At 37.3% G+C, this 60,948-nt stretch overlaps 1 protein-coding gene across 2 annotated transcripts; it reads right to left on the bottom strand.

The window, feature by feature from the left end:
- Positions 1-18,667: 18,667 nt before the first annotated feature.
- LCP2 (lymphocyte cytosolic protein 2) lies at positions 18,668-43,082 on the bottom strand. Of its 2 annotated transcripts, none has more exons than XM_030459173.1 (21): positions 42,822-43,082; positions 39,550-39,612; positions 36,791-36,837; positions 31,973-32,038; positions 31,557-31,588; positions 30,730-30,764; positions 29,820-30,018; positions 29,014-29,114; positions 27,805-27,874; positions 27,506-27,589; positions 26,380-26,405; positions 26,237-26,256; positions 26,034-26,138; positions 25,124-25,154; positions 24,618-24,627; positions 23,496-23,616; positions 22,542-22,591; positions 21,591-21,694; positions 20,643-20,720; positions 19,559-19,714; positions 18,668-18,860 (listed from the first exon to the last, which is right to left on the bottom strand). In XM_030459173.1, the coding sequence occupies exons 1-21, from the start codon at positions 42,897-42,899 to the stop codon at positions 18,738-18,740; spliced, it is 1,599 nt and encodes a 532-aa protein (XP_030315033.1). In that variant the 5' UTR covers positions 42,900-43,082; the 3' UTR covers positions 18,668-18,737. The 2 variants fall into 2 exon arrangements, with proteins under 2 accessions (XP_030315033.1, XP_030315034.1); XM_030459174.1 differs by lacking the exon at positions 42,822-43,082 and adding an exon at positions 37,384-37,466 and having other exon boundaries at positions 18,670-18,860; positions 39,550-39,578.
- Positions 43,083-60,948: the final 17,866 nt, after the last annotated feature.

Raw genomic sequence — 60,948 nt, 5'->3', positions numbered from 1 at the left:
GAATTCAGTAAAATTTGGCTTCAGTATTTAAATAGATTCTCTTGTCATGCTGCAGGATTTATCTTAAATTTGGCAGGTTCAGAAAGCACTAGACCTAGTACTCCATGAAATAGGATAGAAATTTATTCAGGTTTTGCTGTGTGCTGTTCCTTGCCTTCTCAGAGATGGCTTCATTTCTTGGAACTTTCAAAAAGCTAGGGAGAACAGTGCAGTCTGCTTAATTAGGAGGGCAGGGATAAAAAGAAAATGGAGAAATAAATGCATAAAACTAGGTCAGAGCACACGCCTGTATTTCCTGAAGGAAGTTAACCAAATCTGTTAATGGTATTTCTCTGAACATTTGTAAGCACTAAAAATATTCTGTAGATATTTAATCAAATTTTCAGTGGACTCTAAAGCCATAAGTTCTGTTATGGCCACTGTATTGCCACTGAAATCCAAATATGTGGTTCTATTTGACTTTAAATTGGAGAAGAGCAGAATTCAGTCATGAAGTGTTGCTGTGAATTCTGAATTGTTGAGCAATTATATTTCTGTCTGTGACTGTCATAAGGCTACAAGAGTTGGAAGCATGTGCTGGATTTACATAATCACAGCCAACTAAAATCTGCCTGCAATTACTTCTTACCTTCTTCCATGAAACAAATGAATTAATACAGGAGAAACATTTTGACTCACGTTGTCTCACTTCCTAATTGCTAGAAATGGTTCATTAAAGAAAAACACCTTGTTTGAATTGAATGGTCTTACAATGATTATCTGCAGCATTAAGTTGCCAAAATCTTGTCTGGCAAAAGGTGTCAAGAAGTTGTTTGGTATAATGGAAACAGGATTCCCTCGGGGGTATATTTTACATATTTATGGGATTTCTTTATTTGCAATGAAATGATACCACAGTGGTCTTCTGTTGTTTCTAAACATCAAATAACTATTTGAATTCCCTTGTCTATGCACCAAATAATATTTCCCCCAAATACCCTCTTTCCCTATTAAAAGAATAGGGAGGAGCACCATCACTTCTTCTCCTGCAACTAAATTGCTGCACAGGCAAATACATAATCTAGGCATATTGTCTTGGTTTTATAGCCAAACTCTTTTTTATATTACTGAGCCACACTTTAGCACTACAGCCATAAATCTTCAAATTATTTCCATGTTACATCTATGTATGGCAACTGAAGTTGTACTTGTCTGGCTGCTGCTAGGATTTGAAATCTTTTCCACTTCCATTTCAGAATTCAAAGAAATAATGCAACAGTTTTCTATTAGCCTTCTAATATTCTGATAGAACCTCCTGAGTAGGCAGACTGCTATTTCAGTTATAAACAAATTAAATACTTGTGCATTGTCATATTAAAAGAAATATTGCTAGTGCTACCCGAAAGGTGATTTCCACTCTTAAGGTTCTTCCAGTTGACCATTTGTCCAAAAAGGAATAAAAATGTCTACAAAGGCTGATGCATATGTTCTCCCAAAGGCACCAGTGTTCCATGTTGCTGTGGTGCACACATTGCTTATTTAGAGATAAAAATGCTAATTTGCATTTGTCATTCCTTGCAAGTATTCATTTCCTTTATTAAATTAAACTCTAGATTCAGAAAAGACATGGTACTTACATTTCAAATGCTGCCATACTACTTAATCCATTTTTCTGCAGCTTAGATTTCCATTTAATTCAGGATTTGAATTATGCTCAGTTTCCTTGTTCCAAGTAATAGAGATCATTAGGATGGATTTACAAAGTACTGCACATAAGGAAAATGTGAGAAACAGAAAGCTAAATTGCAAAGCCAACAGTCAAGGAAAATGAGCCCAGCAGTTTGGGTAACTTCAAGGCCCCTTTTTCAAATGTTACTGAAGTTTCCTACAGGGCTGTGAAGATCTGCACTATTTTTTTACTAATCAGACTAAGTCTGAAGAACAGACTCTGTACCTTTACACAACTTGTTTTAAATTCCTTGATTAACTGAAAGAAAACTGAAAGCTTTTATTTTCAGAAACATTATGTCCTAGAACTTATGGTCAGTACCTCCAGCAAACACCTCTCACATTAATATAACTCCAGTAAATTTTATGAGGCTGCCTTCTCATTTGCTTACATGTATGAGAGATTTTTGTCGTTTGGTGTTAAAACCAGACCATAAAGTAGAAAAAGGCAGAAAAAAAACTTTAAAAATTATCTCAAAATTGATTCTTTCATTTAGTGAAAATGCAACTTAAAAATTGAAATCAACACACTTTCAAGGCATTCTTAAATGGCATTTCTTTTAAGAATAAATTAACTAGCAGATGTGGGTCACTATTTCTGTTAAATAAAATTTAACTTCTTATTTCTAGGTACATGGTTTAAGATTGAAGAGAATTTCTAGCAACCCATTTTATGCATCACTAAATTTGCAAAGGTAAGTAAAAGCAAATTAATTGTACACATATCTCCATACATTAGAAAATACTTATGAGCTAGAGCACAAAAAATGCATAACTGGTCATGTCTTATTCTTTCTGGCAATGCTGCATTGCTAAATCCCAGAATTACAAGTAGTAATAAAATTCTTGTCTTGCTTCCCTCTTCCCACCTTTCCCATGATTATCTACTGATTAAAGCACTAATTAAACTAAAATATTTTAAGATTACTCTGCTTTAGGATTATCCATTCTTGAAAACTATTCATATTAAATATTTCAACTAAAAAAAAATACTTAAAAATAACCTTCCTGCTTGTACTCCAAAATCATAACCATTATTCTTGTTGAAATAACTTTCCCATAGGTTCAGGCAGTAAACCATATAGAAATGCTCTATGATCACCTGTGTCACTGCATGATGCTATCCAAAGAAATGGAGCTTCCACAAAGTGAGCTTAGTGTATCTCTGCTCTGGGATTTATAAAATGCAATAAAAAAAATGACAAAAAACACAAATGCAAATATATTTTAAAATATAATATTAGCATTGTCAACATCAAAGACTTTATTTACTGCACAGAGAAGAAAATATTCAGAATAGTGTAATTTGTTTCAGGGAATGCACAAAAAAGTTTCAACAACTAACACACAGTGTTTCTGTGCAAAATAGCCCCTTGCATGATGCTGAAGCTGAAAAGATTTTTGCCTTTTGGTATCTACATTCTTGTAAAAGAAGGTCATTAGCTTATATTGTGACTGCTCCTTTTGGATTACGTGTCTTTGTCTTTACACAAACAATAAATAAAGGTAGTCTGTTAATATAGATTAGAGGTTAAACTGCTATTTATTGTCACATTTTATGGAGACATTTTGTAGAGGCTGCTATTGACCTTCTCTGCCTACAAAATAAGTCATTTATTTATCCCAAGCAATCCATTTGCAGTAAAAAAGAAATTACAGTCTTCCTGACCAGGTAGAGGCGTGCATGCAGAAAATGAAGTGCAATGATAAATCCTAATGATGAACAGTTGCCAAGCTAAAGTGCATCACAAATTCCCATCATGTGATATCTCTGAGAATATTAGATGAGGAAATAGGTGAGAAACAACAGATTTTGAAGTCTTCATTCAAATTCTGGGATTCAGATTGAGTTGAGCATGAGGCAAGTGTATAGCATATTTTTGTTCCTTTGAGTAAACAAACAAAAAAAGTCACCCTTCTTTTTCATGTGTTACTTTAAGTAGAAGTTGATGAAGAAAACGTAACAGCCACCCCCTGACTTTGCTGTGATCACGTTACCAGCATAGTCTTACATAGGTTTGTGACAGTATTTCTGCAACATACCTTAAATCAGCACACAGCTCATATCTGAAAGGCTGCTCTAACCTTGAAATTGTGGAAGAACTGCCTGACTACAAATAGTACAGAAGTTTCTTTTTAGAATGAAAAGAAACTCCACATCTGAGTGTCTTAAATGGGTGCTCAGAACTCCAGCCTAAGCCTCCCATAATGCTAAAAACAGAGAGAAGGAAAGAGGAGACAATCTAATAATTTTCTCTCGTGTAAAGAAGCCACAGTCTGTCTTTCAGGCTCAGACCTAACCATATTTAACTATTTAAAAAGCTTTCATCCTTTAGATAAACATTTCTGTTTCTGTCTCAAGTGTGGAATCATTTGTGAATAAACAAATTCCATCTCATTTTTCTCAAGTATATCTTCATTTAATCAAACTGCAAGCCAAACTTAACAAGGCGTTGACTGAGGAACAAAATAAGCAGAAATCCTTTAATTAAAGTTATTGCCTTAATGTAAAAGTGAAAAAAGGTCCAACATTTTTGTGAGGTGTTATGTGGATCTGGGTTTCACAGTAAACGGATGAGTTGCTCGTAAACGTTTTTTGTGTCAAATAAGTGGTGCGGGACGTCTGGTGAAACAGTGACCCTTGCTGGGAGTTTTGTGTTACTGCTCCTGATTCTATTCCTTTTGAAAGCTCGTGAGATCAGTTTCCCATTTCCATAAATTTACTCCTGGAGGGAATATTAAACACATTATTGGTAACAATAAACACCAACTTGCTTATGTTGCTGAATTATTTTAGTACTGACTATAGAAAGGTGTAGAAGAAGAATGGGAAGGAAAGGAAACGATGTTTTCACTGACAGGTTGATAGCAAATGTGTTAGATCTGTCAGAGTGTGCATCTGTAAAACTGAGTCTCAAAAGGCAGTATGGTTTCTGCCCTGACTGTGCCACAGGAATCCAGAGTGCTTGTCCACCAGGTCCCAAACAAGACTGTTTTATTCCTCCCAACTTGAGGTTCAAGAGGTACAGCGAGTTCTTCCCTGCTTGCAAATCAAGAACAGTAATAGAATAGTACAAATGTTTTCTTAAAATAGTTGATCCTATCAGTGATGCACACGCTGTCACAGATTCTGGCTTGCATGCTGGTTTTGTAGGGAACAAAAAAAAAAAAAAAAAAAAAAATCTATGTTAATGAACAGAACTGACGTGATTTTAAATTTAACAAAGCAATTAGTTGGGTGAGGAAAGGTGACCTTTATATAGCTCATTTCAGATGGTAGTTTAGCTGAAGAAGGTTTAATTTTCTTTTAGGTAGCTTGGATGCATCGATGTGAAGTTTAAAAAGAATAATTAAGTTCTCATGGTGTCACAAAAGATAATACCTCCTTCATTCTTTGTTACTTTATGGAAGACACGGAATAATTGCTGATGTGAGCATGCTTTGAAAATACAGAATACTGAGATAAATGGAGGGTCTTTCTTACATAGGAGTGTAATACCTGAAAAACTTTAATTATTTTCACTTAAAAAGTTTTAATCCATAAATCAAATTAACCCCTTTTCTTTACTGTGTGACAGTCACAGGGAGCCAGACTGCCAAAGTTAACTGTTTTGGGCCCAAATTCTCATTGTTTGCATAGCTATCCACATTTTAGTATTAAAGTGAATAATTTCAGACAGTCAAATTAACATCTAAACTAGTTGGTACAAACTGTTTCCATTTATTGGTCTTACACCATTAAGGCTTGGGAGAGTAAGAACAATAGAATTGCTGTTAGTTACTACATCATATGTCCTGGCACGTGTATCCTGAATCAAGTGCATACATTATTTTAGGTACTACCACATAAACAATGAAGACTTTGTAGTTTTCAAACCCAGCAACATCATTCGGAATAGGACCTTAAGACCCACATTATATCCATATTATAGACAAATATGGAAATTTTTCCTCAAATAAGTTTTATTATTCAATTATTTCTAACATAGCTCAGACTTTTTTTGACCTCAAATACAGAGTCACACTTTGCTGGCAGGTTGCTGCAGGCATTCAGCTTGATTCCTTCAAAAAACAACAGAATGTCTTGTTACTAAGCAGGTTACTATCACATCATGTGCTGTTTGCAGTGTCAAAAATGTTTAGCCACGGTGTACAGGTTTGTAAAGTGTCTGTATGTCACTTGTCTGGCTACTGTCCTGTAGTCACTATGTTACTGGGGGCAGACTTGCTCAGCTTGCAGGCTCTGCAGAGACAGATGCAAATGCATCAGGGACCTGTGCGCTTACAATCAGGCTTCACCTTAGAATGAAGTACACTGGTAGGTGGAAGTTTAAAATTCTTCTGCATCAGCTGTAGTGTTTTATTTGCTCATTTTCAGGTAGCTTATTTACAGCCAAGTATAATCAAATTCAGAAAGCTTTTTACACCAAGGTTTGAATTCTGTATTCCAAGAGCCCTAGAGCTGCGCTGCACAGAATGCCAAAGATGCTTCATTGCTGCCAGTTCTGCTCCCAGCAGCAAGGAGAGAGAGATTTAATAAGATGAGAGTGTCTGGGTGAAGTGGTAAATCACGCAACACTTATGAGCAGTGGGAAATGTCAGTCTGACTAAGCACAATAGCCTCTACAACCAAAGCAATAAACAGACATAGCAGAGATATATTTTACTGCATCAGCAGTTGCCAACAAATCCTTGCTACAGTGACCAAGGTGTTAGAGTACAGTTGGATGAAAGTTGCTTCCAGGTTTTTCAGAAAGTAACCAAGACCACAGAGTCATGCTGCAGTAATAGTCACCCCCTGATAGAGCTTTGAGTCAGTGGAACTTTTAATAAGCAAGTAATAAAACTACCTTACATCATCCTTGTGAAGTAACATCTTTATTTTGTGGTGACTATGTACTTGTATTTGTGAGTATTTTTACAGTACTTTTAGTCTCTTTTTCTGTTGGTACAGTTATAAAAAACAAATGGAGAGGGGTTAGAAGACAGACTTATTGAGAGTAAAACCAGCCAGTAGGTAATATAACATATAAGCATCAGAGAATGAAGGAACTTTTGCCTCATCAAGTTTGTGAATTTGTTATATCTACACGGTGAACATTGCTCTTTTGAAATATGATGATTGAAATCAGTCAGCATGGAATTTTACACCTCTGTATTCCACTCTTTACTGTTTTGTTTTGTTTGGGGTTTTTTTGTTGTTGTTGTTTTGTTTTACTTTCCTAAAACATTTACATTGATATTTCTTCTTAGAGGAAAGGACTATAAGAAGCAGCCCCTGAAGCAGTAAAGCTTAGGTGTTGCAAAAATCTTGGGCAGTAGAATGTCATAATTTTTTTCCAAAAAATAAAATGCTTTCATGTCATTCAGTGGAGGGCCACTGCTTTCTTTAAGTAATAATGTGGAGCTAGGAGAGCATGTGGCTAATGGAAGGAGATAAAAGACTGCTTTTGAAATTCAGGTGCACAGGTATTGATTAAATTTTATCAAGTTTATGTCTGAGTGGCTTTTTAACACAATAAATAGGAGGGAAGTTTATGAAAAACCTCTTGGTCATCTGTCCCAATGAGCTGAAAAGAGTGGTAGCTGATTCTTTCACAGCCTTTGTAACTTGCTATAGTTATTTTCAATCACTGTAATGTTTTAAAACATGCATTTCATTTTATGTACCATTAAACCTATGTCCCATACGAGTATGATACAGCCTGCCTACCAGTAAGTGGTGGTGGGGAAAGAGTTAGTTGCTCAGAAGACTTTCAGGAAAGCTTTGCAGATGCAGAACACATTGCAGAATATACTCATGAAAGAAGTGCTTGGGGAACTTCTTTCAATGTGACTAGGCACAAAATCAGTAAAGTTTATAAAAAGCCAAGATGGCTCTGTCTGGGAGAAAATCAGATCTTAGGCACAGTAACTTCTGCAGTTCTGTAACAAAAACCTGCAGGTTCATCACAGCCACAAACAAGAAGCCTGACCAGTAATAAACTATTTTGTAGCTGCTCATTTTTTGATAATCTCCTTTGCAGGAGTGTAAATTCACACACACAAAAAATCTTTGTGTGATACTCATTCAAATTAAAATTACAGGAGGGATTATGTCAATAAAGTACTGATACAAGTTTGCTCAGAAAAGCTAAATACACAGTTAAAGAAGTTTCCTATTTCATAAGTTATTTATATAGAGTAATCTCTTATAATTGTCAGCAGCAAAACCCCTGCTATATTATGCAAAAATTAGCAACTGATGTAAGAATATTACCATTTCTATTTAACTTAATTTTTTCATTTAATTTTAGCAGCTAATTAATAGGGATTTACATGTCTTGGAAGTGTCAAAAGTGACATTAACCAATGCTAGGCATAATGAAATAATCTTGCTGTATTTTCATTCCTTCTGTGGACTGTGCAGAGCAATAATGTGAATGGATTAGAAAAATGGTGAAATGCCTGTCAAGTAATGTTTTGTGTGTGTATGAACTCTCTCAAGTTAAACTATTTTATATTAACTTCCTCAACTACTTGAGGAAGAATGGAACAAAAATAACCTACTGTCAAACTGGCTTGTTTAAATCCATTTTTAAGTGGCCTTTTTTATCTTCTTGGTGCATGCAGAGCTTAATCTAGTGCTTTTTAAATGTGTTGTTTCTGGCTGAAGCTGCAATTCTTTGCTGTAAGGATCTTTCTGCATCTCCAGTGAGAGCCAAGCAGCAAAGGCAGCTGCTCAGGACATGTGGTGTCCTGTTTGCCGCCACATCAGAGTGCATGGATCTGCTGATGGCTGGGGGTGCTCAGCTCCAGTGGCACAGCCACTATTTTGTGAGCTGTCTGCAGGGCTAAATGACTGACCCTGCCCAAGCATGTGGATGGGAGACATTGATGCTGTTGTGGGTGGTTGGAACTGAGTAAACTAATTTCAGAGAGTGTCTGGATATAGTGTTTGCAGGTAACCAAGTATCCTTTCATTTAGGTCTCATATCATGCTGCCAGAAGGTACATCTGGGATGTCAGGGGGAAAAGCCTCACAATGTAACTTTAAAAAGGTTCAGGAAATGGACTTGTCTGCTTCTGAGGGGGAACTGAAGCATCTCCCTGGTGTGGATATTTTGACTGCAAGCATTCAGATAATCAGTTCTGCAGAGGATCTGGACAGTCTGGATTCTAGAGTATCTGTGAAGAGGGTAGAAGGCACAGTGGGTAGTTACTGGGTAGTTCAATGCTTGTTGAAACCCCAAAAGCATTTATTGATCCTTTTATTGATGTCAGCTCTCTAGCGACTCTGGTAAAATATTTTTTGTGAGTTTACCACACAGCTGATGGAGCTGCAGAGAGCAAAGAATCAGTTGGTATGGCTAACATGCTAGAACTTGTACCTGATGGTGACTGGAATCTATTTCTTATGCTGCTGGAATGATGCACAAGTCCATTATGTTCAGGGAAAAAAAGAGGTGAGGGCTCTGAAAGAATGCCTGGATTCACAGGACAAGTATATTATCACCTGTTAGTAAGTCTTGAGAGTCTTATTACATCTTCACCTTCATTAAATTTATATATTCCCTTTTTCTTTTGTAAGATCTTAGCATTTCTTTGTGCTGTGATGCTCTTCCAATGTGCATCTATAGCATACATCTGTCTGGTAAGTAAATTACACACATCATTTTATGATGTATTTAGCTTCAAAACTTCATGAGAAATGAGCATAATAGAAAAAAAAAGATTGAAACATTTCTGTGGTTAAATGTCAGTGCTAAGCAAAAAGAAGCATAATTTTAGTATTAATGTATTAATTTTAGTATTAATGTGAACTGAATTTTTTAGTTATAAACGACCCCCACAACTGTATCACCCACACCAGCCTGCCCCTTAATTCTTACCCACAAACTTTCAACTTGCCCCTCATCAGCCCCTGCACAAAACTCAGCACATTCTAGTTGCTCCCTCACATAAAGAGCAACTCCACCACCTCGCTTCCCTACCCTATCTTTCCGAAAAAGCACATAACCATCCATGGCCACATTCCAGTCGTGTGACCTATCCCACCATGTCTCTGTTATCGCTACCAGATCATAACCCTTAGCCCGTACACAGACCTCTAACTCTTCTTGCTTATTCCCCATGCTGCGTGCATTAGCATACAGACATTTCAGGAAACAAGCAGAGCACACTGGTGGGACTAAATCCTCCCTAGACCACCTGCCTTCGGACACTGGTTCATTCTTGTGTTTGTCCCTAACAGACCCAGTTTTCTCCCCTTCCCCCTTCACATCTAGTTTAAAGCCCTCTCAATGAGCCCTGCTACAGGCAGCTGAAAGTAGCCTCACAACTTCAATCCCTAGTCCTCATGGGTGATTTTAACTACCCTGATATCTGCTGGTTGACTCACACAGCCAGCCTTTCACAGTCTAAGAGGTTCCTCCAGTGCATTGACGATAACTTCTTAATGCAAATGGTGGACAAGCCGACTAGAAGAGGAGCGCTGCTGGATCTTGTACTAACCAACAAGGAGGGCCTTGTTGAAGCAGTGGTGGTCAATGGCAGCCTTGGCTGCAGTGATCATGAGATGGTTGAGTTCAGGATCCTGTGTGGAAGGACCAGAATGCCCAGTAGGACCAGAACCCTGGACTTCCGCAGGGCAAACTTTGGCCTCCTCAATCAACTGTTAAGAGAAATCCCATGGGACAGGGTGTTAGAAGATAAAGGGGCTCAAGATAGCTGGTCAATATTCAAAGACCACTATCTGCAAGCACAGGATCAGAGCATCCCTATGGTTAGGAAATCCAGTAAGGGAGCTAGGAGGCCTGCATGGTTAAAAAAGGAACTGCTGGGAAAACTTAAGTGGAAAAGGAAAATCTACAGATCATGGAAGGGGGGGCTGGTCACTTGGGAGGAATACAGGACTGTCGTCAGAGGATGTAGGGAGGCAATTCGGAAAGCTAAGGCCTCCTTGGAACTTAACCTTGCAAGTCAGGTTAAGGATAATAGAAAGGGCTTTTTCAAATACATAGCTAGTAAAACTAACACTAGAGGCAATATTGGCCCACTAAGGGATGAGATGGGAGCCCTGGTGACAGAGGATATAAAGAAGGCAGAGGTGCTGAACACCTTCTTTGCCTCTGTCTTTACTCCTGCAGGGTTTCCGCATGAGCCCCAGATTCATTTAGCCCCAGAAGTAGTCGAGATAGATGAGGAGCTTGACATAGTAGATGAGGATTGGGTTAGGGATCAGCTGAGTAATCTGGACATCCATAAGTCGATGGGTCCAGATGGAATGCATCCAAGGGTGCTGAGGGAACTGGTGGAGGTCATTGCTAGGCCACTCTCCATCATCTTCAGTAAGTCATGGGTAACAGGAGAGGTGCCTGAGGACTGGAGAATAGCAAATGTCACTCCAGTCTACAAAAAGGGCAAAAAGGAGGACCCGGGTAACTATAGACCGGTCAGCCTCACCTCCATCCCTGGAAAGGTGATGGAACAACTTGTTCTTGTCGCTATCTCCAGGCATATCAAGGACATGGGGGTCATCAAGAGCAGTCAGCATGGTTTTATCAAGGGTAAATCATGTTTGACTAACCTCATAGCCTTCTATGAGGAAATTACTAGGTGGATAGATGATGGAAGAGCGGTAGATGTGGTTTATCTTGATTTCAGTAAAGCATTTGACACCGTCTCTCACAGCATCCTTGTAGATAAGTTGACCAAGTGTGGGTTTGGTGATCAGGTAGTGAGGTGGATCAGGAACTGGTTGAAAGGAAGGAGTCAGAGAGTTGTAGTCAATGGGGCAGAATCTGGTTGGAGGTGTGTGACTAGTGGAGTCCCTCAGGGGTCGGTACTGGGACCAGTGTTGTTCAATATCTTCATCAACGACTTGGATGAGGGTATAGAGTGTACCCTCAGCAAGTTTGCTGATGACACTAAGCTGGGAGGAGTGGCTGACACACCGGAAGGCCGTGCGGCCATTCAGAGAGACTTAGACAGGCTAGAGAGTTGGGCAGAGAGAAACATGATGAAGTTCAACAAGGGGAAGTGTAGAGTTTTGCATTTGGGGAAGAACAACACGATGTCCCAGTATAGGTTGGGGGCTGACCTGCTGGAGAGCAGTGTAGGTGAAAGAGACCTGGGGGTCCTGGTAGACAAGAGGATGACCATGAGCCAGCAATGTGCCCTTGTGGCCAAGAAGGCCAATGGCATCCTGGGGTGCATTAGGAAGGGTGTGGTTAGTAGGTCAAGAGAGGTTCTCCTCCCCCTCTATTCTGCATTGGTGAGGCCACACCTGGAGTATTGTGTCCAGTTCTGGGCCCCTCAGTTCAAGAAGGACAGGGAAGTGCTTGAAAGAGTCCAGCGCAGAGCTACGAAGATGATTAAGGGAGTGGAACATCTCCCTTATGAGGAAAGGCTGAGGGAGCTGGGTCTCTTTAGTTTGGAGAAAAGGAGACTGAGGGGTGACCTCATCAATGTTTTCAAATATGTAAGGAGCGAGTGTCAGGGAGATGGAGTTAGGCTTTTCTCAGTGATTACCAGTGATAGGACAAGGGGTAATGGGTGTAAATTGGAGCACAGGAGGTTCAAGTTGAATATTCGAAAAAATTTTTTTCCTGTAAGGGTGACAGAGCCCTGGAACAGGCTGCCCAGGGAGGTTGTGGAGTCTCCTTCACTGGAGACATTCAAAACCCGCTTGGACACGTTCCTGCGCGATGTACTCTAGGTGGCCCTGCTCTGGCAGGGGGGGTTGGACTAGATGATCTTTCGAGGTCCCTTCCAACCCCAAGGATTCTATGATTCTATGATTCTATGAAAGAGAGGGGAGAAGGACCACACTTTCCATTTTTGGAAACATGAATTTTAGAGAGATATTTTAGTTTTTGTAGGAAGCTCTGGAGAAACCTTAACTCTGATATGCTGAAACATTTGTTAAACACTATCTGTCTACGCATGCTTACTGATGGTGTCTGAAATACTGGGGAATGTTATTGTAACTTAATTGGCCTGTGAGGTAGAAGACTTCTGGGATGTTAGTGAGTCCATTTATCCTTTATAGAGAGGTGGTGCTTGATTAGACTGTTAGAGATCTCTTCTGTGTATTATTCTGATTTTCATATTGGTGTCCTTCTAAAAATAAACAAGTCTGGCACACTTCATTGCTCAGTGCACATCCAGCAGACAAAACTAATTTTTTCATCCTTGTTCTCATCTGGTCCTTCCAGCCCTTGGACTTTTGTGGGAGGTTCCTTCAGATGCCACCTGCATTAATCACACAGCAACACAGTCTCTCTCTTGCTCAATGATCTCAGGTGCCAAATGCAAGAGGCCATTGTTGTGATTTCTTTTCTGCACTCAGTCCTGTGCTGAGTGATTTACCTGCAGGTACAACTCTCTGAGCATGTGATTCAGCTTCCAGAGTTTCAGATGTTGAGTAACAAAAAGGTCAAGAGTTGTACTGCTGCAGTTGTACAGGTCTGTTACATTTCCTTCTCCACTTGGCACATATTCTGTTCTCTGTCTCTTGCTGAAAGTATTTTCAACACAAACATTGACTTTTGTATCTGTTAATTTGTTCTGGTTTTATGGTCTCTTTTCTAGGTTTGTTTTCCAGCTATCATTCACATTTGTACCTGTCCTAACTCATTTAACACAATGTGGCTGTTCTCATGCTGTGAGAAATCTGAGCCAGGACATGCAAATGTGAAGAGAGGTTTTTGTCTTTGATAGTAAGTGGTTACCACAAAATCATCACGGCTGATAACTTTTTCACTTATGTGCTAGTTCTTTCAGAGCAGTCTTGTTCATATTTGAAAAATTAAATCTCCACTTGAAAGAATGGATTTCACATGTCTCTTTCTCTTCTGACAGATAATCTGAACAAAATGCTAATATTCAGTTTACCTGTTTGTTCCAGAAGATAACTGCAGCTTTGCCAGTGTCTGCATGCACCATATGGCACCTCACTCAGGTACACACCTGGTGACTTTTGTGCAGACACAGCCACAGCTAGGATATGCAAATATCAGATTTTCCACAAGGGCAAAATCCAGACTCACAGAGTAGCTATTTACAGTATGCTGGAGGCAGCAGTCCTCTAAACTTGATGCTGTGTTCACTAAAGAAAACAACCTGTGTGACAGATACACAGATTTTTTTTATTTTTTTTTTTTTACACTGTAAACAAAGATGAAACATAACAAAGCACATTTTTGTATGTCAGGAAACCTGGAAGAGTTAGTAGAAAGAAAAGACTTCCTGCCAGGTTACCTGGATAAGCCTGAGCTCTGTGCTGTGGATGGCACTGTGAGGGCCAAACCCTCTGAGACTGCAGAGTGTGTGTAACTTTCCTGAGTGTCTTGCTGCATCCCTTCCTCCTAGGATTACAGATTCACTGTGTGGGAAGCTAATAAAATCAGGCAGTGGCATTCATTATCTGACATTATCTATTCCATACTTGTAATTTTCACATTTGGACTAAATCACCAACATTTTCAACCAAGCAAATTGCTGCTTCAACTTACTGTCTCCTGATTCATTTTAACTGTGGAAGGAGGGCCTCTAGTGGCCTCTCTGGCATTGCTCTGTTGTGCTTCCAGTCCAGTTTTCAGAGATGGCCAAACCTGCTGAGAGTGCATTGTGTAGAATTTGAGGTACGGTTGTATTTGTACACCGTGAACATAATTGCAAAAATTATGTCTTTTGTGGTTTTTTATTCAAAACAGTTTCTGAAAAGGTTTAGTTACAGCCTTTCTAAAAGGCTTAGTTACAGGGAAATGTCCCAGTGGAACAGGAGAGGTATGATAACCCTTCTGCACTACTGTTTGCTCAGCACAGCCCCTGGGAACTGGAATATAGAGCCTGAAGCCTGTTTGGCTCCCTCATCCAGGCTGAAATGAGGGCTGGTGTCCTGGAGAGGTGCTCCAGCTGGAGCCAAGAGCAGGGGTTTTGTCATTCCATTGCATCCTTTCTGAACACACACATTACCAGGGTGAAATTAACTTTTTTTCTTTTCTTTTTTTCTTTTCTTTCTCTTTTTCTTTTTCTCTTTCTTTTTCTTTTTCTTTTTCTTTTTCTTTTTTTCTCTCTCCACTTTTTCAGTGTTCAAACAGCTTTCCATTGACTTTGTATACTGCAACTTACCTGGAAGTGTCCTGATGTGTGAGGAGAGAAGGGCAGAGAAAATGAGGGAAGAGCAAGCCCAGGGATCTGGTATGTAATCTCAGCATTGTTACTGACCAGCAGCCTTTCAACACTTGACTTTTTGTGTGTCTGTGTGTTTCAGATTCTCCATTCACAAGCTGATAATAGAAACTTTTTTAGGTATTTTATGATTTTTTTTAAATTAAAAAACATAGAGAATTTTGTTTGAGGAATTTTTCACCATTATTACAAATATGCTTGTTCACTGTTAGCAAGTTCCTGTTTAACTCCCAAAAAAAGTTCTGAAACACTGTCTCTAAAAGAAACTAAAAAGAATAAAATCCAAAATTTTCTCTTCCTGAAAAGGAATTAAAACTTTCAACCTCTTAGACACTATTTTCAGTTAACATTACTGAAAACAATGACTAATCATTATATTTATCTACTGCTACTAGGCCTTTCATCTAAGATATGCACACACATGTGTAATATATGTATTTCTCCATAATAATTTGGGGTTTGTCCTTTTAGGATTTTTGGCTCTGGCTGATGGCCTCAATGCAAAGTCATTGTCTGAAGGGAAGAGAGACTTGGACAAAGAATCTATGTTAAATGTATGCTCAGTTTTTTTGTAATATTTCTCAGTGGGCTAAGGTTTTTTTACATTGCATTATTTATACTCAGAGTTTTTCCAGATTTTAGTTTTTTTTTGAATTTCTGAATAAATAGGGAGCTTATAAATAGGCCAGAAAACATGATATATGCAATTTTCTTTAAGATTTTTTCGAAGGGGAAAAAAAATCCTAACAAAAAGTATAGTATAAATTTACAAATTCAAATTTTACTTAATTTCAGATGGTTTCTAGTCTAAATTGTCTCCATATTTCATGGGATTTTAAACGTTAAAGGGTGGCAATGTAACCTTCAGAATAAGCAGAAAGGTGCTTATTCATTATAAATTAATTACCTACACAGTTATAAAAAAAAATCAGAAAACAAAAAGAAAGCTTGAGTATTTACAATCCTCCCTCAGTTGTTGAAATCAGGCAATTATGTTGCAATTATCTGGATTATTATAAGAGAGAAATTTTTAGTTACAGTGTTATTTTAGAAAATCAGATTTTAAATATAAATATTATGATTAGATGGATTACTGTGTTTATGAATAATTTGTATGTTATGTTTCTGTTTCATGCAGGCATTCAACAATGCTGCTGCTGATTGTAAGTTTAACCTTGAAGCTGCGATTAAAAATGTTGACCAAATGTGGAATGAGTTGAGGACACTGAATGGTAATTTTGAATGAGTTCATCATCTGGGTAAAGAGGAAGCTGCTTAAAACATTTTTTAACAAGTGTGCAGTTGTGAATGACTTGGTTTTCTATGTCATGCAACTGTTTCTTAATCTAATGAAACAATACTGCTGCTCTTTTTTTGTCAAAAATTACTTTAACAGTGTTGAATAGAAACGTAATCATCTTTCCTCACCATGGGAAAAAAGATATCTTGGTAGTCAAAGTAATTCCTTTGTGGGAACAAAAACAGTCTCATAATAGAAGTGTTACCAGTATATTAATACCAAATTCTATTTAACCATATTGATGGTAACCCTTGAGGGTTTTGGAAGAGCTGATAGATGAACACTTCAAAAAGAGTTATACATAAATTTCCATTCACTTAGAACCTGCTGTTTAATAAATACCATGATGATATGCTGCCATTTGTCTTTCAGTGGAAAGCCAGCTACTGCTTTGTGACCTTATTTTGAATTTCAACCATCCTATGAAAGCCAAAGATTTAAGAGAAACTGAAGAAAAAAATTGGAATCTGACAGACTAAGTAATAATATCTGGTCTCATGCATCATCTTCTGTTCATACTTCTTCATTTTGAACTTTAAAATTCAAGTATGGTTTCCTGCAATTAAGCTATTTTTATTATAAACTGAAAATGTGGAGTGGAAAAATGCTCTAAGTCGGTTATTGATCTTCAGAGGGTTTTTTTTAACCCAGATTTGCCCAATTAAAACCACTTGGGCTGGAAAGACTGATACAATTAACTAGAAAGGTCAGGAAAGCAGGCATGATATTTTTCCCATGTGGCTGTCACTTTAAACAGAGATATTGGAACAGTAAAAAAATATTTTAAAGTAATCCAAGGCAAGTTTTTGCTCTTATGGCTCACTTGTGCTTCAGAAAATAGGGTAAGAAATCATCAGTAAAAGAGGAACTGCACCTTGTTTGATCTTCCTTCCTCATTCTAAAGATGTTGCTGAGGAAGGGGGGCAAAAAAAAGGTTGCTTCTGGAAAACCAAAAAGTACTTTCACTTTAGTTTCTGAAGTGACTTTCTGATGCACTTAGTTACAAAAGAAAGGGGTGGTGGTCTAAATAGTCTGTCACAAAATCTTCTTGGCCCAAAATCTAAGTAGCCAGTATTTCTGTGTAGTTCATTACAATTAGTCTTCAGTAGACAAATTGAAGGTTGAGGTGTGCTTTTATTCATATATAAAATATATTTATTTGAATAGTCAAATTAAGATTTACTCTGCTGAAAAAATATTCTGTGTTATAAGATGCTATGCTGGTTTACAATTTATTTCTCTTTCACAAGTGAAATTATTAAAAATAAATAAAACAATTCCATAGGAGGTGTGAAAACTGAAAAACACAAAAACTGAATTTTCTTTCACAAGATTAGTAGTGGGCTGGTATAGGTTTTGTCAGCTGATTTTATTTCTCATATCATTTTTTTACTCATAGTTGCATGGAATTAAATCCACTCACTTTGAAGTCTGGCTTCTAGCTAAATATATTAGAAAGGAAGATAACATTTACAAAATTTATATTGATAGTTATTAAAGGTAAAACTGTGTATAAAATCTGATTATATTTTCTGAGAAGCTGTATAGATTACATGGAAGATAGTTTTCTGTCTTGAAGTTTTTTCAAGTGTTTCAAGTGTTATATGCAAAAATAGCTTCAAAGGAGAAAAAAAGTCTAACATAATTACCAAACCATGACTTTGCCAGAAAACAGTTTACAAGAAAGCTGAAGCAACTTTGTCAGGGAGAGGTAAATACTCTTGACGTAGTACATTTCAGTGGTTTGCACTTGCAACTTGTATTTTAGGACTGAGAACATTACTGTTTTTCTTGGAAAACTACAGTACAACCAGAAAGCACTTGCAGAAAAGCAACTAAGTTTAGCCTGATAGTGTCTGTCTGTTTTCTAAGAGCTTTGTGTGTGTTCTGCCATTTAAGGATTGCATGATGATAACCTTGTTCATGTTTTTTGTAAAAAAAAGTTTCTTAATTTAGGAAGGAAACATCTTAACTGAGAGCTGTGCTAAGGAGAAAAGCCTGTTTCTGAGTGATATTAGAAGGTGATGGGAGACATGTCACTCAAATTAGTGGGCTAAGACATGCTGGCAGTGCATCATCAGTCCTATGGCAGGGAGCATGGTATCTGCAGTTATTTTTTTTTTTTCCTAGATAACTGTGAACAAACAGTTTTATAGCTGAACAACACTGACACAGATCTTAACAGGCAGCTGTATATCCAGTTCTGATTTGAATATTTTTTTTCCGCACAAGAAAGCAGAGATTTGTGTTGGTGTTTATTTCTTGGTCCTCTAATTTGGCATGGAAATAACTTCAAGAGGATGCATATATGTTGGAAGATAAAAAATTCTCATGTCCTGTATGGTTAGTAGACAGTAATAAGCACATTATAGAACCATTTTTTGAAAGTATTGCATTTAAGGCATAATTTTAAAATAATATCATCCTTTTTCCTTAATATTAAAAGGATTTTTAATGACTTCATGGTTTTAGTTGGCTGAAAAAAAGGAATATCCTGAAGTTTATAAGCTTCAATAGGTTTCTGTACTATATGTAATCTTCATTAAGGTCTTGCTTAAATATGTCCTGCAGCATATTTTAACATGCACTGGTTTCTTGAGCCTCTGTCTTTTCCATCAATCAGAAGAAGAGGTGTTCTTTGGAAGTAGTCAATGATATCTGCTACAGAAGAAAAATCCTGTGATACAGAAAAAATGAGAAGGCTGTGGCAAAAATGTCAGAATTCTTAGTAATTAGTAAAACCAAAGAGATTTTTTTAATATAACTCTAAATATCTGGCAGCCTTACAAGGTCCAGTAAATACAATAAAATCAGCTTCTTAAAATTTCCGCTGTAATTGGTTGCTCAGTAACATTTAACCTAGTGTGTGCAAGGGACTACAATACTGTATGATTAATTTATGCATTCTTGGCCTGCTTGATACATGATGTTGTTGCTTTGGTTGATATAGAGATCATACTTGAAAGTCCAAAAGGTTGTCTGATCAGCACAAAAGGGTTCTGGCACTGTCAGAACAGCAGAACATGTACTGTCTGGTCCATCTGGTGCTAGTAAATCCAACACAGAGGTAAGTAAATCAGTAGTCTGAGAGCAAAGCAGTAGAGTTGGAAGGTAGGGATTTACTCTCAACTGTGCATTTCCCTTATCTGGTGATATACAAACATTCTCTAACCAGGTATATAGATTTCTAATAGCTGCACTCTGAGGTTATCCCTTCATTCTTTAAGTGCAAACAGGAGAATCTGATTTTACTTCCAGCAGTAGCATACTTTATAACTCTAAGACAATAAGCAGAATTCCACTGAAGTAAAGCATCTGCCAGGTTAATTAGACTGACACATAACCAAGGAAAGTAGTGTGGAAAACATAGAGTACCTCTTTTCCTTTTAAGCCAGTTCCTAACAAATATATGTGATTTTGCTCCTGGTAACGAATCTGGATATTGTATACTTTATCTCTGTACAACACCATCAGCACATATGGATGAGCAGAAGTTTTTCTTGAGCTGTCTCTTACCAAGAAGGTTCCATCCTGAAAAGATGAGAAGATGAAAGATGACAAATAAACATCTCTTCTGGGTTTCATCAGCATAACAACCTTAAGTAGAGGAATCCTGCTTTTAAGTGTTTTGAGTTTTTTTCTTTCTGAAATCTTCTCTATGGTAAGAGAAACCGCACTGTTAAGGAGTTCAGGTCCTTTCCCAAATGTTTTATCCTCCAATCTGCTACTTAAAACTTGCTTGTCTGATACAAATGCAGATTTTTAGGAAAGGCAGAAGTGGTGTTCCATTAAAAGAGAAAGTAAAATATCAAAGGCCAAACCCTGTGGCACTTTAACCAGAAGAGAAGTTTATTTCTGATAAGTGCCAGTCAAGGTTTCTATGTGACCTATTTACAAATAGCCTAAAGTAATGATCCTGTATATATAATTTTGGTTAAGGCAGTGATTTTGTCTTGATCTCTGTCTCTCCTTTCCTTCATTTTTGATCTGTTTTAACAAGTCTTCCCCTGAAACACCCTTCTTAAACCATTGAATGTGATCTCAAACACTTTTGTTCATCTCCACATGCACTGTTAAACCTGGGTTTGCCTGTTTGAACCTGTACTTAATTTGTTGTTAAATATGGTCCTGAAAAGGGTGGGATTCATCTCATCTAATTCAACCAATATAGAAAACAGAGAACTGTTGTTAGAGAAAAAGACACTTCTCAAAAGAAGTGAGGCTCTTTCTGGAGACACATCCTTTGTTCTCTGGGACAATATAAGACAAGAGCCTCCTTGGGTGGTTTACGTTAGCTGTGTAACTTCTATGTGTGTAGAGACATTCAAGGTGAATCCCTCACTCTAAGTATCCATTTTGGGGCTAGAAAATTAAGATGTTGCTTACCTTGACTCTCCCCATGTGACTAAAAGGGCATCTAGTTAGGAACAGGAAGAATTGCCAAGAATTTAAAGAGTACCTTGTTTATTTTTCGTAGAGCTGCTTCTGCTTCTGGCCGGCTCACACAGGCAGCGTACCAATCATCATTGAGTGAGCCCTGTGTTTGTGTGAGAGGGGAGAAAGGACAAAGTCTGCTGTCAAGGAATTACCTTATGGTGTCAACAACATACAAATAAGTAGAGAGAAATGTGAATTGGAGGGATATTTTAATTAATTTGCAGAATCTCAGAAGGTATGAGCTTCAGTGATCATACTAGGACATATTGTATGGTGAGTGGCACTAAGTTTTTTTATTTATTTTAAATTATTATTGATAAATTTGAAAATGTTATAGGCCTAGCTACAGCATGTCTGCAAGCAAGCTAGGAACACAGGTATTTCCAAATAAAATTTCTCTTTTTCTCATTTTCTCTTTTGTCTCCCTGGGACCCTAGCATCCTATGCCTTCATTTCTCTGTTGTTTTGGGGGTTTAAAAAAATTATTTTTTTAGTTTTATGTTTTTTTCTTTTTAACTGTCATTTTAGATAATAATGCAGACTTCCTGGGAACATACCATGTATGATTGTCCAGCAGTGTTATCATCAGGAGAGGTTTGCTTTAATCTTGTTGCATTTAAAGAAATGTGAAACAAAATGGAACTAAAGCATATGAATTCTTTTACTTACCAAGTTTTTGTAGAAGAACTGAATATGTAATGCTAGTTGAAGGCATGTGTGCAAAGCAAGTAATCCAACAAACAAATATTTTTATTATATGGTTGGGCTGGATTTTTGCTCGTTTTTCTTGGTGAAGACAAGACAAGGCACTGAAGTTTGACACAGAAAACTGAAAACACCTACTAACATCCTGACAGTGACTGACTACTAACTAGAAAAACAACTTTGAAAAATGCCCTCAAAATCAGATTTGTGTTTAGCACTAAACTGTGTTTAGCAGTTATGATTAATACTTGTAATGTTTTTGTACCTCATCTTCCTCCGTGTTTGTTGGGTGAACAATCTGTCTGCTAGGAATTGGCACCGGAGGTCTTAGGTCAGGTGTGCCTTTGGCAGGAGATCTGCTGGTATTGCCTTTAAAGACATGAAAGTAGAATAAAATCTTAAAACCAGGAAAATAATTAAATCTGTGGAAGTACATAGAGAGTGTACAGTAGTGACTTTATGAGGAATTTATATCCGTCTCATACTGAGACATTTGGAATGTATTTGCAATCCAATTTAGGATACTACGTGAGAAACAGGTTCTTTACATGAATTCATCCTTGGTGCACAGGGACTTTAACTCACCTCTCATGGTTTGGGTTTCCTTAAAACCAGATAAACTTGAAATAGTGGTTACATCTTTGTAGCTTCTGTGCCACAGTTATGCATCTGAGAGAATCTCTGGCTTCTTTAGACAGAGTAATGTTGTCTCTTTGCATTTCATATCTTTTTAGCATGTAGAAACTAAAAAATGTCACTGTAAGATGTTGACAACTGTTGCCATATGCTAATAATTATGTGCAAAGCAAATTTGATTTCTAATCTTCCCTTATTTTTTTACTTGTTATTACAAGATAAATATGCAGCATATTTTATGTGTTTTCTCCCTTTCTCAAGAGTATTAATATACCACAGTGACTTGCAGGTAGTGTGGCTCAGCTCTCAGTAGTGGTTTCTGTATTGAAAAAGAGGCTTATATGAAGTCTTAACAGTGTTTTAAATAGGCAGTAAGCATAGACTTCATGGGGAAAAAAAACAATCTTAGATTCAGATTAAGTTACCAAGACATCTTTCAGGAAATTGACAGTTTTCTGTTTACAGTCCAAACAGAAACATCCACAGAATAAAGAAAAAGAAAAAACAAATTATCAGCAGTGGAACATTCCTGTGTTCAGGCATTTTTGTACAAAAAAATGCAGGAACACTGGATACAAACCTAAAGGTAAGCGTGGTGGTAGCAAGCCACTTGAAGACAGGTTTCTAGCACTGTTAAAAAAAAAAGTTGTCAGTAAAAATAGAAATAAAACATTGTTCAAAGGAATCATTTATATTTGCATGTGACCTTGCTATTGCAATATTTGTGGGGTGTCAGCAGTTCCAGGGGGTGATGGTAAATGGGAGGAATTCAAAGAGCCTTAAAAATATACAGAGATTAGAAAATGTACTTCAGACTTTGGCTAAAGGAGACCACTCTAACTCAGCAAATGCTAAGTCTGTTGCACACTATATTAAAAATCAAAATTTAATTAAAGGCTCTTCCATTTAGCAGATGGAAACATAACAATCTAATATTAAGGTAAGGCAGAAAAAATCATAATTGAAACAAGGTTCACAATTTTTAATAGTTATTTTTAACCATTAGAGGAAAAATAAGTAAAAAAGGGTGGTGAAATTCTTTTAGATTCAAATCTAGACAACTAAGGCTGTGGTTTTTTTCTTATTTTTAAATCCATTTGTAGTCACAGCTCTACCACATAGTCTCCTGGAGTGTGCATAATCCTTTTAAAAGAGAACCTCCTTTAACAAGGTCCTGCATAGTTTTGTTGAAGATGATCCCTTCTCAAAAGTGATCATTCTTATGGAGCCTGCAGGAAATGGGCCTGAAGAATGGAACCATTGCACCATGTAAGCCCTAAAATGCTTTCTTTGCAGAAAATTGAGAGATTAGTTTTTTTTCTTGGTAGACTGATGCACACTCTCTGCTTCACTGAATACAGAGCTTCAATTATGTGAAGGATTCTCCTTGATAGTAAGAACAACACAAATGGGTGGTGGAGGCAAAGGTATGGCCTGAAAAAATAATGGACTATTTAAAGTAGCTATCTCGTGTTTGCCAATTTCAAAAGGATTGAGATTCAAAAGGAATGACACAATAATGGGTGAAACAAACCTTTCTGCACCAAACATACTGTTGGATCCTGGCTTAGGAGGAGGCTTGACAAATTTGGAGGGGAATGTATTCGAGCTGTATAGAGGCAAAGATGGTTGTGGCACTGGTCTTTGTGGTGCAGCTGTGGAGAGAAAGAGAAGAAAACTTGCTTGAGATATTGAGTGAGGTGGAATGAAGAAATACAGTCACATTACTGCTGCTTAATTAGATGAACAAGTGCTCTATAGAAAGTCCTTGACGTGTTAGTGGCAGATTGTAAACTCATGGTTTAAGTATTAAAAATTAACTGGAACAGGCTTGAGCAACATTTACATTTTTTAACTTCTGTTTTAGATAAGCCACTCTTCAGATGCCTTAACAGCAGCAGAGCTGAAGGTGGTACAGAACTTTTGTTCTGTTACATTGCTTCTAAATAGTGGCTTTGAGGCTACCTTTTTGAACTTCACTCCTTTGTGAGATTTCTCTCATAACATCATAAAAACCAGAATAAAATAAGACACTTTCTTTCTACAGTGTCCTCAGCCCTCAGCTACTGGTAAGAGTGGAGCAGATTAACTGTGCTCTGCACAGCTGAAATATCACTATTTTTGATGGGGTATTAGAGGCACAGAGAATTTGTAGAGACTTAGCCAAATGTTCTGCTTCTGTTGTTGTGTCCCTTTACCAACTTAATTTTAGGAACCAGCATTCTGAAGTAATTTATAAATACTGTTATTACAGGAAAAAAGTTCTGCTTCTCTTCATTGGGATAAATAACATTCTGCGGAAGACTGGTACCAGCAGGGTAAGATTGAACATTTTGTTGAAAGCTGTGAGGATACCAGGTATACATGCCTAGCTTTTTGAAGCTGTGTGCAGATCACAAATCTCTAAAATTTAGTCTGTTTCTAAATAAGAAAACCTGCTATCCTGTAGCTGTCTGAAGTTATTATTGATATCCTGTGTTTTGCAGCTTTGATATGTAAATCTCAACAAGGTACTTGCTAAGCATTTGACAGTCTGCCAAGATAACACCTGATTTTTTGGAATGCCTTTAAAGAAACAACTGTGATTGTTTATTCTTTTTAGAATTAAAACACAGAAATACCATACACTTTTTAAAATCACTGTAGAAATACTTACTGTCTTCTTCCTGGAGAAGAGACAAAAAAAAAGCAAAATAGAAAAAGAAAATGGACATTAGTAACATATTATAGCACAGTTCTTAGGAATATTTTACTGTACAAAAACTTGGAATTTGGTGATTTTTGAGTAAACAAGGGCTCTAATATCTGTAGTGTCATTTTAATCTAAAATCCTGGGGCTTCTGTCTTTGTGCAACATCAAATTATTTTTTAATTTCTTGCAATAAGGAGCAGATATTGTTTGCAAATAAGCTGTGAGGTAATAGATCCATAATGGATCTTGACCCAAAGTAGTCAGAAACTCTCAGATGATAACAGGAAGTAAACTGAATTTGACATAGAGAAACTATTTAAAAATAAACTATGCTCTATGAAAAATCTGTCTTGGTTGTTACTGATGAAAGAAACGAATTTACCTTTTCCAGAATTATTAGTTTTTACAGGTACTTCATTTTTTAAAAAAATTCCTATGCTTTTAAATATTTGCTTTGAGACTACACTTACTTCATTATTTTTGTGCAGTTGCCAACCCTGCCTGAAATGAAACAGAGGAAACAAAACATGAATCATAGATGGAATATTACTCATTTATTTTGTTGGTATTAGGCTCTATTTTCGATCAGGACATGAATTTATTGTTTTTCAGACCCAATGAATACAGAAACCTTTTTTTCTTCATAAATTTTCAGACATAATCTAAGATATTATGCTAGTCCTTAGCCCATCTTGATTCTAGCAACAAGGAAAATGGCTGATGAATTGATTGTAATATTAGAGCTTAAAACAAGTTTTTACAACCATGAAACATTAGACTTCAAGTCTTGAACTCATTTGTGATACTTAACAATGTTGCTGGAGCACATGGTAAGCCTTCCAGTCTTTGTTTCTCTGATAAATTATCCTAATTAAATAGCAGCTCTCAGAAAGTTCCTTGTTTTGTTTGAAGATCCATCGCACTGTTCAGCCCACAAGTTATCTAGAAAATGCTATAGAAGGATCTAGTTCTACTAAAGAATACTGATTGCTATTAAGGAATTTCGCAGGCTAGTAAAATCCATGGTAGGCTAACATCCTAAATAAAATAGTAATAGAAGTCATGAAAGGATAGTCCCTAGAGCAAGAACCTGGTCTCGTGGGAAAAGCATGGATCATAATTCTCTGTGAAACTTGGAAGCAAATCATGCCCTATGTAATGGCTGTTTCAGATATGACTGGGCAGGGAGCTTTTTCTGTAGCTTACTGCATATCCCTGCTGTCATTTGGTCAATATTATTTATAAAATATTCATATATTCATAAAGCAAAAATTGGATTTAAATATTTGTCATGTAAATTATACTATCCTATGCTGCTTCTCTGTATTTGTGTTAAATAAAATTTATCCTTAATTAAATTTCCATTAGATGACCACTTACTTTACAGGGATTTGCTTCCTTAAAGGAGGTGGATTGCTTCTTTGATACCTGTCACTTGGTGGGACAGGAGGTTTTGGCATCGTTGCTAGCTGTTCTCCCAGAGATCTAAAGCAGAAGCAATATGATGGAATAAAGGCAAAATCTGCCTGCTAAGAAATATCTGGGCAGGCATCAAGTGCCTCTTTTCCAGAGGCAAAATTTACCTTAGCTGTGAAATCAGTGGCTGTAAAAAAATGAATAAAAAGAATGTATAATTGTATCAAAATAGTTGAAAAAAAAATCAATAAGCTTAAAACAAACAAACAAGCCCCCCCACTCTCCCCCCCCAAAAAAACCAAGACCTTACCTTTTCAGGTAAGCTTGGCTTCCTCCCTGGAAATAGTAAAAGTTTACATTTAGAAAAAAATGGAAGTTGTGATAAATTATTGAACTTTATATGGAACAAACAAGTGTTGAATATCATTGAATGTGAATTTTGCAGGTTGAAGCACTCAACTTCCCAAGCTGCAAGCCAGGAAAATATTTTGGCTTTGCTTGAGATGGCAAAATTGCAGTATCTCTTATGAAAGTAAAATTTTCAAGTGGCATTTATTACTATAATACTTGTTATTGCTCAACTTTGAGTTACTGGATACTTTTATGCCACTATATAGCAGATAAAAGTAATAATATATAAGTGTAGCAAGACGAACCTCTTTTAGGGCACTGCACTCCAAGGTCCAACCAGGTGTTCCAGCAGAAACTCACAAACAGTGCTCTGAGTCTATTGCCCTCAGAGTTGACTAGACTGGATCAGTGCTGTTGCTCCAAAAGCAGCCAATCTCTCTGCTGACTTGCTCAGGAGTGAGCCAAGCATGTGCTTCAAGACTCACCTTTTATTGGCCCTCTAATCCTGCTCATGCGCAGTTGGGGCCTGCCTTAATCAGGCACAGGTGGGCTTAACACAAGCTCCTGCCTGCTCCCTGGCAATTAGTGGCACCTGGTTGCCTCATTTCACTACATATAAGGATCATATGTTAGACTCTTCAAAGTCTTTTAAAGATATGGTCTGAAACAAATACTTTTGTTTGATTGCTTGTTCATTCAGTACTCAGAATTCTTTTAAGTCTGGGTGACAAATTACATATGTATGCAGAGTTTCATTAGGTTTGTATGCAATAGTTATTTCCTGTTTTAACCTACTAACTTGTCCCTCGTTCATTCACTTAAGTATTAGAGCAAACTTCTACAGGGATCTCATACAGGCTTTCTGTTCAGCTAGTCCTGAGCTGGGGCTTCTACTTTCTAGATACAATTTCTCTCGCTTTTATAAGTCCTGCTCACATTATTTATCATAAACAGATCACCTGCTCTGTGGCTGGATTATAGTATGTTTGGCTGAGCCTTTTTCTTTTGCATGAACTATATTGAAACTGATAATTTTTAATTATTAAAAGAATCCCACCACTGATGTTAGCGTATGAAACACTGACCTGGTACTGGGCTTTCTCTTTCAAATGGTGGAACAAGGCGATCCAGTGGGGGTTTTGTGCTTCTGTCTATAGAAGGAGCTGGGGCTAAAAAAGAGAAAAGCTGTGTGAGGTGATTTGCTGGTATAGATCAATATATCTTTATTTTGCAAGGCCATGAACTGGTGTTACTTCTTAGATTAACAAGTGAGGATTCTGTATAAATAATAGAAGAGAGTGGATCTGAGGAGATACAGGCAAAATTCAAGTGCCATATATCCCCTGAAAAAAGTTTTACATAGAGACAAACCAGCTGTACTTACGTTTCAAAGGCTTGATATTTCTGTCTCTACTCACGTCGTTGTTGCTTGGTGAAGTAAGGAAAGGTGGCAGCTAAAGAAAATATTTTACATGTGGTTAAAGTGTGTCATCTTTCTGTTTTGATCTTAGTGTATAAACCCCACCACACAACATCTGCCAATTGTTGGCTCTGCTACAGCACAAGGAATAGGTCTCTGCTCAACACAGGAGGGATAAAAGCCATCAATAGTCCTAAAGAATGACCTACATACATAGTTTTTGTTAGATGCAGAATTGCCTCCATAAGCTTTGCCTCACAAGGAATGGTCTAGTGGGATATTGACCCTGGAGAGAGTGTGAGTATTGTCAGAGGAAGGTAGGAGCAGTTTCAACAATGCTGTTGTATCTTTTTCCCTTCAGTGCAGCAGGTGTTAGTTTTGAAACCTGGTACTGAAGTTAGTGGATGTAAATTTGAGGCTGAGAAATATGCACTACGTCTGTATTGCTAACTGAGGCAGAAGGAGAAAGGTCTGCTCTTGGGTACTGGGAGAGCTGAATTCAAACAGCATCATGTTCTTGGCAGCTGCAAAATACCTTTGCATCTAAACCTACATTTCTCCAGACAAACGCCTTCCAGTGGGACAGACCAAAAATCCATCTTTTGCATTCTAAAATTATCTTGACTTATAAACATGAGTTGTTCTAATGTACACCTCCTCTAGTGCACACTGAACCTATAATGCCAGTTGTAAAAAGCACAATAGCTTTCCATTATGAAATATTCACAGTACTCAAAAAATGGGAAAAAAAAAATCTGGATCATCAGGCTCTTATTATGCAGTCCCTTATATTTGTATGTGGTGTTAATTCAATTGGACAATTGCTAGATTTATATCTTGGAAAGACAGCCTTTTTTTTTCCTGTTTACAAATATCATGAACAAAAGAGGCATCTATTGCAAACATGTAATCTATATGGAAGAGGCATTCACAAGTGGATACAAATTTCAAATGTAAGAAACACCTAAGCAACATGAAGTAATTTGATATATTTTCCCCATAAAATTTAATTGTTCCATGAGAATATGGCCACCCTATAAGAGAATTCAAAGCTATTTTGATGGGTGAAATTTTTCCTCAACCTACAATATTTGAAATAAAATGGCATTAGACTTGGATTTCTAAGAAAATACTGGTAGAGGAAATAGGTGAAATGTTAAGAAAGAAACATACCGAAGCTCCTCTTCCCCCAGGTGAGGCTGGTACTGGGGATGGACTGGGTCGCTGGGGTGGTACTGGAGGCTTAAGTGAAGATCTGTTTGTTGGAGGTCTATCTAAAGAAAGCAAAATTCCCAAAATAAACAACTACAGAGAGTTTGGTTATTTAATTCTCACTGAAGTTTTATGAAAAGGGCCCTTGCAATAACATGCATGCTTAATACATCATATATACATTGTTTTAGTATATAATGAATCAATATTGTATTGATTGTATTGTATTGTATTGATTGCTTTATGATCAGTTCTCTTGGGAGTTGGAGGCTCAGCTGTCCCCTTGGTGGTTGCGCGACTCCATCTGCCAGTTGGTAGGGCGCACACTGTTTATTTTCCCTCACCACAGTGCACTGACTGTGTGAAACAGCAGCCAGACTGAAAGCCTGATCTCTGCTTTTGTATTTGCCTCCCCAGCTGCAGGCTGCTGAAGAATCAGATGTAAAAAAATGACAGACAGAGAAAGCTGATCTTTTTCTTTTCCCAGTTTTCACTAATTTTTTGCCACAGTTGTGACAGTTTACTCTGTTCAAGGTTACACTACCAAAGGTAATACAAAGTGCACATATATTCAATTTAATGCAGATTCAGACCGAAGGACAAATAATGCACACATTACTTGAAACTAATCTTTAATCCGGCAGAGCTCATCTGAAGTAGACACTTTGAAGGAAAAACCTTCTATATTCCATGAGCAGCCACCTAGAATGTGGTTGATAATGTGTGAAAACATAATTAACAAATGGCACTTAATTTTTAGTAGTTACCTATATAATCTGTGCTGTTTGCCAGTGACTTGGCAGGGAATATGACATTGTGGTGTGCTTCCTCATTATTGGATGGAGGTGGCTCGTAGCCATCACTGTCATGGTCTGCTTCGTCTGGTTCTTCTGTTGGTGATTCATAGTCAGCCTCATCTTCCTTGTCCTGGTCATCATCAGGACTTTCATAGTCATCATCTTCATCCTGGCAAATGTACATAAAAGAATATTAAACAATGCAGTGCAATTTCTTTGTGGGCCTTGACAAAAGGCTGAAAGTTCCAGACTAGCTCCATATTGACATAAGACCACAGGTGCTCTGCAGGCCATTTTTTTTACCATTTTTGCTTCTCCCAAAAATGGCAGCAAATCTCCTCAAACTTTGTAGCAAGTGGTTTTTAAAAATCTCTCTCCATTTTTTGGAAAAAAAAATTAAAAAATCATTGGCACTGGTCAGTGTAAGAGATCTTTATAAATCCAGACTGTACATCAGTCAGCTTGTTCATTTACCTAACTGAGCTGTGTATGCTTCACCTAATGACATTTATCAATGCATTTCCTATTCCAAAAGGCAAAAGGAACTTTTGCAGTCTAATTGGCTTCAACAAATCAGCTTTAGAAAATAAACTGACAAGAACTTGCCACTGAATAACATAGTAACCTTTCCTTCACTAGGCACCTCTTTTAAGAGCTTGAAATAAGCATATAAATGTCAGCTGATGTTCCATGGGGAGCTGGATATAGGCTGTGAGCCAGGGGTATAGCACTGCCATTCTGAAGCTGTGTCTTGCATTGCTGCAGGGTCCCCTTTTCTCAGTACAACTGTGCTGTCCCAAGCAGACAATGCAAGGAATGATAGACCTTACAGAAGAAGTAATCCATTCAACCAGGAGGTTTTGTTACATCTGATACTCACGAATGAAGACCAGCCATCATCTTCTTGACTGTATCCTGCACAAAGAAGCAGAATCACAGGCTTCTTAACATGTGCAACTTGAAACTATCAAGACATAACTTGACAAAAAGGACACAAAAAATCCCAGGTCACTTTTGAAGCCCAGGTCTTTCAGAGGCAGGCAGGCATGAATGGTACTGAAAATAGCATCTGGATTCAAAATGAAGTATAGGTAACCTTGTATGAGATTATCTATGTGCTGTCACTTTAAGTTCATCTTACACTTTCAGTTTTAAACATAAGTAGAATGCTTTCAGAATACATACAGACTTCTTATCTCTTCAATACTATTTTAGCTTTCATATCAAAGGGTTTCTTAATTTCAGTAGAGCTGGGGGAACACGGTAGCTTGCAGAAGTTTAAGTGCTTGTGGTCTATTAAGAAAATAATTGCAATAGAAATTTGGAGCACAGCAGACATCTAGAAGGTTGCTTTTATAACATAGGATGCTGCTAAATCCAGGGATGGAAGGCAGTTTTGGAAACAGCTATATAAGCATTGATACTATGTGTTGGCTTAAAGAGAGGCCATGTGGGTATGTATGCTCCTGACAATGTCTCTGCTCTTGCAGAGCATCATTTCTTCCCTTCACCATCTTCTCTATTTTTTTTTTTTGTACTTATCCTAGCTACTGTTCTTTTTTGCAACATCACACTCTGATCTTTTCCTGTTTGTTGTTTTGGTTTCCCTCCACTTTTTTTTTAATTCTGTCCTGCATGGCTTAACTTAATTTTAGTGTTTTTAAACACTTTTTTGTTGTTGGAGAGTATCTGCCAGTACACACTTACCAGGATTTTCAGGATATTTTTGTGTTTGGGCCCTACAAAAAAAGATAAAAAAAATTGAATTCCTCCCATGTCCTGTTCTTAAATATTCGAAGCATATTGATGTCTATAGACATTGTTCAGCTTTAACAGTACAGTGAATTTAACTCTGTGCTATTCTTAAATATTTGAAGCATATTGAAGTCAGCTTTAACAGTAGGGTGAATTTAACTCTGCCCAAAACGCCTGAACTATACTACTTGATATTCCACATCCAGAAGCTGAACATAAGCTAAACAGGAGAAGTAGAAAAATTTACTAGCAGCCTTAGTCCTGAAAAGAGAAACTTTCTTTACTAGTTCCATTCAGACTGCTGGAAATCAAGATCATAAATATTAAAAAAAAAAAAAAAAAAAAAAAGCAGCATTTGTTTTACTTACCATTTTGAAAAGAAAGATAGCCTCACTTCATTTCTGTTTATTTCTTGACTTAATTTACTTACAATCCTATTTAAAAGAAACACAGAAACAGATTAAAAAATTTCATTGAAACTTTTCAGTTATTTCATGACTGCTTTCCTTCAATATTTACTAACTTAAATCTAGTCATTCCTAATTATTATTTACTGTGTGGAAAGAATATTGAATTTGTTATCTTAGTGCAGAGTTGCTCTCTAGCCTATCCAATTGCAAATTAGGCTTTTTTAACATAGATAAAAATCCCATATTGTTGGATCTAGTTTAAAAATAAACATTAAACTCAGAAAGCCTTAGAAAGGTAGGGTGTGGTAAACACAATTTTAAATAATGGCAATTGCATTTGTATTGCTTTGTATGGAAAAAGCAGATGAGTCAGGAAACGTCTTCTACCAAGTTAATGATTCCAGAAGCAGGGGTTATGTGTACCCTGTGTCTACTCTGTATTCTTTTTATATCTCTTCCTCTGCAACCAAGGAATTCCAAATGCAGAATTCCTCCCGAAACAAAGGAGAAAAGGTGGATGTATCTCCGTATTATAACAGATTTGCAGGGCAGGACAAGTATTCATGGAACATGTGCAGACTACAGCTGTATGTTTAGAGTGGCTGTGTTTGTCAGCACTCCTATGGGGTCTGTATCATACAGCATCAGGGTGAACAACACCACTGAAATGCAATCCTGAGAAAACTCAAATCAAAACTCCTGAGAAAATCAGGAGTACTCATGGTGCTGATATTGCTGGCGTCCATAGCAAGCATAGACAGGCCTGAGGGTTTTTATACTGACTGAGTCCTTGTGACTGAGGTTACAGGACAGTCATTACGAGATTAACAGAATTTCATCCACTGCTAGCAACAGAATTCTCTTCTAGTAATGAAGTTTGCCTGCATTATTATCTTGTTTCAATTAGCGTTCTTGTTGCAAAGAAGGGTTTGGTGAGTCAGGGTCTGATCCTTCATTCCCAGTGTATCTTTCTGGCGAGAGTCACACCTAGAAAGTTACAAACATCTGGTTTTAAATACCCCTTTTTACTTCTAGCATGTGCTACTTAAGTCTATCACAGATAGTAATTGTGGAAATAAAAACAGAAGGAAAAAAATTAGGAACGCAATGTATGTGTTTAGCTCAAATTCTAAATTCTGCAAAATCTTGTCTGTATTGCTTGTTAGCTCAGGATTCTTTTTCCTTCATCTGCTCAGTCAAACTTCATAACACTATTGTAAAATTGTTTTGGCCAGGCAGTTAGCACTTTGTTTTGTTTTTCTTCTTCTCTCATGTATGTTTCTGCTACTCAGAAATAATAATTCCTTAGTTTTTTCCAAATTATTTCATCTATGCATTTCTTTTTTTGACTGCATTTTTCTGCACTGATCATGCTGTCTGAGAAGGATGAAGATGCATAATTTGAAGTTAAGAACATGTATAAACAAGGATCCAAGCTTGAAGAGAAAGGCAGAGAAGAAATAGGTTTTGTGGTTGCTTTTTGAAGCCAATACTTTTCAATTTTCTGATCTGAAGGTTGTCCTGCTTGCCTCTTTTGCGATAAGCACATGCATCATTTTTAATAACTTAGGAACTACAGCTGTCTAAATCTGACATTGTCACTCAAGCAACTTGTACACAGCAAGAAAAGGTAGGGGAAGGAGCTTTCATAATACTGTGTTTATTTTTCAACTAAATAAGTAAAATTAAGATTGCTGGATTTGGAGCTGATTCTTTAGTTGAGACTCCCATGGGTATGAAATAAGACCCGAGTCTTGGGAAGATTTCTGACTAAACCTGGGCTGGCTGCTATGAACATTTACATGAACTAGTTCTTGAGGAAAAAGAAGAAGGAAAAAGAAGGAAGGAAACTTTTTTCTAGAAGGAAAAAGTTGCTCAGTTACCCTGCTGCTTAAAACAGGGTGTTTAATCTTCAAGTTTATTTGTAAAGCTTCAAAACAATGGCCCAGAGGAGTTATTAGAAGAAAGCGAAGTTTGGAATGACAACACTTGACAAGCAACATTATTACACAAGATGTGTTGCACTGAGCAGCTGAGTCTGTAGCCATGTGAGGAAGGAAGTACCAAAACCACACTGCTTTCTGAGTTGTGGGAGGGAAAGATAGAAGAGGATAGGAGAGGCAACAACATTTACAGAACATGTTACTCAGACTTCTCTTTCTCTTTCTACCTCCTCCACCGGATGCTTAGTTTAAAACTGGCAGGAAGTTGAAAATGACAAAAACCCACACAACCAACCCCCAGAGCAGTGCTCTGAAATGGGCTTTTCTTTGCTTAAATGCAGATACTGTTGTTGTGAGTAGAAGGGACAAAGGACTTCAGATGGCTGAGCTGGAAGGTGAAGTCCTTTAGAACTGGGAATCTGCACAGTTGCATTCACTGTCAAGAGAAGAGTTTGTGATGAAGTCTTTGTTTTGGCCATTGAGAACAGTCTGCTGGGCCAATGCAATAATATTAAGTTGGCCTTAAAGCTGACTGAATATTGTTTATATACTCTAGACCTTTCAACAACCTTTAGCATCTCATCTGAAAGAGGTGCACACACATTCACCTCTGCCCAAGGCTATGGTTTTAAAAGAGAAGGGCACTATAGATTTCTTCATGTTTAGGTTTGCACTTTGACTCTCCTGAGAAGAACTTTCTAGATGTGTCTGGATGCTCTGAATGTGTCCCATTGAGAACCCATCACATTTAGCATGTTTGAACTGGCAGATATAATTATGTGTTGTAGTACAGCGATGCTTTTTTTATTATTGGAAATTTTCACAGCTGCTGTGGGATATAACATGAACTTTCTGACCAAAAGCTAAAAATTTTAAATCTGAGGTTTGCCATCAACCTGCCACTGATGGATCAACAGCCTGGTTTAGGACCTTGATTTACTGAAAACTTGGAAATATTTTCTCTCAAGATGGTAAACAGCAAGAGTGGCAAAAACTAACTTCAGTGTTTAGATCATGGTTCAGGAATCAATAAGCCAACAACATTATTTTGAATGAAATCTTTACCTTTTCGTGTTTATGAATTCTGACCATGTTAAGAAAGACACATTCTGTTGAGTACACTCTAAAACTCTAAAATGTTATGTGTGGATAACGTTTGTTGTCCACAAGTATAAGCCTCTATGACCTCTGACTGCCAGTAGTAATAATGAGCAATAAGAAAACTCCATGTATCCCTTAAGCTATATATTGATCTTTTGCTTAATTAGATTTATTTAAATGTTCATTACACCCTCATGAATTGGTCTGACAAGTTTTATTATTTGTTTTAGAAAATGTTCTATTGTACTTTCTAATGGCAACAGCTATCGACTTAGATAGCTAAAGGTTCTGGTTAAAGTTACAGAATCATCTGCAAGTTATATTCAAAACTCGATCAGTAGCTTTGCTCAAACATATATATTCAGTAAAAACACACACCCAGCTCAGGAGGTCTTAATGGATGTAAGCTGTGACCTGCAAACCCTGTGAAGCTGCAACTGCTGGGTTCTTGGTACATATAAGTCAGCATAGCCCTGATAAAGTTACTGAAAACAGTTTCTCTTGCATGTATACTTTTTATTCATTCTGCCTGCCAATGTTGTAAGTGTGCTGCTTGCTATTAATATTAAGCATTTTTACAAAATATGCTCAGATTTTAGCACTGTTGTTAAGTATCAGGTACTGTAACTACATTATCCTGATGTCTATATCAGCTTGTAGAAAAACTTTTCTCCCTAGGTGAGGTTTGCTTTATGGGATCAAAGTAAGGTGTGACTCTGTTCTCATACAAGTCAACAGCAAGTACTTTTTATTTTGGTAAAACTTGGACATTCTGAAGTAATTAAATTGATGTTTAAAAAGTGACAGGTTCTTCTACCTATGAATTTTATTCAGTTGGGTTTTGTTTTTTGGTTTTATTTTGTTGTGTTTGTTTTTTTTTTTTTAATGGCAGCCAGTACTCTTTTGTATTAAAACTATTCATTCTTGTTTTAAACAGTGGCATTACATGGAGGACCCCACTTCACACCAACCTTTTTCCATGTATATTCACAGTATTCTAATGATCTTTCTCCCTGTTTGTAAGTATGGAGAAAACTGAGAACTAGGGCATTTGGTCCAGAACTTTCATTCAAACTTATTAATTTTTTGTATTTATTCAGTTCTTGAAGTTGTTTACCAAGCTGCAATCTTAAAGCTCTTGATTTCAAGCTGTCTTCTTGCTGAGCAACCCAAAAGATCCAACTGGAAAAGGCTGTTCCCTTGGTGCTACAGTAAGAGTAGAGCAGCTAAAAAAAGGTATTTAACACTGAAATGAGTGTTCCAAACTGCTTTATCTTTAATGCCTACATAAAGGAAAATCACATGATGAAAAAATAATTGGTACTGTTGTGTGTATACCTGACTTTTTTTCCTTTGAGTTAAAAAGAACACTTAAGCAGAGAACAGCTAAATCATACTTCAAATGTAATACTTGCAAAAAACTTTAACTTTTGCATAGCTGCTGTAAGTCAAAAAGTTTAAAGATGGGTTATTTTGAACACCCCCCTGTTGGGTTTTTTTTGTGTGTGTTATATCAATTTTATTTGATCAGACATGACTTTTATTTGGGAACATTCTTTTTCTCTCAGTATACTACAATAAACTAACTAAAACAGGTTTCTTAACTAATCACCTGCAAATCTTTGAAACTTTGGCCTGATATTTCCTTCGTTGGCCTCGTATTTCTATGAGAAATTTCCTTGTATTTCCTATGAGATTTCGCTGCATATTAAATTTGTTTGGCTTTACTTACGGCATTCTGAGTTTGGGGAATTTCTGAATATCGTTTTCAGACATGTTCTGAAAAGAAAACACATGGTATAGATCACAAAAATATTCGTGGAACTGACTGTGACTCACAGACATTTGCATGTTCAAAAATGTGGCAAGGGATTTCAACTGATAGGAATACAAACAAAAAGCAATGGATGCTCTCTGTCCCATGGCTCATGAGAGAAGGGGACTTATTTTCATAAACAGCACATGAATATTCTGCTTGAAATCATTATCCACGGCATTCTACTTGGTGATTTGGGAATTATGCTTCTCACATTAAATATAAAAGGACAGAAAATTTCAAAGGATTTTTTAAAACACAGATAGTTTTAAGGCTATGTGTAATTAAATGCCCTTTGTAAATGGCTGATCCTGGTAGTAAAGGCTAACTTCTACCACTGGTTCTAATTTTTGGCTCTTTTCCTTCACATCATTTTAGTACAGCTAAAAAATATGGTATCTAAGTGACTTCAGAAGCTAGATGTCTTGAATTTCTCATGGGACTGAGGGGAGAATATTTCTTTTCCCTTCAACAAGAATACACCAATGACATTGCGGATTACTCCTGACCTGAGCTGAGATGCTCTGCTTCTTGAGAGCTTTACTGACACGACTGAAGAGTCAGCTTCTCTCTTCTTCCATCATGTGTATCTCTAAGTTTAGGACAGATTAGTGCATTATAAAAACATTTGAGAAAGTTTTGGGTTAATTACCAGCTTCATAAACATGGAACATGTTTCTTTTCTCTTCAGAACATGGATGACAGGTTGTTTTTTCTGTCATTCCTACTGCCAGCAATAAGATGTTTCTAATTACACATCAGTTCTGGATAGAAAAAATTCTGTGTTTTCCAGCACTGTTGTCCTCTGTTTCCACAAAAGCACTCAAAGGAGTAAAACACAGAAAAAATGTACTCCTTCTATGGAAATGTCCTGCAAGATTTACTGAGGAATTGTGATTTTTTTCTAAAGACATTTAAGATTCTGTCTGGAATTCTATTGCAGTGATAAACCTGAAAAATATTATGGGTTTAAACTCTCATAAAATGTCAATGTTGCCATTTTAAATATTAGAGAATTTGACTAGAATAAGGTATGTGGGATCCCTCTGGGCTTTTTTCCTACTGCATCTCAACTGGACTTTCTTTCTGGTAGTCAGTAGAAACAGAACTGTGACTTAGAAACTAAGGTGTTGTTCTGAGGAATAAGACAGTATTACTTTTGCAGTCTGGATCACCATATAGATCTGAAAATAGATTAAGAACCTGAAAACACTCAGTTAACCATTTTTCCTGTGCAAATGAAATTCATCAGTTTTCAGTAACTTACAAAATGTAAAAAGATATTTCTTAGAAAAACCTTAGAGAAGCAATTTTTTTTCAAGGTTGCATTGGACTTCAGAGTATTCAACACAAATAATTCTTTTGTTCTGTTTTACAGATGAATCTATTTTTGCATTATGCCATTGACATGTAGGCTAAAAACTTTAAAAAAAAAACCTTAGCAGATGTGATCAGGTGCTTGCTTAATTAGTAGAAAAACATCCTTCAAATATACTAGGGTGCTTCTGAAGAAGCTTCTGCTGCACTCTCAGCTATTTATTTATGAAAATGCTCTGTAGATCATAACAAAATACATAAATCACTCAGAAATTACATCATTATTGCTCTTGATTTTGGTGCCTCACAAAATTCCGGAATTTCATAATGCTTCCGGAGCCGGAACTCCCACTCCAGTCACACATCCTTAGCATTGAGGCTAAGGAGAATCTCTTAGGGGTTAGAATAATTCTTTCTCCACTCAGGAGGAGGGAGATGTAATATCCTGTTGCTATGAAAAATGTCAGAAAATGTTTATGCCACTTTTCAATTAAATGTTAGACAGCTTGATACCTTAGGAGAAGGAAATAGAAAAATAAGCCTTTAGAAGAGGTATGCATAGATTTCCCCACTATAACTTATCACACAGATGATCAAGATTATCTGCTTTTGAAAAAATAGAGTAGGAAATATTTGGAAATAAAATAAAATAAAATAAAATAAAATAAAATAAAATAAAATAAAATAAAATAAAATAAAATAAAATAAAATGAAATAAAATAAAATAAAATAGGAGTAAAATGAAGAAATAGTTAAAGCCCTTGTACAACTTCATGCATGTGTATTTAAGACCTGAAAATATCAATTATGTTAATGGAAGTTGTCAGTTTTTCTGAGGTTAAGGCAAGATGTTGATAAAGCCTGGAGTAATGTTGATTTAAATCCAGACAGAATTTGCCTACAAAATTTGATGCTCTTTAAGTGTTTTGATTTTGTATGTTGCTGTAGAAGATATCTATTTTTAACTATAGAGGCATGAAACAGTGATTACAAGTCTTGTCATTCTGTTCAGGTCTGTGTCTTCTTTAGTAGGAGAGGACAATTAATAAATGTGAGTTTTCTGTAGGCAGGATTTAAAAACAAGCATTTCCTATACAGGAGGATGTGCATTCAAGACAAGATTATAAGTTCTCTGTCAGTTTACAATATACTAAAATGCATACCTGTTAAACAACAAGCTTTGGTCCCCAGAATTCCATATTTAAAGCAAGTTTTCTGGCTGATTTTAGTTAAGGTGTTCACTTCTGCCTCAGAAACCATCTGCAAATGGAGTACTTTACATCTGCCAGTTCAAAGCAGGAGCTGAAACCATCACTTGATGGGAATTTTGATGAAAGGAATTTTGCAAATCTACTTACCAAAAACCTTTGTCCATTTATGCTGTGCTTTCTCACGACTTTCTCACAGTCCTTATATTTCAACTGTCAATGAAAAGAAAATTATTATTGCCACCTTAATTATAAGAATAATTTAAGACATACAGACACATATGGCTAGACCTTGGTAGATGCTTCAAGTTATCTTTTTGTATGCTAGAACCTGAATGGCTTGTTTTGTTCTATGAACCTGGATGTTTGAGACAAAGATTGTTCATTGGGTTTGAGTACCGTTCCATTTAGGGACGTGTAATTCCTCGCATTTAAAAATCACCTCACAGTTGCCTAGCCCCCCAAAAATATCTGAAAAATGGGTAGTTGTCGTACTGACTGGGATAAACAGTTGTGGAAAATGAGAATTACAGAAAAACGTTACTATCTTGGAACTATGAAGCTCTGCCTCCAGTCACTGAATTCATTGTTGTGATTGAAGTTTATCTGAGTGGGATTGTTGCTTGTTAATCCTGGAAATTATCTGTACTATTTGGAAAGCTTTTCTACAACATTATGTTTTACAGTAGCATCTTGGACAAGGACATGCACTTTGGAAGCTGACTAAGTAAGTTTCTACCAAGCAAAAATTCAACAAAGTGAATGTAGGAAAAAAACCAAAACCAAAACCAAACCAAAACAACAAAACCAAACAAACTAACCAAATTTAGCCAGACATGACTCTTTAAATATTTCCAGTGAGTTTGTCACTGGAATTAATGTTTGTCTGCTTATGTCTTTTTTATTTGAAGAGTAATAGCATGATGTGAGAATACAGCTTGTATTTTTGATCTGTCTAGAATGCGTTTTTTCTTTTTCAAGATGATTATGTCCATATAAGAAGGAACCCTAAGAGTGGGCAGACAAAGTCACTTGTTGGAGCCTTCAAGACAAGAGAAAAACTCTGGTCCTGCCTGAAACTTCAACTAAAGTTATGCAGACAAATGATTCTGTGGTGCTGGGAGAATCCTCCTAAAGCTAAGAACATTTTATAGGGAACATTATGTCCTTCCTTAGTTCTGTCTTCTTTATTCATTTTAAGGAGTAATCTTGTAATGTGGTGTTGTGTGAGAACAGATCCTGAAAACACCTGAACAGATGTTAACGAATGTAAAACATCTGGAAGGATATTTCTAGGAGACACCTTCTGTTACCCCTGTGCGGAAACAGACCTAACTCTGATAAATATTTTGGAACACAGATTAAGGCTTTTCTGCAGACTGAGGAGTTAACCTGTAAATACTGTGTCTGTCACACAGTCAATGCTGTCATGACATCCCTGGCACAAGGCTGCATGCAGCAGCCAGGAACTGTTTTGCTTGGTAGGACATGTGACTGTGGCTGAGGCCTCATCTCATTCTTAAAGTAATTGATAAAAGCTACGGATAAAAAGTACAAATAAGAATTCTTATTTGACAGAAATTAAGGACTTTATTCATGCCATTTATACATCATAGTATTGTTAAATAAATTACTGATGTGTGTGCTGGCTGGATTTTGCTCATATAAAGGTTTCAGCTAGCAATGAACTGATGAAAATCTTACCACTGCCCTGTGTCATGACCAATCAATCATTTAAGGTGAGAGCAGATTTGAATATGAATGTCCTTTTGAAAATCATCCCAGAATTATCTTCGTTTAGCAGGGAAAAAATTGCTTTTCTTTCTTGGATTTGAATCCTGGAGTTTGAACATGTGACTGCAGGCAAAGTATACCAGTCAGATGCAAAGTTATAAATTCTTGAGGTGTAACTTTGGACCCTGTAGAGATATATAGTAGTGAAATTCAGGGTTTTATCTTGGCAGAGGATTTGGTCACTTATGGAAGTTGCCCAGAGCTGTCTGGAAGGCTGATATTATTGCCTTATGCAGATTTATTAGATGACTTTAAGCAGCTTTTCTCCTGACTTACTTCCCTGAAAGTGGAATGTCAATGTTATCCCTGTCCTGAGGGGGTGCATCTGGATCAGTAGAGGGGTACTCCAAAAAAAATTTGGTGATCTCATCTGTTCCATCTCTAATTTTTCAGTTCACTTTCCTGTGCCACTCATAGCTGCAGTCTAAGATTAGAGGTTTGCAAGTGGTGGGCAGTTTCCCATCTCTGGAGATTTGGTAGACAGAATTTATGTTTGGTCTGCTTGCCTTTATTAGGTAGTTTTGCATTCTAGTATAAAACTTGCCTCAACTCCCCCAGTAACACTCTCATAGAATTACAAGAACTGCTGAAACAGTAATTTTTGCATGGTTTCAGAATGAAGCCCAAACTGTTGCATGTTTTACAAGTGTGGTCTAACTTTCATTTGAAAATTAGCCAGCTATGCTGGCATTACTTAAAAACCTTCCCAAATCTTCTGATGGATCTGAATGCTAAATTCCAAGCTGACAGTTTTGGACTTCGGGAGGAATGTATGCAGTTGCAAGGGAGATGGAGCAGGGGCTATCTCTGATGTGAATTGAAAACCGAGTGATTTACAGAGAGCATATAGAAATGAAATGTCAATAAAATTGTCTCAGTTACACATTCCTGTGCAATTACAAAGGTGTCAGCACTACTTTGCAGAGGATTCATATTGGCAGTGAATTCCTGTGTTGCCTTTCAAAGTATTTCTTCAGTATGGAAACTCCTCTGATTTGTAAAATTAAAATTCTAGATCATCACAAGTGAAAAAGATGTCAAAAGAAACAGTTCCCAACTAGTCACATTCAAAAAAGTAACAATGTGAGGAAAGAAGGGGTAGTTAGTAATCTGAGTTTTTCCCAGGAAATCTTAGAATAGAGAAGTCAAACCAAAAGATGAAAGGTTTTTCCAACTGAACCTAAAAAAATTAGGGGTGCATGTGTCCACAACTTTTAAGTTCTTGGCTGGGTTCCCATGAATGATTAGCAAAGACATTCGAAGGCTCATTTGTGAACACCGAGCAATTTGAAAAATAGTATCTCTCTCCTGAAAATCATTAACGAAGACCTAGCAGGGTTGTAATCTTCACAAATTAATGCCATTTGCAGCTGTTGTTATATCAACAGTTGCTGTAGCAGAGTGCACACTTTCTCCCAAAAGCCATCAGTTTCTCTTATAACCAATTTAAGGCTCATTTCCAATATTCATTTATAGATTAAATTGTCTGATTTAGCTCAGCTTCCTAATTGCTAGTGGGTTTGCTTCTAGTTGTGTAGCAAGGTTTGCCCATTAGAAAAACATGTACATTTGGTACAACATTACAGATGTTTGTTCCTTTATCATACAAAGATGAAACCCAAACTTACCATCTTGAAATATTCTGCTAAATCATCAGGGTTCCAGGTGAGGACGTCGGAGCGGTAAGGAATGTTTCGCAGATCCATGGTGAGATTTCTGCTCTGGTCAGCTGAGAAATGTTCATAGCAGTGCTGGCAGTGGGACAGCCATCTGTTCCCTCTGTGTGACCACCTCCAGCCTCTGCACTGTGTGTCCAACGGCTGGCTTCTTCTGTTTGAGGCCTTTTTGTTTTCTTAAAATTTAGAACTAGGTTGCTAAGACATCCAAGGGAGATGCTGGTTCCTCTACTACAAAATGGTCTCTTCTCAGAAAAGTTGTCAGCTCGTCAGCTTTACCACTTCCTTTGTCTGAATATAAATAAGTAAAAGAGGAAGCACAATGCTGAAAACGTTCTGCCTTTAACAGATACGTAAGACCTTATTTGCTTATAATTACATACATAAGAATTTATATATTTACATAGTATTTACATTGTAAAAATAATGGCATATTATCAGCACAGACATTGGCTAATGTTTCTGTTAAAATCTAGCCCAGCCAAGCTCTCATCCACCTAAGAAAACATTCACTTAAGAGAAACTTCTTTAACTTACCTCAGTACATGAAGTGTTACATTATATTTCATTGATTTGTACATCAAAAGAAGGTTATTGCTGGAACTGTTAACAAGGAGGCATTCATGAATCAGGGAAGGAATTGTAGTTACCTTTCCTTCCAATCAGGAATCTCCCACTGAAACTGAAAAATAGACAAGGTTAGATGAAAAACTATTACACTGTCATTGCCTCAATGCTCCATTTTTCAGCTACCTCTAATGAGGATTTCTTTTCTGAAAAAGAAACCACAGAACCATAAATTACCACAAGGACAGGATAGACTGCTTTTGTGACATACAGCAAATTCAAGCAGCATCCTGTCAGTTTATCACTTTGGTGAGACTGCATTTAGTTATTCCAAATGTACGTGGGGTTTTTTTGTTTTCTTGTTTTTTTTTTTTTTAAAGCCAGTATGTCCAATCTCCCTTCTCTTGATGTGGAGCTTCCTCCCAAAGTTGTGTTGGTGTGATTGCTTGGGTCACTCTTCAGATCTGCTCCAGTGGCATTTTGTGACCTCCCTGTATTAGTAACAATAGATGATGTGAAGCACAGGAAAGTCAAGTTCCTCTTTTTTCTAATGAAGTGCATCATTCTTGCTATTTCTGCCACTGACAACCTTCAGCCTTGGGCTTGTAATTTGCAAGTGCTTTGGATATGAGTGCATGTATTTGTAAATCATATCTACAAGTCTCTATAGTGTCAAATGCAAGTTTTCCTTTTGAAATTCAGAGTCTGATTCAAAGCATCTTACTTTTTTTGGAGAAATTTTGTTAAGTGGTGGCAAAATTGTATTTAAACCGCAAAACTAGACTGCTGTAACAGCTGTTCTGAACAGTGTAGCATTTGTCAAATACATGATATAGCTGTGTTTTATGGGTTCTTACTTGAAATTATCTGTATGAATCATCTGAAGCACATATTGACAGGATCACAGAAATCATCACCTCTTCATTGTAAATTCATGTCTGTGGCCAAATTACCTTGTGACAAAAAATCCCCAAAGGGGAAGTTGTTTTGATGGTGCATTATCAGCAGTGATAAAGGGGATTACACAGCACACACCTCAGACACCAAATCACACACAGCATCTTTCAACAGAGAAACAACTTTTGTAGTACAGAAAGAAGCCTGTGGTATAATTTCTAATACATATAGTTTCTAATACATCACTTTGTATTTTCTCAATTGAATTTTCAGATACACTGCTAGATTAGTGTAACAATTTGAAATTGCATTTCCAACCTATGCATGTATTTGAACATATCAGTGGAAAAGATTGTTCAGCTTACAAATAATAAAATAAGCCTGAGTCATGGCCTCAGTCCCAACCAGACTTCTCAGAGCTGCTTTGCAAGATGCTATGAAAGACAAAATTTATTGGCAAATCCTACATTTTACAAAGGGAAAATCTTGATCCTGGAAAAAAGACCCCACATTATTTCTTCACTCTTTTAATTGTTCTTCTGTTCAGTCTTTCCAAATTCTTCCACTGGATTATTATTCCTCTTCCTCTCTCAGAGTCACTGTTGTTACCTCCAGAGCTGGCATTTCCACTCAGGTGCTCTTGTTGTCTCATAGAGGCAATTTTAACACTGATGGTCACCAAGAAAGGAAATCAAGAGAGAAAAAGTTGAATTTACACACTTGTGCAAGCCCACATGCCAGAATCTCTATAGTCAAATTTGTGTAGAGGATGTAAGGGTGAATGCCTGGGAAGAAACCACATTTTATTTTTATGCAGAAAGACAAAATGACTGCAGGGATAGCATTAGGGTACTTAAATGAGCTACAGTAAGCAGACAGGGCCACAGAGAGTTCCCAGGGAATAATGTCAAGCTTAACAGGCTACAGACAGAAATCTAGTTGATAACTAAATACATTTCAGTGGTGGCAATCCTAGCTGTCTTCTGGGAATGATTATTTGCTTTGAATCTTATAGCAAAAGAAATGAAGACACAGTATGTAGGCAGCAAAAGAGACATATGTTCCATAATGTCATCTGCTAGACACTTCAGTTGGCAATCTGAAATGGGTTTTAAGCTCTTAGATTTTCAAATGTTGAGTAACAATGACATTATTATCACATGCATACCTTTCCCTTTGTGGGCCTTCCCTCCACCCCCTTTTTTTTAAAGAATTAGGTCTTTTATGGTTGATGCTCGCAGTGGTACAACCTTCACATAAAAAATGTGTCTATTCATTTAACATGGTACAGTTCTTTCAGCTGTAGCTATGGGCTGGTGACTGATCTTTGAAAATATGAAAGTCAAACCATTTCAGGCTCCACAGGAGGGAAATTCACACTGCCCACCTGCTTCTGCCTGCAAAAGCCTCAGTATTTTCCATTTTCTCTCACCTCTTTCTGGTGATGTTCTGCCCCTAAGCACCCTGTTTAAAGTGGAGTCCAAGATTTACTTTAAACAGCTTTCAGAAAGGATTAATTTCTAGAATAACTCAGTTTATGTGTCATATTTCCTATAGTGAAGAAAAAAAAAAAAAAGTTCAGACTTCACTAGAATTGAGTCATGTTCATCTCAGTCCCAAAGCAAAGTGGATCGTTGTGGCATGTTCTTCTTTTGCCCCATCCACTTTTGTTTTATTTTTATTTTTAAATGGCCTCTTTATTCTGGTGACACCATTGCCAGCCTCTCTTTCCTCATTTAGCATTGCATGCCTTACTCCCAAGATGTATACCTGTCTATAACACATGGAAAAATTCCTCTCATTTTTATACCCTTTAAAAAGCACTGGAGTATTGTTACATATTATTTTCTGTCTTTAACAATTACTGAGCCATGCTTTCTACTCCTCTAACACCCTTATCCATTATTTCCTTAATTCTTTCAGTCAGATTTTAACCCTGACTTTTCAATGTCTGTTCATTAATGCTAGATTCCCAAAATGAGCCTTTGCCAGCTTAAAAAAGTTCTATGAGCAGAACTGTGAGGTTTCCTCCCCACCTCCTGGCTGAGGCACAGACCAGCGCTGGACACGGACCCGCAGCTCCTGTTGCAGGGATGCAAACTGGTACCAGGGCAAATCTGGTACCAGGGTTCTGTGTGTGGTGCCTCAGTGTCGCTGGCAGTCGAGGCAGAGGTTAACCAGCCTGTATTTGAAATACCTGGTTTGAATAAAGCCGACTTCACAACAAAACAAAACATTTTTTTTTTTAAATCTCCCTACTCTTTCTGAAATCAACCATCAGAAATAATATTATTGGACGGGGGAAAAAAAAGACCTGAAGTAGCGTATTTTCTATGGCTTGCGAATATTATTTTGTGCAATTCCCAAATGCCTGCAATTCCAGCATTTACCCACAAGAGAACAGCTGAACTCTGTTTGGAAAACTGTATCAACTTCCCTTAAAGGTGCTGTAAAAAAAGAAGGCAAGTAGAGAAATTCTAGTATGAGTACTGGTTTTTCAGTACATATTCTGTTCCCCTCTGCCAGGGTCATGAGTGTCATAAGGTCTCTAATTTGCTCAGAGGCACTGCAAGCAAATGCAGGGAAGAGCACAGCAAACATTAGCACGGATACCTACTGAAGCAAGACTGAAAAAATGTTATGCTTAGTGTGGGAAAGGGAAATGGGAGAAGAGGGAGACAAACTTAGTGACTTTGAGTGCTTGCAAGTTGTTCTTGTGGCCTGTGCAAGGCTCTGCTAACAAGAAAAGCAGCTGCAAGCTTGGAAAGCAGGGACTGCAGATACCATTTCCATGAGAAAAGTTGCCATGCAGGACAACACATCCCTCATTTGCTCCTTGTCCCCAGGTGGGGAATATGTAAAAAGAAGGCTGGGTGGGGAGGGGGGAAATGTTGATTATAGAATTATAGGTATTGGCTTCATCATTTGCTTAAACAGGTACAAAGTGATTTCAAATGGGCACAGGCTATGGGTAATTGCATTGCTTACAGTGAGATGAAATTTGCCATTTTCCTGCAGAGGAAGCCCACTAGGCAGCTGCTAATTCTCTAATGGAACCTATGGGAGCAATTTTACCATGGCTACGATGTGTTTTAAGGTAAATATTTATATTTATGGAGAAGTAGTAACCAATACTGTTATGGTCCGTAACTATTCTTTTATACTTTGTTTGCAAGGATAAACATGAGCCACTGCTCATATACATGCACAAATTGCAAAAGGTAACTGGTTTTATGGTTTAAGCAAATTATAATGATTCATTTCAGGGAAAAATATGGCAACAGGCTGCAAAAGGTTAATAGTGGGAGGGAGAAACAGGTGGGACACGTTTTTTTAAACAAAGTAATCACTCCAGGGAAAGGCAGAGAAGAAAAGAGAGCAATTGGGTTATTCACTCTCCGTGGCCTGGTGGCTCTGTCACAGGGCTCTCTGTCTCTTGCTGGGGAGGGACCCACTGCTCCTGCTTTGCTGCTGATTTCACTGATGCTGCTCCTGTTAATTTTCCCTTTTCCTCTGGCTTTTTCTAAAAAGTTCTTCATAAAAAGTTCTTTCTTTCCATTAATTATTGGCAGAGGGTTGCAATTGGTGATTTGGACCTTCCTTTTTATATTCGGGTCTTTCCTGGAATTCTCCTGTATTTGCTGTCAATTTGCATTATATGTTTGGCCAGCATTATTAGCATTTTTTCTTTTTTAATCCTTCTGAGATTTTGCCTTGTGGAGCCAGACTTGATACATGTTAAACAGTGTAAACAGAAACTGGGACCAGGCATTGTGTCGATTCACATTTTAACAAGGGTAAACTAAGCCAGGGAGCCAGAGAGATGCTGATGGAAATAAGTTTTGCTACATTTTAACAGGAACGGTCAGGATGGGGTGAAAATGTGTTAATTGAAAATAGCTTTTATATATTTTTAAAAGAGTAAAGAAATGCTGGATCAAGAGACAGTTTCATATTCTCAATGTGTCCACCTCATATAAAACTGTGAGTTGAGAATTGAAATTCTGTTTTAATCATCGTGCTTTCTGAGGCAGAGTTATGTTGTTGTCTTGAGCCACCATATTTCCACTTCCCAGTATTAATTATAACAGAACAGGTCTGAGCACTCATATTTGACAGAAATATTCTAGTGTTCAGGAACATCACCATTTTCCAAAGCAAACTGTTGGGAATAAGGTATCTATAGAATAATAATTAGTAAATTATTTCTAAAGATGTTTTTTCTGAAAAGCAGTAAGTCACGTTTTCTTAGTTTTGTAAAAAGAAAGCTAATTTGATGAATAAGCTAATGGTGAGTGATCAGGTGGTGGGGAATTGCATGGGAAATGTATGTATAATTATACATATATATCATTACATTACATATATTATATAGTATATTTATATAAATGTTTTTCATCATCCATTTATTCTCTGGAAAGTTTAAGTCTCCTTGGATGTACGTCAAACAACCCAGTTTACTGTCCACTTTGGAATTCATTTCTCTGGTTGATGAGGACATGTTTGAGTTCTAGGCACTACATCATTGCCAGTGGAAACTACACTTCCTTTTTGAATCATAGAATCATAGAATTGGTTGGGTTGGAAGGGACATCAGAGTCCAACCCTTGATCCACTACTGCTGCAGTTACTAGAACATGGCACTGAGTGCCACATCCAGTCTCTTTTTAAATATCTCCAGGGATGGAGAATCCATTACTTCCCAGGGCAGCCCATTCCAATGCTTGATCACCCTCTCAGTAAAGAAATTCTTTCTAATGTCCAATCTAAACCTCCCCTGGCACAACTTAAGACCATGCCCTCTTGTCTTGCTGAGAGTTGCCTGGGAAAAGAGCCCAATCCCCACCTGGCTACACCCTCCTTTCGGATAGCTGTAGAGAGTGATGAGGTCTCCCCTGAGCCTTCTCTTCTCCAGGCTGAACACCCCCAGCTCTCTCAGCCTCTCCTCACAGGGCCTGTGCTCGAGTCCTTTCACCAGCCTGGTTGCCCTCCTTTGGACCCGCTCCAGCACCTCAATCTCCTTCCTGAACTGAGGGGCCCAGAACTGGACACAGTACTCCAGGTGTGGCCTCACCAGTGCTGAGTACAGGAGCAGAATCACTTCCTTGGACCTGCTGGCCACACTGTTCCTGATACAGGCCAGGGTGCCATTGGCTTTCTTGGCCACCTGGGCACACTGCTGGCTCATGTTCAGCTTCCTGTCAATCCAGACTCCCAGGTCCCTTTCTGCCTGGCTGCTCTCCAACCACTCTGTCCCCAGCCTGTAGCGCTGCATGGGGTTGTTGTGGCCAAAGTGCAGGACCCGGTACTTGGGTAGTGTTAATGTTTTCCATCAGCCAGCTTTGGAGATCAGATTTCCCTTTGAAATGTCTGTATGTGCTCATCAAAATGTGTCCCTTATGAGGTAAATGGGATTCTTACTCTACACGAGAAGCTTTGGTCCTGAGGTTTCAAGGCTGGGTACATGAAGTGAGGCACTTCATTTCCTGAGAAGGAATAGTTATGTTCTGAAGAGATAAGTGGTGGCAGGCACTGACTTACTGAAGATACCTAGAAGTTAAGGCTGTATTTTGAAAATTTTGGATTGAAATAATAATATTTAAAATAATAATATTTTTAAGTGAATATTTTTAAGTTTTTGTGAAAGTTGGACGGGGCTGGTTGATTAATAGAACGTCAACAGTAGTTTTCGAATACAGTGCTCTGGTAACAGACTGTCAATGGCACTGGGAGCTGATAGTGTTTCACTACTTGATTCTCCTGTTAGTTCAGGATGGTAACTTTTGGGACACTTTTTCCATTCTGCACTGTTTCAGCTATGCTGCTTTCTTCATTTCTGAGAAAGACGTGGAATGACTTTACAGTCTTGCTGCAGTCTTCTGTATGGATGCTTTCAATCATGGAATTAAATTACTATTTTTAAGTAGAAAGTTCAGTAATGAATCAGTGAGTACTGAAGCTGTAATTACTGGATGCTGAAAATCACTTATGATCAATCATATTTGGTAGCTGATATCTGGACCTTGAGGCTTTAGTCATCTGTGAAATGCTTCAACCAATGTCCTCATCATGGGAGGACCGAATTTCTACAACTGGTCCTTCTAGGTCTTGCATTCCTCAGTTTCCTCACTGATACACCAAGTCACTCAGGCAGGAGATGCCTGGGACCTGGGTGTCTCTGGTTGATAATTATCAGAAGGGACATGTACAAAACACTCCATTACTATTGAGTATACTGGAGCATTAAGATATAAATATGTAATTGTTGTAAATGTAGGCTGTGACTAATTCATTTATGAATTCCCTGGTTGTGTTGTGTCAGGAGTTCAATTTTGCATGTAGAAAAGACACCCCCCCCCCTGTGATTTTAAATGTAAATCAGTAGGATGTGTGCTTCTAATTGAGAAGTGCTAATAAGTCCTTTGCAGGAAGTCTATTTCTCATTCTCCCCTCCGAGCCAAACAAAAATCAGAAACAAATGAAAAACCAACCAAACAAAAAACCCTTAGGCTTTAAACACTGAATAATGTCACCAAAATGTTTTTGTCAGTTACTGTGTTATGTCTCTTACTATTAGGTGTTAAAAGCCTTTAAAAGCTATGTAACTTTTTATAGCAAGCATTTTAATGAAGAAATTCTGAACAGTTTAAGCCAACTATGAACAATCACAAGATATATCTGAAATGTGAAGCAGTGAGTGTGTCACTCATGGAGAAGTTATACAAATTTATACTTGCTACATCTTTAGTTACTCAAATATATTGTGATGAGCTGAATCTTTTTCTAGGTTAAAATCCAATGCCTCAAATAATAAAGATTGGACACTTTATACTGCTCATGATTACACTGGTTCTAAAATCAGAGATAACTACTGGGACTTGGTCCCTTGCTCAACTTACCTACAGTCTGTTATTCCACTTAAGGACTTGGAATATTGTTTATCATGTCATTCAAAACACCACTGCATGATGACAGAGACAGTTTAAAGTGAACTTAAAAAAAAAAACCCTAAAGACTATGAATGGTTACTAACAATGCTTATGTTTTAACTTACAAATAGAGACAATGCCAAACTTCATTAAAACTGTGAAACCAGGTCCATATTTTGTTACACACACCAGCCAACATAAAAGAAGAATTTAAAACACTTACCAGCAGTAAGGACGTCATTAAAAATTGCCTAAATCTCAACGATATAGTAAAAAAAAAAGGAACATGTCAGCTAGTCTTGACTTTTATGGTCTCTATTTTTCTGCCAGTTTTTAAATGGCTGGGATATTTTCCTGATGGAAAGAGTTGAAGTTTTGCAGTTTGTCTTTCCAAAATGAGATGGGCAAAGCATTTATGCAACCCTGTCCTGTTATGTTCTGACAGTAACAGGGAACACATGATTTTACAAGAATTTTTCTAGTTTTTGACTTACATGCTGATCCTGCAGATCAATAATTCATCTCATGACAGGAAAAAAAAGTACAGTGTCTGTTACCTGTGTAGCCTGAGGCTACACTGTGTAGCTCACCCTTTTTTTTTGTCATATAAATGTTGACCTTGCAGCAAAGGAATTAATCTCTGCAGGGTGCACTGTGTATTGTGCTGATAGATCAGCTGAAACAAAACTTGCTGCCTAAGTACCTGTTTGATTTCTGGACTGGGACCATAAAGGTGAACTGTTTTTGGCCAAATGGGCCCACAATGCTTCAGGTCATTAAGGCAGGGATGGAACATATCGATGGGCTCGTGACCGAGGGGTGGATTTATCTTTGGACTCTATTGCGCAGGTTATCCACGATTGTGACATATGTGCTGCAATTAAGCAAGCTAAAAGGTTGAAACCTCTATGGTATGAAGGGAGATGGTCAAAATATAGGTATGGGGAGGCCTGGCAAGCCGACTACATCACATTGCCTCAAACTCGCCAGGGTAAGCGCTATGTGCTTACAATGGTGGAGGCAAGTACAGGATGGCTGGAAACATATCCTGTGCCTCATGCCACAGCCCGGAACACTATCCTGGGCCTAGAGAAACAAGTCTTGTGGAGACATGGTACACTAGGTGAGAATTCCTAATTTCTGCTTGTCTAGCTTAATCAGTAATGCATGGACTCTTTGGGAGTCATGAACTTGTATCCCACCATAACTACTGTTATGTGAACTGTTACATAAACTAACAGTGTTCTATGAGTGTTTTTCAGGATGATTTTGTGGTGATGAAGCCAGAACTAGGTTCATCGGCTGGCATCCAGTAACTTCCTTGAAATTACCATCTGCAACCTGCAACTTGTGTGCAACTTGTGCAACCTGCAAACATGTAAGAAATGCATCTCTGAAGGAGAAGATGTTTGACATTAGATTTGTGGTTCAAGGAGCCAGATGTAAAAGAATTGGCTTCCATGGAGGCTTTACACTTTAGTACACATATAATTCTGCACAATAGTATTTTGTAACCACTGTAACATTTTTTTCAGAAAAAACATAGCTTGCAGAAGTGTCTGAGATTCTCTGAGGACTACAATGAGACAAATAAAGTGTTTCATTATAGGAGGGAAAGAGACTTGTAATTTTTTACTTTTAAATGCCAGGGGTTTTTAGAAGATTTGAGAATTCTATATCTAATCATAAGTTACTGAGATAGGAGTAAGCACACGGAGATATTAACAGAATTAGCAGGGGTAATATACTGGGTCTCTTATAATAGCCTGTTGTCATTAAGACAAATTAATGCACTGGAAATTTACAAGTGAAATACTGAAATCAGATGAATTTGTCTAAGAAGAAATGAGCCTTTCCTTGTCAAATTCACTCACTCCTAATTATAATCTCAGCAGGACAGTAGCAGGCAAGACTCAGCAGGTATGTTTTAGCAAATGGAAATTATTAGTCTACATTTGCAGCAAAGTGAAGGGAAGAACTTTGGATTCTTTAATCAAAGTAGAAGATTATAAAGCTAGGAGTGCTTTAGAGTTTCTTCTTGGTCTCATGGACCAAAGTCTTTTAGTATAGTCTGTAGGGTTTTTTCTGTTCTGACTGTCCTGGTATTTATATCCAATAAAACTCTACCTTAAAACAAGTTTAATGGATGAGAATACTGAATTCCTTTAAAAAGGATGCGCATAAACTACATATCACTGTTATGATAGCAGGATTCTTACTTGGCCCCTCTCTCTGCCTAATGAGCAGCTTTGGTATACAACTTGTTATGAGCTGGTTAGGGAAGCTGTAAATGGAGGAGATGAATCCGGTAATGAATCCAGTAAAAAGGCTGCCAGTGTTCTCAATGGAAGTTGTATTCAAGTATTACTTACCAAATTCAGTACATTTTGGCACTTGGAAATGGTGGGCAAGTTTGTTCAAATTATGCTTTTACTGGAGTAGGAAAAGAGAAAGGTAAAGAAAGGGAGCCTTTATTTTTATTTAATAAAAATATAGAGTAAATGTAACATGGTTCTTCTTCAAGGAATTACCTAGCATTACTTCAACATCCAGTAAAGCCTTTCACTCACTTTGCATAAAATCCCTGTATCATAGGTATATATTTTAATTGCTTTTAATTGGAGGTGTGGCTCAGTTTTGAAGTCAAGTGTAAAAATTAATTTCAAAGAGTTTCTGAAACAAAGATATTTAACTCATAGGCACTAAGAGATCTTGCTCATCTTATAAAGAAGAACTTTTATTGTTTATGTTTATGTTATGGGGTTTTTTTTAGAGGTTTTACTGATTTCTGCTTTAAAAATCAATTGAGTGATGTGCTGGTATGGCTTTCTTATTGCCAGTGCTTAAAGCATTATTTTGAACTTATTTAAATTGAGTCAGCTTGCCTGTTACTGAGTCAGTTGTTTTTCCTGGACAAGCTCAGGGCAGTCATAACAACCTAACTAATCCAGGAAAGTGTGACTACTGATCAGTCTAGAACTAGAAATTGTCTAGTGGAGTGGAAATTGTCTTTGAAATCCATAAGGTCTGTACTTAGTTCTGTTTAACTTCTTGGAAAGAGATCAACAAAGTAAAGCTATATTACTGTGCTAGATTGTGTCAAAATATATTTCTTCCACTCACACATTTGCCATGACTTAATAGGCAGGTTCCCTTACAGTGATGTTTCTTACAGTAATATGTGGGAGGGTGTGTTTGGTTAGGGGTGTCTGTGGGTAACACGTTCCTCAGTGGCTGTATATTTCTGACTAATACATAAATCTAAAATGGATAAATTAGAAAATAGAGTTTTGTTTGAGCTGTGGGGTTAGTCCTTGAACAAATTATCTAATTAGTACTCAGCAAAACTATAGATAACCTTCTCCTTTACAACATCAGGGAGTGAGCTTCCTGCAGCTCTCAGTTGCAGTGCTGCTGCAAACTATTGCCAAAACCCATGCTCTGAGCTAGGAAAAGCAGTTGGCTGAAGCACCAGTTCCCTGATGCAGTTTTATTTATTTTTGTGGCATGTTTAATTCCTTGTGCACTGCAGGTCTTGAGCAGCAGCAAATAACATCCATGTCCTTACTCCCACACTGGGTACTTTGCTTTGAGGCCACCCCCTTCCACTCCCATGGGTGACAGTGACACTGTCTGCAGTATGTTACCTTCCTGAGATCTTTATGCAGCTTCCCAGAAACTTCACTCAGATTTCCAAACTCACCAGGCTTTGTGTGCCTTTGCCTAAAATAGGTGTTTTTTCCCACATTTACGCCTATTTCTGCTATTTCTTCTACACCATTATGTGAAGGTGTGCCATTCCTTCTCCCAGAAAACTCTGCCAGAATTCAAGACAGCAGTTAAATTCCTACTTCCAAACACCTTCCTTACTCTCAGTCACCCCACTTCCTTACTTTCAGTCACCCCACTTCCTTACTTTCAGTCAATTTGGAAATAGAATTGGATAAAGAATATAAATATTACTGTATTGTTACAGTATGATTGGTAATTTTTTTTTTATTGCAAAATCTGCTTTTACTTTTTGAAAACTACATGTTAAACTCTGGAAAAAACCAAGACCAATCTTGTCTTCTGTGCTTGACTATCTAGACTGGATTTGATAAAATTGACATGCTTTAAAAAAAAATTACAGAAGAACCTACTTATAGGACTGCCATGGTCATTGTATAAAATAATTCAGGCTCAGTTGTCCTGGTCATATCTGCTTTTATGTCCATAGCCAGGCCTTTGTACCTGCTTCTGAGAAGGCTCTTAGGTTTTCCCCTTTTCCAGTAACTACAATTTTTACTATCTCTTTTTCTAAGAATCCCACTTTTGATTTCTTTGTTTGATATTGAACAAATATCTGGGAATTTTTTTCTGTAATGTAGTCCTACCTTCTCAAATTAATATTAGAGACTGGGATATTAGCAATTAAAGGTGGGAAATCCCCAGGACCTGTTATCATTACTGTGTGTGATCTGGCAGTCTGGAGTGGAATGTGCAGAGACCAGCTGTTATCAGAGCTGTCAGATTTAACTGTGCCTTTTTTTGGTGACAGTACAGATCAAGGTGGAACACTTCTAATTAAATGATACAGCTTTCCAAAACTGTTTCTTTGTCTGCAGATCAGTTCCTTCTAGACAAGTCCCTTGGGATTTATCATAATAGTGATACCTACACTTTAGTGATTCTTGAAAGCATTTGACTACAGTATCCTGGTTCTCCCAGAATGAGAAGTGGATTCTTGAAAATAAGTGAAACATCCTCCCCCTCAGATCTGTCATATGACTAAGCCTTTCTGTTATTTCCCAAGTGGGAAATGGAACAAAGGAAGTAATTGTCATTTTATAACTCTTCAGAGAACTCCTAAAAAGCCTTTGTAGTTTCTAGGTCTCACTCTTTTGTAATGATCTCTTATGCATGACACTTTGAAAACAGTGATAGATTATAAATTCATACATAGGTTAAACAAAACTGGCAGAGTCTGGGCAGGCTTGATAAATCCTTTCTCCTTCATAAGCACATACAGCTGGAAAAGTCAGTGATAGCCTGAAGCTACTCACTCAATATCAAAGTTATATCTTTATGTAGAGAATCACTTATGGGCTGTGAGTTGTTTAAAAATTGCTGACTGTGGTCTAGTGTCAAAGCAAGGTACAACTTGGCCCTGCTTCTGAGATTACAGGAAGTTCTTTCTCTAAAAGTTCTTAGTTTAGAATGTTTAGTTATCTAAAACTGTTGCTGAGTTCCAGAGAAAACAGTAGTTGTCTTTCCTGCTGTATCATCTGAAAACACGATATCTTCAGTGTGCTCACATAAAAGCCTTCTGCATAAAACAGTTGTGCATTGGAAGTCAGCAGGGAGCAGAATGAATCAGAGATTGAGCTACCTGAATTATTATACAAAATGTTGAAACTCTGGCTTGATACGTAAGAGCTTATTTTAAAGGAAATCACCTGAAAATACAAAGTTTACCCACTCCTCTCTATTTCTGCAGTATGGTCCCTATATGAATGAGAGAACATGCTTTGCATTATCCCAAAGATGGACCCATGTTCTCTGTATTTAAGCTCAGGGAAATAAACAGGAAGGGCTGCATTTAGAGGTGAGTGGATTGCCTGTGCAGGATGTTTGCCTAAGGACATCAGAATTAGAGTTCTACTCAAGATTCTGACAGAAGTGTGACAGGATAATCTGCAAGTGCCAATCAAATTAAGATGCATATAAACACGGAATGTTCTGAACTCAGAAGGAAATACTATATTAATTCAGAGTGAAGCACCAGATTAATTGACAGACTGTGACTTTTGTGCCTCCTTCAGCCTAACACGTGTTCAGATATGAACATTTCTGTTCCTTAAAGTGCCTGGAATGAAAATCAAGTCTGGAAACTGCAATATGTGATGGTGGGGTGCAGCTCTGAGAAACCAGCTGAGGTATCACCAGAAGAGGTGACCCATTTTAATGGAAGTTTTATATTTGTAGTGGAATGAGTAGTCACCCTTGGACAACTAAATGTCCTGTTTTTCTCCCTCAAAATCAATATTTAGAATGCTCACTATTATCAAGAATGACATGCACAAATGCACTAAATCCTATTTAGTTAAATGTATAAGATTTGAGTGCTGTAGGTGTCTGTGTTCTATTTATGAGCCTTTAACTGATGATGACAATGTATCAGTGTGCTATATTCTTTCTAAAATCTGTATTATTCTGTACTGGTGGCAATACTGACATGGTGGCCTAAGAGCTAGCTGTAGCTGTTCTTTCTTAGAACAAAAAAATACATTTAAAGGTTTTTTTATTGACAGTAGAATGCCAAACTGGGAAAACAGATGTTTTGCTAAGCAGCTTTTGACCATTCCAATGTTTCAAACTAGACTTATAGAACAGGGAAAGGCACATAAAGGGATGTGTGAAAGATAGGGAAAATCAAGGGAGAACTATTTTTAAAATAATTAATAAAAATTGTAAAATATTAGTACAGATACCTAAGGCTAGTAAAAGAACTGGGTCTACTAAGGCTTGCCCACTTGTTTTGGAACCAAAAATAAAGAAAATTATTCTTCTCCTCTTTACACTGTCCTTCTTTATAGTATCTTAAACTTCTGAGCTCTTTTCACATTGCATCAGTAGCAGTCTCCTCAACTCCTGTAGCTGTTTTCTTAGTCTGTCTTCAAGTTGATTGCAGAGCTGCAGGGGAGGTAAATATTCTATCAGTCCTCTCCAGCTGCTACACAGCCTGTCATTTTATTGCCTCTTTGATGAATCTCAATAGCTTTAATTGATTTTAAAAATAGAAGCTGCAAAAATAGGATAAAACCAAAAACGTATCACCTATTGCTTTTCCTGTTTACAATATTATAATTGACTTTCAGGGAATCCAAAAACAATGCTCATGGAAGCTGTTCACCCAGAAATTTCTGAGCTGAAGCCTACATCTGCAAGATGAGCAGTTTACCAGGCGGTAAGGTGAGATAGTCAGCCATGCAGATCTTGACTCAGAAACAGGTTCTATAGTCTGGGTTATGCAGAAAGTCAGGAGGGAGTTCTTGTTGGTGACAGGATGCTCATGTAAGCATACATAAAGAGTAAGTTTGGAAGATCAGTTATCATTTAATCTCATTTTAACTGCAGAAACTGCTTTAGTTCTTAGAAATCCTATACATTTGTGGGGAAAACTTTGCAGTTCCTGTGTTCCATAGCAGAAGCGACAGAAAACGATGGTTCAAATTATAATTTAATAACAGTAATGCAGTAAATTGAAATTTGATCAGAATTCACTTCTTCAATTGACCTGTTTTCTGATTCAGAACTGATAAATAGCTGCTTTAATAACATAGTTCTAACATGAACCACCTGGATGGTACATCCACAGTGAGGAGTTACTGGAGGACACTGGCACTGATGGCATAACACACAGTGGGAACTGTATATAATACCAGTAAAGAATCTGACAGACTGAGCTTGTCTAAATGAGAGAATGATGTAGAAGAAAACATTGTTTCCCTTTTAATTGTACAGGTAAGTTGCAGTGCTTATTAATAAAATACTAAAGCACAAGAAGCTGTGTTTGATTGCTGCAGTAATAGTTGCTTTGGGGGTGTTGAGAAGTAACCTTGGATCATTGCTTCATCTTAGCTGATAATTAACTAGAAGGATCATTACAGCTTGGATTAAATTTAACAGCTTCAGAAAGCCTTGCAAATAAGATAAATGTGGACTGGGAGAAGACATTATTGCTCATGAGATGGGGTGGCCTTCTGCAGAAGTTATTGGACTGGGAGCTAAGAGACTGTAGCTGCCCCGAGTACAAATTTATGTTCCCGCTGTGTATGTCACCTTGACTTAAGTTACACTCTTTGGTTTCAATCATTGGTTTATTTTACCTATTTATACCTTGGTCTGGCCCCATAACAAAACTGATCTGATAAACAGTCCTGTTTGGGCTCTTAGCAAACAAGCACCTCTGTCATCACATGTGGAAAATGGAGGGTGACCAAAGTGTACCTGCCATAAGCTCACAGATGTTAGGAACCTTCAGGGAAGTTCTGCTTGCTTCCCATGAATACTTTTGGGGTCCTGTAAAGGCTTGGAGATGTAAAACTGTACGGGAAGGTCTCTGTGTTTCTCCAAATTCTCAGGAACTTCTGTGGAGTTTCAGTAAAATAATGAATAAATCTCAGCTGCAATGGGGCAAGTAGGTATTTCTGGAGCCCAGCTGGTCTGGTTAAATTCTCTCTTGCTGGTATAACTCAGAGTAGTGCTGATAAGCTTGTGCAATGTACAGTTTCTACTTCTTTTCACATGGATTTCATTTTATTAGCTTTAAGACAGAACAAAACAGCAACAAAAAATTCAGAAAATGAAAGGCAATGTTCAGAATTCTGACAGCTTTAACTGATGGTTAAAGTACTGCTTGTGCACCAGGTGTGCAGAAAAATAAGCTGCACTAAGTGGAAAACAGCAGATTCACCATCTTATTGGGTAAATATCAGGAACAAAACCTTACATTTATTCAAGGCAATAGTTTGTCATTGTTAGCTTAGCCAGGACCTCTTCCCTTGATGTCTTTTTGTGAAGCACTGCACTTGAGAAGAAATGTACTTCAAAAAGATCATGGGTAGAGCCAATTTGAATAATATTTTTTATAAATCTACCCTTTTAATTACTAATAGAGTCTTATTTTTTAGAATGAATCTGCCAAATGCTTAGTGTTATAAACATTTCTGCATTTGCCCAAATAAACAGATTTCACCTTAGGGTAATTTACAGGTTGTTTTGCTTACACTGCCATCATAAGCAGATGGTTAATCTGCTAATTCCAGGGTATGATATCTCTGTATCTTGCTGATTGATGAATTTTAAACAAGATTATAGTAGAACTATAATTTATATTTTTATCAGTGGAATTTTTGAGAGTCATGGAAGTTAAAGAAAAAAAAATTCTCACAGGTATCTACAAATTCACAAATGATCTAATCAAATTGAATTTTATTGCTCTATATCATAACAGCTTCAGGGTTCTTCTTCACAGGCCAACACTGCCAGACTTCTTCAGACAGTAGTTGTGTCCTAAAGCCATTTATAGCTTTCCATCAATTACAGATTTGCCACTGAGTAATTATCAGAACCAGGTTGTTAAAAATCCATATATGGGTGTTTGCATAAGCTTATATCTGCTAAAATGCAATCTAAAGAGGTATAAATATATCCTCAAAATCAGATACACACACTGCAGTTTTCACATCAAGAAAATACTCCCATAAGACTTCAAATAACTTTTTAGCCTCAGAAAAATCTTTTCAGCTTCTTACTTTGAAACTATTGATTTATAGATTGCCAAGATAGGCTGGGTTAATTTAATAGAGGGAAAAAAAGCTTAATAATTGTGAAAGCTATGTTTGGATTAGTTGTTCTGTGTTACTATAAAATGTCTTGCTCCACCTTTTTTTTTTTTTTTTTTTAAAGACAGCTGAAACATTAATTTTATATAGCTGCTCACTACATTTAACTGGATAATTATAGCTTAAAGATTGTAGGTGAGCTCATTTCACTTTAATTGTGAATTAATTTGGAAAGGCCTTACCTGTTTGTTGAAAAGCTTCAGCACCTATTATGTACCTAAAGAAAAAAAATTGGTGAGGGTACACGGAGTTCAGCTACTAAGTATGGAAATAGCCTGCTTCACTTCATTTCTTTTA

The sequence above is a fragment of the Calypte anna genome, chromosome 13 (assembly GCF_003957555.1).
Source record: "Calypte anna isolate BGI_N300 chromosome 13, bCalAnn1_v1.p, whole genome shotgun sequence".
Classification (NCBI taxonomy): domain Eukaryota; kingdom Metazoa; phylum Chordata; class Aves; order Apodiformes; family Trochilidae; genus Calypte; species Calypte anna.
The sequence above is the reverse complement of the archived record's forward strand: the minus strand, read 5'-3'. Positions and strand labels throughout refer to the sequence as shown.

Coding starts and splice junctions, on each gene's coding strand:
- LCP2 (XM_030459173.1), bottom strand. CDS start 42,899: ATGGATCTGCGAAACATTCCTTACCGCTCCGACGTCCTCACCTGGAAC. Junction 30,765..31,556: donor AAAATATCCTGAAAATCCTG/GTAAGTGTGTAC, acceptor TTCTTTGTGCAG/GATACAGTCAAGAAGATGAT. Junction 19,715..20,642: donor CTCTACGAAAAATAAACAAG/GTACTCTTTAAA, acceptor TCATCTTTTCAG/GATGGAACCTTCTTGGTAAG.